General features: G+C 42.1%; 1 protein-coding gene across 1 annotated transcript; it reads right to left on the bottom strand.

The window, feature by feature from the left end:
• Positions 1–36,822: 36,822 nt before the first annotated feature.
• On the bottom strand, positions 36,823–45,669 carry LOC147896036 (UDP-galactose/UDP-glucose transporter 5-like). The gene is made up of 9 exons (XM_087382199.1): positions 45,410–45,669; positions 45,204–45,316; positions 44,970–45,083; positions 44,702–44,794; positions 44,558–44,623; positions 44,375–44,473; positions 44,146–44,226; positions 43,101–43,244; positions 36,823–36,924 (listed from the first exon to the last, which is right to left on the bottom strand). The coding sequence occupies exons 2-9, from the start codon at positions 45,312–45,314 to the stop codon at positions 36,823–36,825; spliced, it is 810 nt and encodes a 269-aa protein (XP_087238325.1). The 5' UTR covers positions 45,315–45,316; positions 45,410–45,669.
• Between the last annotated feature and the right edge of the window lie 26,420 nt (positions 45,670–72,089).

Raw genomic sequence — 72,089 nt, 5'->3', positions numbered from 1 at the left:
TGCGTCTTCCCTGAGACCTTGGAGAGCGATCACCTGTAAAGGAACTGATGTCCTCGAAAAAGCCCCCATCCAAGTGGTGGAAGTAATAGGCAACTCAACTGTCCATTCCATTGGGATGGCTGCATCTATCTACTGAATCCTTCGTGCTACCCCTCTGAGGTGACTCACGGACTGCAGTCTCTGATCCTTAGGTATCCTGATAAAAGATTTCCAAGTGCCTACTGTGTAGGTAGGGCCTCTCTCCCATTTAGACCACTGCATGTAATGGGAAGTGCCCAGTGGTCTGGCATGCTCGTCAAGAATACTATCATTCCAAATGATCAACTGCCTATCAATCTCTTCGACGATAGAAGGTGGAATCCTTCGAAGAGTGTTCCTGAAGCTCCCCCAAGATTTCAGGATGGCAGTCATGAGAGGAGAGGCAGGAGATCTAAGAGGGGCTGAAGTGAAAATCCAGCGAGAGTTGTCCACCCAATCATCTCCCAAGGTTGGTGTGCAAGCCTGAATGCGTTTAAAAAAGAAATCCTTCCAAGGTTCTAGCCTAGGCATGAGTCCCCTCACCACCACCTTACAAAGCAATGCCCTGCACTGCAAGTCTGGGTCAATGACATTAAGGCCCCCTTCACATGTAGGGAGAATAATGGTCTCCCAGGCCACCCTTGCTGCAACATCCGCTGTGCCATCAAGTCCACTCCATAAAAAATTCTTGACTGGTCTGATGAGCTGAGTGATGCAATCCCTAGACCGGCACCAGCAAGAACACACAAACCAGGAGGTGGCCAAGAGAACCTAGTTCACTACCACAACTCTAGATGCAAGGTCGAGTTTGGCAGAGCTCCAAAAAAAGAGCTTTTTCCTTATACTTTCTAGTACTGGGGCAAACTGCTGTGCTGGAGAGATGTCCAATCCTACCTGGCATCCCAAATACCTGATAGGAACACCCCTCTGAATCCAGGAAAAACCAATGTCAACTACCCAGCCTGGAGTGTCCTCATCATTGATCCAAAAGCCAAAGGATTTATGCCAGTTAATGTGTGCCCTTGCAGCTGAGCAAAAAATATCCAAGGCTATCCGGAAAGAATCAAGTGACTACAAGGAGGCCTCAATAAAAATAGTAGTGCCATTAGCCAACTCACAGTCAAAAAGCTCCTGCTCCTGTCTCAAGGGCAATCTCAGCCCAAAAAGCTCAGCCTGAGATCTAAGGAAGATACTCATAGCTTCTACCACAAAAAGAAAGAGGAAGGGGGCTAAAGGGCATCCTTGACGAACTGATCTAGAAATCTGAAACCTGTCACCCCTTACCCCTCCAATCATGGCTATGGGCTGGATCTGTAAAGGGAGGCCACCCCTCTGATCCAAGCATCTGAAAATCCAAACCATAGAAGAGTGCCCTCAAGAAAACCCCAATCTACTCTGTCATAGCTTTCTCGAAGTCCAAGAGTAAAATTGCTAGCCTCTGCCCACTCTGCATAGCCCACTCTGTGGCTTCCCAAAAGGAAAAGATATTATCAAAAATGCTCCTGCCATGCACAAAGCCTGTCTGAGTATCATGGATGAGGTCTGGAAGAAGGGGCTGTAATCGGATGCTAATCGCCTTGGCAAGGATTTTGTAAAGAGAGCCCAAAAGAGTGATGGGTCTCCAATGGGATACAAAATTCCTATTGCCACCTTTCGGGATAAGGTGAATGAGTCCCTCGGTCAGTGAGTCAGGCATCTCACCCGAGTCCCAAATGCCCTGCAGGGCTGAAGTAATATGATCACCTATCATATCCCAAAAGGCTATAAAAAAAGGAGTAAGACCATCGAACCAGGGCATTTGCCCTTATGAAGGGCAGAGAGAGCAGTCTTGAATTCTGTGTTGGTAAAGCGTGCATCAAGTGAGAATAACATCTCTGGGGTGACCAACACAAGTAAACTTTGCCAAACTTCATCTCTAGACACCTCTCTGGCCTGTGAGTTCGGATCTGCGGAAAGTAGGGAGGTATAGAAAGCTATCGCTAAATGCATGACGATTCTCGGAAGGGACTGCAAACGCCATCAGAGTCAATAAGCTGCCTGACACTCTCTCTACTATGTCTGGGACCAAGTGCAGAGAAAAAGTGTTTATTGACTCTCCCTCCCATCTGTATCCAAAAGGACTCCCGTGCATGGAAGGCATACTCTGCCCTCTGATCAAGCAAGGTCTGCAAGTGAGCCCTTGCTGCAGCAAGGCGCTCCTGTATCCAAGCAACTGATGGTCGTTTCTGCTCCTCCCTCTGTAGGGTTGCCAATTGTCGACGGATATCGATCTCTCGCCTGAGTACCTCACCTCGCCGAGCACTAGCAACGGAGTGATAGAAGTCACTGATACTGGCAAGTGCTGTGGCCACATGTGAAGGACCGGCCACCCCCCCTGCATATGAGAAACCCAGATCTCCAACACTGCCTCTGTGAGAGTCTCATCCGTGTATAAGGCGTTTGGGATCCTGATACTGTGAGACCGTCCTCTCAGATGAGGCTCCAAAATGGACAAAATTACCGGAAAATGGTATGAAGTGGAAACACCGGGTGCAATGCAAACTGTCCCCCCTCTATTAATAGCCCAGTCACCCACATAGAATCTATCAATCCGAGCATGGATAGGCATCTGCACCCTATGGTTCGACCATGAAAACAAAAGTGACTGAGACTGAACAAGAAATGCATCATTTGACCAAACATCTCTGCCACTGAACCTGAACAAGAAGGCATCCCAGGTTACTCTCTCAAGGGAGTGGATACCACCTTCTCTGCCCCCTTTCTTATCAGAAGGTGCCTCAACCATGTTGAAGTCACCTCCAATAATCCACGAATCTGCAATGTCAGCCCATGAGAGCAACTCTTTCCAAAACAAAACACGGTCCCCTCTGTTGTTCGGAGCATAAAGGTTGAGGAAACCAACCTTACGTCTGTCAATCAGAAGTAAAACCCACTGGGCCCTGGAGGGGGTTATGGTACCATGTCCAATGATCAGAGGGAGAATAGAGTCTGAAACTGAAATGCATGTACCTCCTCTGGTTCCCAAGGCAGGAAGCCAAAAAGTCCGGCCTGAGAGCAGCTTACCTGACTTGGAGTAATCTTTGATATCTAGTTTGTGTTCCTGAAGAAAAAGAATGTCTAGGGAACCACCTGAAACACCTGGATGGAGTTGAGATTCCTGATCAACTGTCTGCGACGGCGATGAGGGATGCCACCCAATCCCTGTATATTCCAACTGGCTATCCTCATCGGCGGGAGGAAGTGGGTTGGAATACCTTACCCGACCTGGTGGCAGAAACAGAAACCTCTACCGGAGCAGACCTCCTGCCATACACACGAGGTCCAAGGGGAGGAAAGTCCACAGGTGAGAGAGAGAAGGATCTCTCAAGAGGGATGCCGATAACTGGCTCTCCAAAAGTCGAGGGTACAAAATCATCATTTGGGAGGCTAGAGAGGTCCTCCAAAGCGGAAAAAGAGTTGAGCTGTGCCAGTCCTGGGGAGGGGGCACGAAGGATTCCTACCAAAGTAGGAAGAGAATGTAAAACCCCCTTCCCTTTGTCCAAAAAGGGAGGCACTTGTACTGGATCCTGATCAAAAAGTGGTGCGGATGAGGTGCCAACAACCTGCATTGCTGAGGAAGGTACAGCCTGAACCAAGGGTGGAGTAGAATAAGGATCCTTAACAGTAGTCTCATCCTGAGGCTCCAAGGGCGTAGCCTCTGAAGAGGTGGAGGAGTGAACTAAAGTAGAGGGCCTAGCCGTGACCGGAACCCACCGTGGGCCAGAGGTGGTGCACCAGTGATAAACTAAGGGAAGACCAGGGAACCTGATGAAAACAGAAACTCCCTGCTTGTCCTCTTCAATTGGGTCAAATCCCAGTTGAAAAGAAACAAAAAGATCCTCCTGTAGCCTAGAAGTAGAAACCCGGCCTGTAGTAGGTCTCTCGTGATGTCCAGGGAATCTAGGCACACTTGAAAGAAACCCCGTCCCAATAAACGAACATCCTTGAGGTGGGGGGCGAGGTCTTGAGGAAGCGCTGCCAGCATCCAATCTCTAGCTTGTGACCTGGAGGGGTGTGAGCCATGAATGTGTGCGAAGAGAGTCGTGGAACACTCATGCTCCAAATCCTTTTGCAACTACTGCAGCTCATCTTTTGAAAAAGTGACAGTTCTCGCGGCTGGTGTGAGCGAAGACTGATTGACTGTGAATGGGAACCCATTCGACAATCGAGGTGTGTTGGCCGATTCAAACACAAAAATAAAAACTCCGTCCGCTTTCTTGAAACCCAGGAGACCCCTATAAGAGAATAGGGGTACTCCAGATGAAGGAGTGGGTGAAGAAGAAGGGAGAGAGAAGAAGAAACCAAGGGGAGACAGCGATAGCAAGGAGGAGGAGGGGAGAGGAGGGGAGGATAGAGGAGAAGTGGAGGAGAGGGGGAGAAGAGAAGTAGAGGAGAGGGGAAGGAGAGAGGAGGAGAGGAGATGGGAGGAGAAGCAAGGAAGAGCAGCGGGGGAGAGGAGGGGATAGGCTACAGCGGGGGGGGAGCAGCAGCAGGCGCCCGGGGGGGAGCACGCTGCACCGCAGGGGGGGAGGTTGCAGCAGGTAGGAGGGAGGGGCAGCGTGCAGGGGAGAGGGCAGCGCGGGGGAAGGGGGCAGTGCGGGGGAGAGTGCAGGTAGGAGGGGGCAGCGAGGAGGGAAGGGAGGGGGCAGCGAGGGAGCGGGGAGAGAAGCAGCAGGAGGAGTGGGGAGAGGAGCAGCAGCAGGGAGGAGGAGCAGGAGGAGGGAAGGGAGGGGGCAGCGAGGAGGGGAGCAGGAGGAGCAGGAGGAGGAGTAGGGAGAGGAGAGTAGCAGTCGAGCAACGAGAGGAAGGGAGCAGGAGGAGCGGGGAGCAGCAGCAGTCCGTACAGTTTTGATGAAAGTCCTTAGAACCGACAATGGTGGAGAATATGAATCCAATGACTTCAATGATTATTGTGCCAGTCAAGGCATATAATGTGAACATACTGTTCCTTACTCTCCACACCAGAATCCTATTGCCGAATGAAATAATCAAATGATCCTTAATGATATGCATTGTTCAGTGATTCATGTCGGCCTCTTGAAAATCTTCTGGTCAAGTGTTGTTCTCTCTCTATAGTACATGTTCAAAAATTTCTCCCTACCTCTGCCCCAACTAGAGGGATCCCAACTGCAATTTGGATAGGTACTACTCCCTCTATTTCTCATCTGCGTGTCTTTGGCTGCATTGCTTACATTAACATCCCAAAAGAGACAAGGACCAAAGTTGAACCCTCCGGCCAAAACGTGGTTTTCCTTGGCTACCCAGATGGTTTAAAATGGTACAAGTTTTATGACCCGCTATCAAAAAAGGAGATCATTAATAGGGATGTCATTTTTTGTGAATATTCTATGGCTGGGCCTTGGTCATCTGCCCATTACTCGGATGGAACCTACACTATCTTGGAGTATTTCCCTTTTGCTATGTTTGATCCTGATCACGACCTTGAGGCAATGACTGAAAAGGAAATTGATATCTTTGTTGATCTTTCTCTTGATCTTGAAAATATTGATCTTCCTCTCAATCCTAAAATTTCAACTGCACTTTCCATTCTTGAAAATCCCACATCTCTGGAGGAAGCTATGCTTTCTCCCCAAAAGGCTCAATGGTAGGATGCAATGCAAGTGAAATTTGATTCTCTCATATACAAAGGCACCTAGATTAGCACAGAGATCCCACAAGGGTGACAGCCTATTCAATGCAAGTGGGTCTATAAGACCAAACTCAAAGCTGATAGTACCTTTGACAAATATAAAGCACGGTTGCTCGCTAAAGGTTTTTTTCAAGTGGCAAGAGTTGATTACCATGACACCTTTTCTCCTATTTTTTGCATTATCAGTATTCATTTCCTATTGGCCTTTGCCACCCAGTTTGATTTGGAAGTTCATCATATGGATGTCAAGACTGCTTTTTTGAATGGTAACTTACAAGAAGAAATCTACATGGAGCAGCCTCCATGCTTCATTGCTAACAGAAAATAGTATTTAGTTTGTCAATTACATCATGCATTTTATGGTTTGAAGCAGGCATCATGGGCTTGGTATCTCATGATTGATTCTTTTCTTCAAACAAGTAAGTTCCATCCCTGCTCCTTAGATGCAAACATCCATTTGAAATGAGATTGGAAAATCTTTATCATTGCTCTATATGTGGATGACACCATTCTGGTTTCTAGTGATTTTGTTTTCTCAACAACACCAAGGCTCTACTATCTTCTGCCTTCAAGACGGTATTCCTGCCTTGGTTTTCAAGTCCAGCATTTTCATGACTTTGGTATCCTCTTCCTTCACTAGACAAAATTCATTATGGAAATCTTAGACAAATTTGCCATGGCAAAGGCAAACCCAGTGTCCACTCCCTCAGTTTTAGTGTCCAACAAGAATTGTTTTGACATACTGACCATTGCTCAAAGATCATGTTCCTTTTGCAAATCTTGTTGGTTGCCTCCAGTTTGTTGGTTTAAACACTTGGCTTGACATTATTTATTCTGTGAAATCACTTGCACACCAGCTTGCAAATCCCTGCCAGTGTCATTGGATAGTGGCAAAGTGTGTACTAAAAATCTACAAGGCACTAAGGAACATGGTCTGGAATATCAAAGATAGGATTCTCCTCCTATTCTTTCCCTTCTCGGCTATTCTAATGTAGACTAGGCCAGCTTATTCTCACAAATGCGATCAACTAGCGACAATTGTCTCTTTCTCAACCAATCTTTGGTCTCATGGACCAGCAAGGAATAGCACTGTGTTGTTGTGTCCAGCACAAAAGTAGAGTGTGTGGTAGCATCATTTGTGACACGAGATTTTATTTGGTTACAGTAGCTTCTCTGATTTTGGCTACCCTCTTCTCCTCAGAATTCAACTTCAATGCGATAATCAGATTGCAATAAGTATAGCCAAAGACTACATCCAGCACAACAAAACAAAACACATAGCAATTCACTATCATTTTTTTCAACATGAAGTCAAGAATGGTACCATTAAAGGATAGAGAATTTCCCAACGACATCTCATATGATTGCAGATATTCTCACAATGCCGCTACCACAGGCTCGGTTCTTAGCTCTCTGTGATAAACTTGGCATTGTAAAGATTTGATCTTCTTCCTTTGATAGGACATCACGATGAGCACTCACAGTTTGCACTATTCTGGCATGAGGCCATCCTTGTATATTTTCTCCTTTTTGATATTATATCATGATGTGCACTCATGATCTACGCTATACATACTTTGGCACATGCCACCATTGTAACCTTTATTAATTCCTAAACATCTATATAGTGGCTCAGGTTTTTCCCTTGAACTCCCCAAGGGATTTTTCATCTGTATCCAGAGGGCTTGGTTTACAGGGATGTTAGAGCTATATATAGCTCGCCCACACTCAACCCTTGTCCTTAACTATATATATGTATCTAGTACATGAATATGATCATTCCTTGGGAGCAGGTGGTGTCTCATCTCTAATAATTCAACAAACCTTCCCCAACCAAATGTATGATTAGAAAATCTGATCTAGATTATCTTGGTTACATGATGTTGTTTAGAGATCATGACTTTACAAAGATTTTTATTACGTTAAAAATACTTTGCATTCTCTAAGTGGGTTGTGGCTTAATTGACATTAACGCTCCATTGTTTTAGAAACCAAAATTTATTTTGTACGCGGGCAAGAGAAGTAATAGAGATGATGCCTATGCTCATGCATCACTAAAGAATGGCCTAGCATTGATAGTAGTCCACAGAGATGTCTGACAAGTAATAGGATATACACACACCCAAGAGCTTTGGGTTGTGACTCCATTTTTCAATGGAGGTAGCATGCACGATATGATGATGTGTCTCTTCTATGTCTCCCACAACTTTATGGAACATATATGAAATGGTTTAAAAATATACATCTAAGAGAAGAACATTGCTTTGATTGGCATTCCTCACTCACCAAGTTGCAAGAAAGGTTATTACATCATCATGCTTTCTCTATTGTTGTTGCTATTGCAAGTGGTTTCAGAGCAGTGCACGAACAAAGATATGCTCACACAGATCTGTAGCCATCCAACTACATGTTCGATTTCACAAGGGATAACACTATTGTGCTGGTAGGAATCATTGATTGGGGAAGAAGCCTACACTAGACTAAAACAAGTATCAGTAGATCTGGTCCATGCTCCTCCAAGGGTGTTTCCTGTTTTGTGCCAAAGTTGTATGCTAGCCCAAATGCACGTCAGAATCCCAAGGGCACATGGAAATTGGGGCTAGATTGCTTTGTTGTTGTGGGATTAATTGTTTAAAGGAATGGCCATCTTTCTCATAGATTTTGTAGGAGCTTTTTGTGACAACTCGTTGAAGGGAGCGAAGTATGCTATGCAGGATTAATCCAAAAGAGAGAGCTACTATGGGATAGACCTTAACTAAAATCCATATTCACAATGTAAATGTTTGATTGCTTTTATAATATCTTTGAGCTATACATTTGGATATTTGAAGTTGCTATAACCTATATCTTCAATTCTTGGTAGTTATTGTTGTATTGTGGTTGTGCATTTGATTGTAAGAGTTTGACTATTTTATTCTACAGTCGTGCATCTCTTATTATTCGATTTGCACATGTTGCACCCACAATTGGAAGTTCAAGCTTTTCTTTCTCTATGAAATTGTTAGACAATTTTTTGCATCATACAATATCTTAAAGTTTAATATTTTAGGACCATGCCACTCATTCATTTTTAGCATTGTTATTAGATTTTTGCCCAATCTTTGTCACCATGGCATCTTCCTTGCGACCATCATCATAATCTGACACAATATCAACATGCTCGTGCCAAGGGAGCCATGAAACAGCTAATGGATGTGGCCAATGCTAACTTGCAACCAACAAGGAGACAAGAGGCATACACAATTGCCATTTCTAATCCCTACCATGATCCACAGGGTTGAAAGTAGGAGCATGTAAAAATTGTTGTCTCCAATAGTTTGGAAGAAGGGCAATGTCACACATAGACGTTGGCCCATCAGATTCTACAAAAATAGATCTATGAGAACTCAAATGCACATTATCTATTTGAAGATGGTGCATTCAAAGAAGCCTTATAGCAATTGCACTCGAAAGATGTTGCATGTAAGGTTTGTGCTAAATTTTCTAGTTGACTTTGCATCTTGTCCTCGTATACAAGATCAACGATGGTTGCCAGCGCCAACAAAGGCATGAGCCATTGTGCTTGTGGTAGCATCACTGCGCTACCGAAAAATGTTGGAAGCTCATGAATAAATAGATATCTCTACCAAGGACTTGGGAGGGATTTATAATGGGCATTTTAAACCAGCGAATTAAAATGTTTTAAACATTTTTTGGGGCCCCATGGAGTGATTTGAACCGGCCTAGTCACGTTTTTTTATCGGCATCAACTACAGCTAGTTACCACATGGTAAAAGGACACACCATGTGGTAAGAAACTAACAATACCGCTCGGTATTTCTCCATACCGAGAGGTGATACATCTATCGCACGATAAAGCGTAGATATCGTGCGTGAGGTTAACATATATACCACGTGGTATTGTTGATATACCGCACGGTGCAATATCGTATATATCAAGTGCACCCACCTTGTACTATTTACATTCCCAAGAATCTAGCTCTGCTTGGAGTCTCAAGAAAAACAAAGAAGGACAAGCAAAAAAGGATAAAGAAATATTCCAAACTAATTTATAAGTTTTTATATCCTTTTAAAAAGTGTCCAGTGTCGATGGTGGGCTTGTTTAGGCTAGCTAATATCTACCCACACTAGGATAAATGCAAAATGGATAAATGCAAAATGGATAAATGCAACGGTCTTAGTTTATAATTTATCTTTTGAGATTTGAAAGGATTATTTTCATAAAGAAGAGCTTTTTTTTATAAAGAAATTTGAAGTTTCATGAAAATTTAAAAATAAAGATGTTTCTATAGACATTAGCTATATAGTTTTTAAAAATTAGTAAAGTCACAAACCATATAGTTTTTAGTATTTATAAACTTGTAAAAAGATCACATGTTTAGTATTCATTAGCTATATAATTACAAAAAAACAACAAAAAGGTTAGATTGTTTTGAAAGTAAGTATCTGCGTGCCGGTGGTGGGGAGTCTGCATATGCTAACTCGTAACTACTCACATATGGATACAAAATATCTTTGTAACATGTGCCAGTGGGTGGTTTGCATATGTTGATTGGTAACTACTCACACATGGATGTCAAATATTAAATGATATATCATAGTTTATAGGTACTTATTAGGAAAAGAATTCATAACAAAAAAAACATGATTCAAAAAAAGCCATAGTTACATTCTAAATACACGTGCACAGCAAATTTCTTCCAACTAGCACAATTGCATATATATGCATCAAATGAAAAGAGCAGCCACACCATTATGGAAGACTCGAATGACACTAAGGAAAGATTTTCGTTAATTAAAAAATGTTTAGAGATGCAATCACGATGCTTTTCAAATCCCACCGCATCCAAAGATTCGGAAGAGCAATGGTAATTTGCCTATGGAAATAGGTTTGGGATGGCAAGTTGCCTTTTCCCACATCCTGTTCTCTCCCGAGTAAGCATCTATTTGCACTATGATCATTTGCGACATCATGTTCTGTACGCGAATGTCAGTATTTCACACACAATAGTGTGGTAGCCAGCAATACTTACATGTGCACTTATCATGATTCTTTGTTTGAATCTACGGAGTAAAGGACACCTACCTAGGTTAGACATATCTAACATGAGTTTAGATGTACATAACATACCTCATAAGTTCAACTAATTATTATGAAAAGAAAGTATTACAAACTACACATAAATGCATGGTATAGTATGCCACAAATTTCATGTTACTAGTAACTAAACAAGTGTGGTCTGTAACATTTTCCAGCGTGTAATTTGCGGGTTGATACAAGCTGGCTATGTCAAGAGGGGGCAAGATGATTGGATGCTTGCCCTGTCTCGAGGTCTAGCAGACTTACATTGTTTTTCGATGATATATTAATGACATTGTCTTGAATTGCTTTAAAAACATGAATGATCTGAGATGGTTTGTCTCTTTTACATTGTTGTTTAGCAAAATAATCAGACTCTGCATGGCCATACTTTTGACAATAATTGCAAAACTTGTTGTGATTTCTATAAGAGAACTAAGAATTGTAGGGGAAAGGAATTATTTGCCACTCTTTGAAACTAGGTAAGCAAAATCTTGAGGGGTATTTTCAAGCAGTGCCAAACCGGAAGACTCAAATGAGACTTAGGTCACCTTGCATGCCTCTGAGAGTACTTGATGAGTGACATGCATGCGCTGTCAAAAGTGACACCATCTGTGTTAGAAATAATGTTAACGATATTATCATATTTGTCGTCTTTGATATTGTGAAGAAGATGAGCCACAAGTTGAGATTGAGGTATGGGTACCCCAGCAGTGGTCAATTGATTAAGAATCTCCTTGAAGGACACTATGTGAGCTGTCATCAAAGTAGAGCACCTATATTGAAGATTGTCGAGGGTAGTATAGAGATATAAAACCTCAGTGATTGAATTTTTCTTGAAGCTAGATAGGATCTGATTCCATACCCTTGTGAAGTTGTCAAATGAAGAAAATCCATCATAAGCGAATCACTCAAAGCAGAAGGAATGTATTGTCTTTTGTGGTCCACTCGGCAAACATTATCTACCAATTTGAAGCGCGGGTCCTTCACTAATAGATTTACCGGAGCCATATATTGGTTGAGTAGGACAAGGAGTTATGCCTTGAACTATTTCTAAGAGATCATCCCCTTATAGAATCATAATGAGCTTCACCTTCCATCCAAAGAAGCTAGATCCTTGGAAAGTGGGGATGGACCATTGACTGGAGGGATAACCATTTATGAGAATAGCGTTAGCAATGTTTTCTTCCCATGGGGGCCACTATGTTAAAACCCCATATAGCATGTGCGATCAAGGGGTATTAAAAAAAACTCCTATCTATGGATTTTTGTAACCTATGTACACCCCTTTTGTAAATTTTGCGATGATTAAAGTATCCCTTATGTATGAATTTTTTTGTCTTTTTGAATTAAAAAACCCCTTATGTATGTATATCTTCTATAACCACATGAAAATATAAAACCCCTTCCATTGATCGCATGTGCTATCTTGCATATTCCTTAGTGGCCCCCTCGTGGCCCCCCCCAGGGTTTTCTTGAGATAGTAAACAATCGATGCAAAAATTAAGTGCCCTTGAGGCTAGGGCTTAGTTCTTGAGAGAGTAGCTAAAACCACTAGAAAGAAAGGCCCTCTTACAAATGAGTCGGTACGAAAAGGCTTTGCAATTAAGTTGTTGAGTTGTCACAATGTGAGCATAGACTTTCCACTTGCCGGTGACTTTCATTGATTTACACAATGATATAAGCTTTGCTTGTGCGTGTTGTGAGGCATTTGGAGTGGCTGCCCAGTATAAAGAGATGAAAATTGCAAGGATCCATGAGCATCTACTTGGTCGATGTGCTCAATCAGGAGGAAGGAAGAGCTCCGTTGTAGTAGCTCCCCCCTTATAGTTTGAAAAATACTCCCAAATAAGGAAACCTCTATGTCTCACCAGTAGTTAACATCCTCAACGGGTTCCCCAAACTCTGGAATTGTATGGGATGCAGATGCAGAAGTCTCTCCATGACCCCACACTAATACATGTTTTATACAAACAAATCAATTTGCATACAAATAATGAAAAAATAAAAAATTCAAGCATGACACTGGACTATTTGAACCGGAATGACTCACCACTATGTGTCGAGATCCAATTCACAACCTTTAGAGCAGAATCAACACCCATGACATGGACACTAGCCTTCTTCCCTACATTGATGGTCCCACCTGCCCCAACAAGCAATCTAGAACCACTCCTCCCTCCTTGCAAAATGCCAAACGAGAGGAATTGCAAAAAAAATTTACTCCTCTCCATACTTCCGCTCATCAATGGTCCCTTGATGTTTATGGTCCATTCAGATTTTGCAAGCAAGTGGGTCCATACATTGCTTTAAAAATTGAATAACTTCTCTTCCACTTGTCTTGCTGTTTCTTCATACAATTTTGTGGCACATAGATTGGGACAAAAAATGTATAAATATAGAGCCATCTCTTAGATTACCATGGAAATATAAAAGTAAGAGATAACAAAAAGCAATAGCAATAACAAGCCCCATTAACTTTCAATTGTCTAGGTATCCACTGTTCCAAACAATCAACACACTCCCTACTACTACAGAAACAACATAATGTTTGCAAAAGAATTCAACAAAAAAATGTAATCCGAAACAAGGAACCTTCACCTGTCTCTCCTTCCAAACAGATCAACACCCCGCAAATGAATGCAATCATGAACATGGAAACCATGTCTCCCAAGCTGTAGGTTTGTCTCCCATCTATGAGTGGTAAAGGAAATCAATAGCAGCCATCTGGAACCATCCAACATGGCCACACTGAGTCTGAGAACTGCCTCAAGCATGTCAATAGTCCACTTATTCTACTCAAGCAAGCCATCGAAACCCTCTAATGCCATGCCAAAGGGCATGTCCAAAAAATTACATCCACACTATGAGAGGTTTGGACCCCTTCCTTATTCTTCCATCATGCCTCACATGCAATAGCAAGAAATATTTAATAGCATCAATCTCTTTTGATTTCTCCTTTTTTCACAGTGCATCAATAATCACACAACATCAACACAAATTATAGTAGACCCAACAATCGTACTTTGTGTGATTACCTTCCCCTTTTGGTATTAATCCAAATCCTCCCGTCTCCTCTTGGGTTGGAAATCACTCACTTCCACTACCTCTCTATCTACACTTGAGGTTCGCTTATTTTTCCTCTTAGTTGATGTAGCTGGCTATACCTCAACCTCCCTAGGACTCACTATGAAAGGAGTAGTGAACATCTTCTTGCTTCCATATCATCTTCCAAGTTATCGAAAAGCAAGCCCTTCTCATGGAGCTCATAGTGCAACCTCTCAAATGTAGGAAAATTTCCCAATGTAAATCGTTTAAATAAAACACTTAAATTAAAGCTTTAATCATTTCAAGCAATATGCTTAAATTAAAAAAACTCTTAAAGAAATTCTTGAAATAAACTCTACTTCTCTCTCTCTCTCTCTCCCCCTCTTCTCGCTCCCTATGTATCTCTTGATTTGGTCTTTCCCTTTCTTTTTCAACCCCCTCCAACATAGCTTGCTCTAGCATCCTATGCTGGAGGGTTCCAAAATCATTTAGTCTACATTATTTTAGTCTACATTCTATGAGTCTATCTTCAATTTATTTGAGTACTTTATTTGTGAATTCTCTCCATCATTGGGTGAAAAGGTCTCCTTGACTGAAAAATGGTTTTCATTGAAGAATAACCTTTGAATTTTTAATCTTATAAAAATATAGCTAGTGGCTAGCTATATTTCTAGCCTAAACATAATCCACCCCTGGCCCCCTCCCCTCTTCGCCCCCCCGCCCCCCCCCCTCTTCAGCTAAACAATCAGCAGGATTGCATAAATGTTTGTTGTGACAAGTCATTTGCTATCATGCTGTCGATGGACACTGCACACACTCTTACATTAATTATTTCCAATGCAAAGGAAAATTTTAAAACTCAAAGAACATGAGCAACAATTTCATATTTATAGATCCGAGAGCTAGTACAAATGTGATGCCAAACTAGCAAAAGGTATATATAGATTTGCAACGTTTGCTGTTGCAAAAAGTTTCTCATTGATTAAAAACTGTCGTAACTATCTCCAGCCCAAAAAACTAATTCACCAATTTCCTAGTAAAAGTGCTCAAACAACCTTGTGGTTTCTAGAATGAGACAAAATTTGGAAGAGTTCTATCGAAAAGAGTTGTGGTTGGTAGATACACATGTTTTGGTTAATGTTGAGACCTAAAACTAATATCTACATAAAGTACATATGCTTGCAAGCTGTGAACTTCCTTTTCTCAAACCTCTGGACAAAGTCTGCACCTGTGCATTGTGGAGTATCACTTATAGTTACATTGTAAGTACTACTAGATAGTTGTTGCGTAACTTCCAATATGAAAAACAACCTTCATATAGTAGTTAATGACTTGCTCCTGCACCACCACAACTTTCAAATCTATTGCCTTCTTGATACTATCCTCCTTTATTCAATGCAACACTTCCTTCTGGCTCATGTTAGTCGCATTATCAACTGGCCATTGTTGCAAAGCGGCATTGTGGGTGGATTCACAATGCTCTTGTTTAGATGCCACATATGAGTCACATCACCTGGGCAGATTCACATGAATTGCATTGTCTCACCCCCACTATAAGCCTACTTCACAAAAAAGCATGGGTCCATAATGTTTTTCTATTGTCCTACAATCCACGATGATTGCCATCCTGCATTTTTTTCCCCATTGCTGATGCCAATGCATATGACTTTACTACCATTTGGAATGCACCTAATTTCCCAAAATGTTTTGTGAATATGCTTTCCCACCACAGGCTGCACCACTAGACATCATTCTTTGGCAATGTAGATCTTCAATGATGCCTAGGGTTCAATTTGGATGTGCTTTTAATGTTTAGATAATCAATGTCAGATCTGTGAGACATGTTTTGATAAAGCTCTAAGCCAATCTTTGATGAAGCCCTAAGCCAGTCTTTAACTAGTGTTTTTCTCCCAATAGTGATCATACCCATCCAATCCTTTGTTTTTGGCACCCAAGAATGCCTCATCAACAACATCATGAATAATATTTACAAATCCTTCTTCTCGAATTGCATTGGGTTTTACAAACACCACTCACCTCACAAGTTTTTGCAAGCTAGGTCCCATCCCAATATGCCTACCCTTTATGTAAGATGCATAACACACACTTTGCATAATTGAACCAACCATATCACCAACACAAAATTTGTGCAGTCCTATCAGTGCACGGTTGGACACAACATTCAACCAACTCCCATGTTTTGATTCAGACAAGTTGACAGTAGGCATGTTTGCATGCTCCTCTGCTCCCAAGGCTTGCAAACAAAAAGACATTCCCATATCTGGTCACATTAGCATTTACTTGATAACTCATTCCAAAACAAGGCAATTTCGGAAACCTTGAAGATATATTCCTACATGAAGAAATTGTTGGGTGTATGTGGCACCAGTTTGCTAGAGGGCTTTGATAATATTGTTTTTTTTCTTTGCATCTTTCGCATGCTCTACATTTCTCCATGACTCGCACAATTCTATATGCCGATGTATTTGTTCCACCACTATACATTACTTGGTATATTATATTACACTATCTTTAACATGAAACAAGCAGCTTCTTTCCCTACCCATTAGTGGTGCAGATTGGTTTTTTTCATAACCTTGCAGAATTGCATTCCAATTTGCCATGGCCTCATCTGCCACCATGAAGCCATGGAACTGAACATCCATCACACCATGGTTTCTCATCACAAGATTCAATGTCTCCCAAAGTTTAATCTGGGATATCGTCTCTCCAACTTTCATTTCAGAAATGGCTATTGTTTGTAGACTTTGAATACTGCAGCAACAAAAAGCTATTTAACATCATCTAAAGACCTAAGATTCAAATGAAGTCAAGGGTACTCACTATGCATACTTTGGGTCATACACTTGTGGTCCACCCATGTACCCTTTGTACATGATTAGAGCACACCCAAGAAGCTTGTAAATCTCCTTGCTTTTGCATCCTCCTCACCAAATCAACACCCGATGCTGGACCAATAGTGGACATTTTAAAATACAGCACCTCCAATTGGTAGTATCCAGTAATTGCCTAGGAAACAAGGTAGCATGGAAGTATTCATGCTGACGCTTAGCTTTCAGCTTCAGAATATAATAAATTGATTCAATCAACTGGGCTTGAAGCTACCCCAAATGTCTCTATCCATCTCTGAAGTCTACATAAAGAAAAATTCTCTATCAGTCTTTTTGATGCAACAAAGATAATATGTTGCTGCAAAGAGATCAAAGACCCACATACCTCCTTTGATTCATCCACGGTTCCAAATGTGATAACAACTCATCAAAGGTCCCATTGCCCATCAATTTGGTTGCATTGCCACGTGCAGAAATTATGCTCTTTACAGTATTATATCCCTAGCCACCTCTATCTTGACCTTTTTTATCCAGCTCCAGGAATCTTGTCAATATAATCCTCCACCAAGTTTCTCATGATATTGACATGCTCATTGCATTCCCCCTTTTTAACTTCATGACTATGGCAACCCAATGAACAATAAGCCTTATGCACCTCACATCAGATGGGATAACATAGTATATCTTTAATGCACATTCTTATTCACGTAGTGGCCTCTCGTTGCAATAAAACCAATGAAATCCTCTATGTTTCCTTTTCACCCTAATCAAAACAAGGAATATTTAACCTCTGTTTCTAATTAACTTTATTTTGTTTTGGCCTCAACTTAAGAAAACCACAATCTACATTGTCACGAACAAATGTGCCCCCGCAAAGTAATAGTCTCACATCTCCATTGAATCTAGATATACTTGTAGTCTTGTATCAAACCCATGGATGGACATCTTTGTTCTGCTCCATTCTAGTCACATAGAGCAAGTATTTGCATTCACAAGAGGCAGCTCGAAAATACAATCAACATCGCATGAAGGGGGAAGGTCTTGCACATGCACTATGTTTCCTTTCCCATCCACAAACTTACACAACTTGTTCTTTAATGGTGATCCCTTAATCAAAGTCTCCAAATGTAGAATTGGAGCATCCAACGTGCCAAGCAAGGCCCTTAGACTGCTCAGAATGGTGCTTTGCATCATGATCAACATATTCCAAGTCATAAATCTTTTGTTTACCATGACCCACTTTGTTTTTTGGATCGAGGCTGGAACAAATTTCACCTTCAACTTGCACTTGCAAGGACAAAGAATGCTTGACAATGAAGCACTTTGAATCTAAAATAGTATCTTCTGACATGGTATCATAAGAGAAGAATTGCACCTTGGCTGAGCAATGTGCTGAGCTACCTTAACACTACCCACCATCTTCAAAGAAAATGCTAAGCACATAACACTCTCTTACACTTTTGAATGTGCTTCTTCTCCAACCTCAACATACAAGTCCTTGTTGCCGCATACAAAATGTAAAAGCTCCATAATGGTGTTGAGAAGGTCTAGGAGTGAGAGAGCTAGTTAACAACAATAAGATTACTAGGTGTGCGAATAGAAGAGTCTGAAATAGAGGAGTCACAATAACTGCAAATAGGCTTTTAAAAAGTTAAACATTGAACAAAAAACCGTACTATGTGGTAAGAATCTGCAAAAACTCTCGGCCTCTCTCTCTCTCTCTCTCTTTCCTCTCTTGCTACCAACTCTCTCTCTTGCTCTTTCCTCTCTCTTTTTTCTATTTGTCTCTTTCCTCTCTTCTCTGTCCTCTCGTGGCCCTCTCTTTCTTCCCTAACTCCCAACCTCATTTCCCTCACTACCTATTTTCCTACCTCTATCTCTACATCCCTATCTCTCTATCTCATTCTCACCCTATCTCCATACCTCTTGGCCTTCCCTACCTACCTCTCTATCTCTCTCTCTCACCCTACCTCTCCAAACCTCTTGACCTAACCCTTACCCTATATACCTCTCTCTCTCTGCATCTACCGCTCCTCTTTTCTCTCTACTTCCCTTGCTACACTGCCCTACTTTTGCTACTGTTCTAACATTGACCTACGTTGCTTCTTTTGCTCCACTTGGACAAAGCTGTAGCCTAAATCTCCTGTTGGATGAAGCATCAGGTCAACGCCCAAAGTGCGACGCTAAAAGCCCTTGCTCCATGCTTAAAGCCCAATGCCTGACTCAATCTTGCTCAAATTGTAGCATTTCCCCTCTCGTAAGTCCCTTTTCCTGAAATTGCCAAATCTTTATGCCCTCTCTAGGCATAGCTCGCCGGTGAGCTATGCTGGGAGGGGGGCTTTTTTTTTTGAATGAAAAATTTTTGGCCTTCTCCCAGCATAGCTGGCCGGTGAGCTATGCTTGGAGGGGGCCTTTTAAAAAAAAATGCAACCAAGTTAAAGGAGGGAACATTTGTTTCAAGAAGAACCCCTTGCATACTTTCTCTTTTCTTCCTGATTTGCACTTCTTTTCTTCCTAATTTGAGTGCAGAGCTAACGAAAAGCATAGAGTAACACTTATCTACGATGAATGGAGCATGCCCAACACTTAGTGTAGTATAGTATTAAGCGAAGAGTAAGAAGCGATGGGGCCTTTTTAAAAAAAATGCAACCAAGTTAAAGGAAGGAACGTTTGTTTCAAGAAGAACCCCTTGCATACTTTCTCTTTTCTTCCTGATTTGCACTTCTTTTCTTCCTGATTTGAGTGTAGAGCTAACGAAAAGCATAGAGTAACACTTATCTACGATGAATGGAGCATGCCCAATACTTAATGTAGTATAGTATTAAGCGAAGAGTAAGAAGTGATGGGTCATGAAACAAGATCGATGAGCAGTTGAAAGAACTCCCAAAGGCTTTCAAACCCCAAACAGAGGGGACGGTGCTCTTATAGTAATATGAGCTTGACTCGTCTAGAAACTAACACAGCTAGAGTACCGGTCTCATTGCAGAATTTATGAAGCTTTGATTAGCTGTGAGATGAATACTATGCCTCTATGCTAGTTTTGAAGAAAAATTGAAGGACGATGAAACAATACATTGAAAAATACATTGAACAATATGCTAATTAAATAGCGTGCTCAAGGAATACGTTGAACAACTAGTGGGCTCAAAGAATAAGTTGAAAAAATAGCAAAATAAGAACAATGTTGTTGGACAAATGCGATAGATTCCCATAGAAAAATGCTTTGGCTTCTTGTGATGTGGCAGCTTTTGTTTCTTGTGATGCAACAGCTCAGAGGAATCATTGTAGAAACATATGGCTAGTCTTTTGCGGCCCATGGTAAACTTGAATTGTTGGGCGTTGAACTTCAATTCTTGATTGAATTGCTGGCTAGGAGCTTGTGAAATCTCTCGTTATGATTTTGAGCCACGTTGAAGGGAGGACCTTGGACCCTATGTACCAAGGGAACAAAATTTGTGCATTTCTTTTTTTTTAAAGCATAGCTCATCGGCGAGCTATGTTGGAGGGGGTCCTTGATTTTTAAATGGTTACTTGATTTTTGCAAAATCTTAATTAAAATCCTCTATTTATATCCCGTGCTACTTTATTCACCTACTATTAACATGATCATGAAGATGTGAGTCTCATGCTATCTTATTCGCCTACTTGAAACATGACCATGAAGACGTGAGTGCTCATTCACAATATCCTTTTGTTTCCTATGACTTACTATAACTTTTTTCCCCTTCGATTACATCACATACATAACCATGCTTTGAGTGCTCTTTGAAAGAGTGCTCTTTATATTATTATATGAAAAGCCTTATGTAAAAGTACTATGCAGGTTTTTGCAAGGTTCCTAGGATTTCAATTACACAGCTTGTTAAAGATGGTATTTCCTACTTTGCTAACTGCGAATAAATGTACATGTAATATGTCCCACACAAGCATAATAGCACAAGAATCATTTAAAAACTGGCAAAACTTGCAAAGTGCCAAGGCCCACAAGAGTTGAGTGTGGGTGAGCTATATATAGGTCTAGCAAGGTTATTGTTGGGATGTACCGATTGCCAAAAGTGGGTCCTCATCTGGATGAAACTCGACTCTACTTACACCTATATATATCAATATATAATTAAATAAATATCACTAGATCGAAATGGGGGGATTTTGGCTGGTGAAAGAGAGAAATCACGCGGCTTCAATCTTATTTATCACAAGGAAAACATGTCAGTCAAGGTGAGGTGATTCCGATGAGTTGAAGCAAGCCATCATCTAGCCTGATTGACACACAAACATGCATCTCTCTCTCTCTCTCTTATCACACGTGAGCTCGGGCAAAACGATCCCAATCGACTGAAGCAAGCCATCACTTGGCCCGACTAACACACACAAACATGCATCTCTCTCTCTCTCTCTCTCTCTCTCTCTCTCTAGCATCCTACATGTCAGCAAGAGCGAGGCGATTTCGACCGGCGAAAGCGGGCCATCACCTAACTCGACTCACACAAAGAAAGCATCTTATTAGTTAGGCAAATTCTTTATACTTGGTTACTTTAATTATAACAAGAAATGAGAAACTCTTGGAGGATATTCAAACAACTGCATAACAACCCTGCATAACAACCAGCATTCATGATTCAACAATGTTTAGCGGGTTCTTAGGTAACCTTTTATGATGTTTTTGATCTAGATGTACGAGATAATAATAACATAAATCCAAAACTATCTTGTACAAAATAAAGCATAGTAAGTACTACAACTTGTGTTTGTATTAATGAAATATGATATAAGCATTTGAAACAAATGAAGGAGGCTATCACTTTGAATAAGCATTGATGTAATGTTATATAAGCATTTCATTACTGTAATTTCATAAAAGCATTTCAAATATAAAATGATGAAAGCTATCATTTCATAGCTAGTTACATGTATCTTTATACATATTTCATAGTTTATAGTACCTTTCGTTTGCATGTAACTTAGTTCATAATTTTTGGAGCAATATTGTAAGTGTCTTATTCTCGCCACTAGCACCTAGTAGGTGACTTCATATTTAAGATGGCCTCTATCACAATGGAATCGAAAATTTTGGAAGGCTTGAATGGCCTCCATGCTTACATCATACTTTGAGTCCTCATAATTGAGAACCTCCCATAACCCTCCCCAAACCTCAACAATCTCTGCATCTTTTGAAGATTGAGGAGCCTTTTCTTTGCCACTTTCTTGACCACTATCGGAGATGATAGGTTGATCTAACTTTTGTTTCGATGCCATGATGCGTGCCTCCCTAGTAATATTGTGTGTTTGCAAAATAATATTGCGCAAGGAAGGGCTCCCTTCTTTGGTCTGCTTATCAAGTTTCTCGTTCCCCTTGGATTCAGATTTCTCGTTTTGTGCCCTTTGTGTTTGAAAAAGTTTCGGCCAGTTCTGAAAGGGAAAAAGTGCACATTAATACTATTTCAAATGCTTGTAATGAAAATACACACACACACACACACCAACGCACGCACGCAAATGTGAGAATTGAGTTAACATTGGTAGTTCATAGTTTTGACTTCCAGACATTTAGTAACAACACTAGAAGGGTTGTGTGAGACTACAAAGGGTCTTGCTAGGCCTTGCTCATTTACTTACCTTTCTTATTCATTTCTCTATAGTATCCGGAGGAAGTGGCCTAAAACAGGAGATGCTGAAACTCTGATCGCTCGGACCAAACAAGTCATAGTAATGTAAGGAAAACTTTCTATTACTATGACTTAATGAACATGCAAGAAAGAGGCTTGGACGCAACATGTTGAACGAATATAGTCACCTTGATGATCAAGTTCATTCGCTCTTTCCATTGCCAACATACAAATACCCAAACGACCAGCTGCCGTTGCCATCCACTCACGTTCACGATCTCCGACTGCGACACCACATTCCATGCAAGCCTGTGGTAATTCAGTAGCCGCTTCAGCTCCCGCGGCTGCCTGCTCGCCCATCTCAGCAGATCCGTGAAAGCTTCCCTCTCGCTCTCTGTATAGCTCGCTATCAACGTAGGGAACTCGATCGCACGGATCCCTTCCTCTTCCTTCTTCTTCTTCTTAGCTTTTTCACTCACAGCTTTCGTGGGCTCCCCATCAATGGGACGATCGCTCACCTCCTCCGCTGCTGTCGCATGTGACGTGACTTCAGTTCTGTCGAAAAGCCTGCCGCAAGGCCCGCAAATTGCAATGTTTCGGAGAATCCAGCTGCGGCCGTGCCACCTTGCAATGGGAGGCTCACCTATGTTGACAATGCTCGTATCTTTAGGCATTCCACCTTCGTCTGTCATGATTGACAGCTCGTTCCTGGGAATCACTGATCCGTCCCCGTTCCCAGCTTCAGATCTCTCGTTAGAACTTTCTGCTTTATCTATAGACTCCGGTGAACTTTCTGCTTTATCTGTAGCTTCTTGTACTCGTGAAGTTTCTGCATTGTGTTTAGACTTCTTCTCAAAAGACTTGCCAAGCTGTTCCTTCAGAAACCGTTCGGCTTGGTCATGGCTTGGATCCGGGAGATAGACTGGTACTTGGATGATTTTCTGTAAGAACATCTCAGCGAAGTCAGTAATTCCTTCATCATCCGGAGAGCTTTTTTCCATTGACCCGTCAGTCTGCACAATATGGCCGTCCCTATTACCACCACCAGGGACATTCCCTTCCTCAATTGGTTGCTCGATAATCCCTCTTGGATGAGAGAACTCTCTCCGGATTGCGCTCTCGATCATTCCTTTGTCAACCCCGAGCACGACGTTGATCTCACATACGGCCAAGACCACATTCACAGCACGTACCACCTGAACCCGACAACTCACTTGTCATAGGTCTTACTGCTAAAAAGGCATGCACTTAAATGCAGGTATTTTGAGTTTAAGCAGACTCAGATAACTCCAAGAAGTTTCTTACCTGTAGCACATAGCTCGCATTGCTGCATCTATCCAAGTCATCAATAAATACGAAAGTGCGGAGATTGCCTTTTCGAGGTATGAGTTTGGGGATCCTTGTTCCTTGGATACGATCCCGGTTTGGGAAAATGGGTGTCGGAAGGTTCCACCAAAAGCTTGGCCTTTCACACAATTGCTCTTTCATGAAATTTATGTGTCCTATGACTTCCTGTTGGTAGCCAAACTTTCCTTCGTATCCTGGCGCATATGTGATGTCTCGAAGATGTTTGCTCACGGGTTGTACTACACCGAGAATTTTGCTTAAAATTATCCATGAGATGACAAGCACGCTCGCAGGCACTGATCCGTATTGAAACGTAGAGAAGTTAGAGCTGTTATGAGAGAACAACTTCCATACAATCCATACAATCCACCCACCAAGGACTAGGCATACAATGATCGGAAGCAATAGCTGCACCAAAATAACTCCCTTGTTCCTATTCCAAGCATACTTGCAGCACATTCGAAACCACTGAGCTGTGGTCAAGCACTCTTCCATTTCTTGGATGATCTGCAATGAAAGGCCAGCGAGCGCCTCAACCGGGCCTTGGTACAACCATGCGTTGTACCTCACTGTAAGCACAGCAGGTATTTCGCCGATTTGGTAGCCAGAGCCGGAAGGCCCATCAGCTTGTACCTATTTATTCAAGGCTTTCTGGATTAAATTGACTTTCTAGTATAAATTTGTACTCAATGACCGTTCGACCAAATCCTTACCAATGTGCTGCGGTCGGCAAGCGCTAGCCCTTTCAGCACCTTATGCTGATCTTCCAGGTATTCGCCCAAACACGCCTTAATACTCTGTTGGGGCGCTTCGTTTTCTAGCCTCCTCCAAAACAGCAACTGATCATATCATGTCAGAATTCAACTACACATTACATCATGCTTATTAGAATAATTAACTAATCATGCATACGACTCACGAGATTAATGTCTCGCACACTTGAATTTTTTCTATATATTAATGTGAGCTTTTGGTTTGAGCACGTGGGACGATTGGAGGACTTTTCTCGTTGGATTAGATATACGCGATATGGGCCATCCAATACATTTTTGCACGTGGGCAACTTCCAATCTCTGTCCAACAACGAGGATCGAGGTCTTCTTCCATGAGCATTTGTTTCCGACGAGTCATAAATTAGTTCAGATCTTTCTAGTCATAAATTGCAAGAAAACGGTGACACATGGTTTGCCAAGCCATAGTTTTGTTTTAGATGATTCAACAACACCGATCTCATCCTGTAAATCCCAATTGATGATTGGATGACAACGTTTTTTTCAAGATTTTGCAGGTTTTTCACCAAAATATAACTAAAATGGCCTCAAAAGTACAAATTCAAAAACCTTCTCTTCTAAAATTTTAAGGTTTTTTTCAGAATTAAACAATTCACCTAGGTTTTTCACCAAAATATAACTAAAATGGCCTTAAAAGTACAAATTCAAAAACCTTCTCTTCTAAAATTTTAAGGTTTTTTTCAGAATTAAACAATTCACCTGACATAAAACCTCGGTTTTTGGTGAACATTGCTTAGAACTCACCTTCAATGATGGAGGATGAGCATTTTGAGCTATTTTTTGACTTTTGGTGGTTGCAACTTGGATTGCATTGTGTAAAAATACACACTAAGGAACTCAATTAACTGCACTTGCTAATGATTGAAGCTCAGTTTTAACTCTACTATGGATAATGAAGCTACCTAGGGCTCGCCGGCGCCAAAACAATAGTGGCCTTCGATCCCTCCCATGCCAATTGGACGGATGCGAGGAAATAACCTAACAGGCTTTGTTTGACATACTCGTGCCAAGCTTCCATGCATGTACATTCTTTGTATAGGTACATAGTCTACGTAAGCCTACGTCAATGTACATTACAGATTGGCACTTTGCCCTTTGGAATAAAAATCTTGTTTTGTACTGCAATTGTGCATTTGTGTCAATCTTCCAAAACGTTTGTAGTGCAATCTTGTGTGTCCATCTATTTGCCTTCGCTAGCCTTAGCATTTTTTTACAAGGCATCTTGCTTCCATTTGTCTATATTATTTGTAGTAAGTGCTCAAGCCAAGGTCTAGGTTGGTTCCTACTATCTGTCAGTATGAATCTTACCTACGTTCTCAGAAATCACATTTAGGTTCTTAAACATGACAGCTGTTGATATCGTAACCTTGCGTAACTCCAAGTTCAACGAAAAGAAAGTGGAAAATGAGAATGTTCCTACAGACATTGATTTGTAGGTTGTCATGAGGTACTGAAGGATGGCTCTTTCTCAATCAGAAGAGTTGATATAGTATTTAGATGCCTTGACCTGTGCTCATTGCTACCTATATATCCATTTTCCTCACTCTAGAGAGTCGCCATCAAACCTTGAAAGAAAGTTAAAGGGCTAAAGGTGCCAAGGAGAGAAGGAGTCACAATTCAACCTTTTCATCAATTAATGATGCTACTATTGGTGCTACCTCTTTCTTGGCATGCATCCATCATGACACAATCTAATCTAGAACATTTGACATTGCCAACTTGGATTAGTAAGATAATGCAATAGGACAATGTGTAATGGAGAAAATGATCAAGAGACTTCCTTAGAATTCATTGTCAACGGAAAATGCAAAGTAAGAACAAATAGTTCCAAAGATTTCCAAAGTCAAACCTAGTGCAAGGATTCAACCTCATTCATGCCTCAATCGAGCCCACTTTTTCTCCCAAACCCCCCATGACAAGACAATCATCCAAACTTCAATGGCAAGTAGATGTGGAAATCCACAATAGAGAAGACAAAGGAAAATTTCTACCAGGAAAATAGTGCAACATCTCAACCTTAACTATTTTGCAATCAGTCATTTCCAATCATTGCCCTAATGAATCTTCCAGCACATACATGCTACCTTAACACAGGATTATCCAAGCATATAACCTCACAAAGATTGGAAGCTCTTATAGATTTCCTAACTAGATTACGGGGTTCATGCGAGGTAACATTCCATTTGGAGACAAATCCAAACCAATGATGTGCACTTGGTCCCCCATCTTCACAAATATCTTCTTTCAATTTTCGTTGCATTTGCTGGAGGTTCTAGTATCAAATTCTTTGAGGACCATGGTGTCATACATCTCAACTCAAAGCTCTCAATTAGAGCTCTACAAATTTACCACCTATGTCCTATTCAATTTGGTCTTTTTAGCCTTCCAGATGATGCTGATTTTGCACAAGCACCAAGCCTGTAGCACAAATGACTAGGACATGTCAGCTTTGGTAACCTTGAAAAATTGTGTCGTTCCAACTTAGTTTATGGTCCCCCAAGAACCCTTAGTATCCAAGACCACAATCTAACATAAGATCATAAACATGGACATGCAAATTCTATTGATTCATTCCATATGTTGCCCCTTCACATATGAGACTAGGTGCACATGGTGAAAATGGGCCATTTCAGCTCCCAGTGCCCACATTTGGTGTCGGATGGAACTCAAGCTTTGCAAGAACATGGATACAATTAACTTTAAGATCTGTGCAAAGTTTGAATCCCATCTAACACATGGACATGCAACTTCTATTCATCCATTCCATATGTTGCCCCTTCACATATGAGACTAGGTGCACATGGTAAAAATGGTGAATTTCACCTCCCAGTGCCCACATTCGATGTCGGATGGAACTCAAACTTTGCAAGAATATCAAGACCATTTATTTTAAGACATGTGAAATTTTTGAAGCCAATCTGATACATGGAGATGAAAATTCTATTGATCCATTCCATATGTTGCCCCTTGACATATGAGACTAGGTGCACATTGTGAAAATGGGCCATTTCACATCCGAGTGCCCACATTCGGTGTCGGATGGAATTTAAAATTTACAAGAACATGGATACCATTGATTTTAAGACATGTACAAAGTTTTAAGAAAATATGACACATGGACATAATAATTCTATTGATCTATTCCATATCTTACCCCTTCACATATGAGACTAGGTGCACATGGTGAAAATGGGCATTTCACCTCCTAGTGCCCACATTCGGTGTCGGATGGAACTCAAACTTTGCAAGAACATGGATACCATTGAATTAAAGACCTGTTCAAATTTTTAGCCCAATCTAACACATGGAGGGACAAATTCTATTGATCCATGCCATATGTTGCCTCTTCACATATGAGACTAGGTGCACATGGTGAAAGTGGGCCATTTCACCTCCCAGTGCCTACATTCGGTGTCGGATGGAACTCAAACTTTGCAAGAACATGGAAACCATTGCGTTTAAGACTTGTGCAAAGTTTGAATCCAATATAAAAAAAGAATATGAAAATTCTATTGATCCATTCTATATGTTTCCCCTTGACATGTGAGACTAGGTGCACATGGTGGAAATGGGCCATTTCACCTCCAAGTGCCCACATTCAGTGTCGGATGGAGTTAAAACTTTGTAAGAACATGGATACCATTGAGTTTAAGACCTGTGCAAAGTGTGAAGCCAATCAGACAGATGGACATGCAGATTCTATTGATCCATTCCATAAGTTGCCCCTTCACATATGAGACTAGGTGCACATGCAGAAACTAGGCCATTTCACCTCCCACATTCGGTGTCAGATGGAGCTCAAACTTTGCAATAACTGTGCAAAGTTTTAAGCCAATTTGACACATGGACATGCAAATTCTAATGATCCATTCCATATGTTGCCCCTTCACATATCAGACTAGGTGCACATGGTGAAAATGGTCAAATTGTGAAAGATTTGGATAAGTTCGAGTCTTGGATGGGTACCAAACTTTGCACAGGTGTTATCCTAGGTGTTTTCCATGTTTCTACAAAGTTTCATATACATTGGAGCCGAAATGTGCACACGAGAAGGGGAAATGCCCAATTTGAAATGGCATGTTGGCCAAATGTGAAGAAAATTTATCAAATTGTGAAAGATTTGGATATGTGCGAGTGTCCGATGGGCACCAAACTTTGCACAGGTCTTATCCTAGGTGATTTCCATGTTCCTAAAAAGTTTCATATGCATCAGAGCTGGAATGTGCACACGGGAAGGGGAAATGCCCAATTTCACATGCCATGTGGGCCAAATGTGAAGGAAAATGGTCAAATTATGAAATATTTGGATGAGTTCAAGTCTTGGATGGGTACCAAAATTTGCACATGTCTTATCCTAGGTGGTTTCCATGTTCCTACAAAGTTGCATATGCATCGGAGGTGGAATATGCACACGAGAAGCGGAAATGCCCCATTTCACATGCCATGTGGGCCAAAATGTGAAGGAAAATTGTCAAATTGCGAAAGCTTTGGATATGTGCGACTGTCGGATGGATACCAAATTTTGCACAAGTCTTATCCTACGTGTTTTCCATGTTTCTACAAAGTTTCATATGTATCGGAGGTGGAATGTGCACACGGGAAGGGGAAATGCCCAATTTCACATGCCATGTGGGCCAAATGTGAAGGAAAATTATTAAATTGTGAAAGATTTGGACATGTATGAGTGTTGGATGGGTACCAAAATTTGCACAAGTATCATTCTAGGTGGTTTCCATGTTCTTACAAGTTTTCATATGTATCGAAGGTGGATTGTGCACATGGGAAGGGGAAATGCCCAATTTCACATGCCATGTGCGCCAAATTTGAAGGAAAATTGTCAAATTGTGAAATATTTGGACGTGTGAGTGTTGGATGGGTACCAAAATTTGCATAGGTGTTATTCTTGGTGGTTTCCATGTTCCTACAAGTTTTCATATGTATCGGAGGTGGATTGTGCACACGGGAAAGGAAAATGCCCAATTTCACATGCCATGTGCGCCAAATTTGAAGGAAAATTGTCAAATTGTGAAATATTTGGATATGTGCAAGTGTCGAAAAACTTTGTACAGGTCTTATCCTAGGTGTTCTCCATGTTCTTGAAAATTTTAAATTCCATCCGAAACCGAATGTGGGCACTCGGAGGTGAAATGGCCCATTTTCACCATGTGTACCTAGTTTCATATGTGAAGAGGCAACATATGGAATGGATCATTAGAATTTGCATGTCCATGTGTTCAAACTTTGTACAAGTCTTAAAATAAATGTTCTCCATGTTCTTGCAAAGTCTTAGTTCCATCCGACACCGAATGTCGACATTGGGAGGTGAAAGGGCCCATTTTCACCATGTCAACCTAGTCTCATATGTGAAGGGGCAACATATGGAATGGATCAATAGAATTTGCATGTCCATGTGTCAAATTGGCTTCAAAATTTTCACATGTCTTAAATCCATGGTCTCCATGTTCTTGCAAAGTTTAAGTTCCATCCGACACCGAATTTGGATATGTGCGAGTGTGAAATGCGTACCAAACTTTGCACGGGGCTTATCCTAGGTGGTTTCCATGTTCCTACAAAGTTTCATATGTATCGGAGGTGGAGTAATAGCAACCACAATAGCACGACATGCTGCCAAGGCATATGTAGTGTTCCTCTTCTTGATAGATGCATAAGAATGATGAACACTACTAAGGACCTCACTACATGCTGTCTTGCTTCTACGTGCACCAATCCCAACAAGCTTTCTACACTTTACCAACTTAGGATGATCAATCAAGCAAGTGAGAAGAGTAGGTTGAGAAGTAGAAGAGTTAGACACCTTTACTTAGATTTGATTGGATTACATTTAATTTGATTTGATTAGATTATATTTGATTTATTGTTGTAATATCAATGAAATAAGTGGTTGTCCTAATTTGACATAATCTAGTAATTTGAATGGATTGGGTGGTTGCCTTAATTTTTGATGATTTGAATCAATTGAGTATATGATGGAAAAAATGCTAATTTGATTGCTTCTTACAATTTGGGGTGATTTTAATCTATACATACAACTATACAATATATGAGTAAATATAAGTTTAATTATTTGATTTTAATTTTATTAAACTGGCTTACCGCGGGAGAAGAGGATCTGACTATATGACTATTCTAATGTAAATTAAGTGGGCATAAGATTTTAATACGTGATAACATAATACATCATTTTTCATGTTACAACATCATGCATGCATGCATGCCACGTGCATCCCGCATGTATGCATGTACATTACATAATGAATTAGACCATCCACCTCCCATGCCTTGCATGCATGAGTGTATGATGATGTGGCAGGACGTTTTGTACATGCATGGAGGGAGATGCTGATGTGGCAAATCGTAGATGACGTGGCATCATGCATGCTCATGACATGGAACCTACCAAGATGATGTTGTGTGATTCTTTTATGAGGTGGCAAGTATGAGGTGGCAAGTATAAGGTGGTAGAATGAGGTGGCATAATGAGCTGGAATGTGGGGGCTGATAAGGCCTATGATGTGGTATGATGAGGTGGCATGTGAGCCCCAAGTGGCACTAGGCGACCTGCTGACATGTCCTCAATGCCCATGTGGCATGTTGAGGTGGCAAGACCACTCTTGAGGATGATGATGTATTAGCCTTCCACATGGACAAGATACCCCACCAAAAATGTTGCCACTAGGCTTGGTAACTCCCCAAACCTACACTTCCATGCCTAACACCAATCCTGTCTAGCCTTGGTATTTGGCTGGTGTGACCCTTTTTACATACATGAAGGGGTTTTCACTTGGGGAAGGCGAAATTGACCCTTCCCTTATGCAAATTTCACCAAATTTTTTTTAATAGCTTCATCAAGTCAAAGCCTAATATACGTGTGATTTTGGGTGTATTACAAAAATTCTAACAATTACTATATTTGTTTCTAATTTCCTTTACCAATCCTCTAACAAGTTGAAGTAAATTTCAAATGTAGATCCCATAAAATCTAACCGTTGGATTTTAGATTTAACACTTGCTACACATACCCTTATGTGTCCATTAACCCCCTATCAAATCAAATGCTAAAAATAATTCAAACTTGGCCAAACAAGCTATGGTGCACCAAAAAATACATTTTCCCTTCATTATTAAATATAAAAAATCTATTTTAATTAGATAAAGCCTTCAAAAAAATCTCAAAAAATCAAATTAAGATCTACAATATGTGATGTGTCTTCCTATCAATTTGTAGCACCGTTTCATGTATAATGAGTAAGATATTAATGGTTTAATGTCATAATGTGTATTTGCTAAAAAGTGTGACCAACCCTATGACCTACAATGACACCAGTGGAAAAGCGAAGCTATATGTCTCTGATTTTCGATCAGACCATGCCATTGTGTGCACAAATACATGTGTGATGTTGTGTTAGAAGAGTTGAAAGAGTGAATCCTTAGGGAACTAGGCGAGATTACCCATTTACCATGCAAAATGGCCTATTTTTCACTCCTGAAAAGTTCGGGTAGTGGCCAAAAGGTGGACACCCTTAGCTTGCAACCACCCATAAAATATGTAGAGCTTGAGGACCCTACCATCAAATAGTATCAATCAACTAAGAGATAGTGCAAAATTTCATTGGGGATGTCTTAAAAGTACATTTGTGCTTCGTGGGTAATAAGATGACCTTTCAATCACTTGCTAGGCTATTGCTAGACACACTACATTGCTTGGAGAATCAATCAACCATCCACTTCATGGTGTCAATGTCGTATTAACTTGATGAAGGACATTTAAAATGTAAGAAATCGAAAGAAGTGACTCTATTGTGGAGGTTCCTCTTATGTAGAGACCTTAGCATCTATTTATCTTCATCATGATTCAGTTATTGTAGAATTTTTATGATCTTTTGATCAATAGGATTATAGTAAAAGACAATATAGAAGTGTATCCAAAATATGCAACCCTAGGATGTGGGTTGGAAACGAGGGTTTTGTAAAATCTAATCACTTTAGAGAAATCTATGATATTCTTTTACTAACCTTGTTTTTAAAAAAATCACAGATGTATAAGAAAAATGAGTCTAGGGCCAATTGAACCTCTTTTGTTTTTACTTAAGTACCCCTAAGTCAAAGACAAGTTACTCATAACCAATCTCTACCAAAAGCTATCCTAGCTTATTGTGAATTGAAAAAGTTTAAGCTGTTAATGTACTTGCAAAAAAGATAAGCAAAACTCAACCTCATCAAAACAAAAAAAGTTACCTTCCTTTTAAGCAAGTCCATCCAATTGTGTTGTTTGGCGTCATCATGGCGCCGACAATATCTTGATACATGGTGGCACAATTCATTGCCCGCCTTTGTAAATTGAAAACTCCTCACTCCTGGGATATTTTCACTTGGGTGAAACTCTTCAAGGTTTCTTTGAACTACTGTCATCAAAAGAATCGCTTCCACCTGCGCCAATTGTAGAATCCCAAATTATAGCTATAAATCTTTATAATGTTTTTCAAGCCAAGGACAAACTTGGAGTACTTTAAGAGTTATAGACAAATACCCGGAGCATTATACTTGATTTCCCTGAACCCCATGGGCCAGAAATGCCCAATGTGATTGGTGTTCCAGTAAAAGGGTTCAAAAGTAGTGCCGCGATACCTCTAGCTAGTTGTGTAGTTCCTATGGAAGTTCAAAATGTCAAAAATTATCAACATGCATGTCACATTTTGTGCTTATGAAAATTTACCTAGTTTCTGATGATGAAGAACTAACATGTGCATGGTCATATAAAATTAAGATCATAGTGAGAGTCTCATTAAGAAATTTTAGTAAATTGCATTTATGATTCGGCATTAAATGCTAAATGATTTGTGCAATTCAAGGGGAATCTAGTTTCTCGACTTGCCAGTAATAGAATGAGTGATCCTAATGAGATGCTAGGTTTGGGGGGTTATCATGATATTTAATGTTTTTTCTTATAGAGAGCTAGGTTACGGGTGAGCTGTAAGGGTATGAATCTGTTCTTGTACAAGTACACAGACACAAAGTTATTGGAATTAAACTCCGAGTTTATTCTTTGCATACGAATGACCATTGATACAAAGTTTATGAGTGCTTAAACATTGTATGTTGGCACAAAAAATTTATTAAGAGGATGGAGTTAGTTGTGCAAGAGGGAAGACAATTCACCTAGAGTGTCTTTGAGAGTAGGTTGATCAGATGCTCTTTTTGGGACGTCCATGGTTTCGGGACCTGGAAGGCATGCACATGCAAATGAGTAAGACGGTATGGACAAAAATAAAACTTGAATGATAATAAATCATTCTCAAGATCCAAGATAGCAAAAGAGAAGATGAATTGGATGTGCAAAAAGGGTGGGGACTGCACGTGATGATGAATTGAAAGCTGTGTGAGAGAGAGAGAGAGAGAGAGAGAGAGAGAGAGAGAGAGAGGGGGGGGGGGGGGGGGATTTTCAAGGAAGAAAATACCAAGTGGAACTTGGACCAATCATAAAGAAGGCAATGAATTTCTAAAATCCTTTTCCAAATTTGATTTCTTTAAAAGAGAAAACTCCACCTTTTGGACAAGCCAAAAACGCGAATAAGACTTATCTCACATTTTTGGCATGCCTGAAAGGTAGCCTTACTCATTTTAAGAAGTGAAATTAAGAATTTTGATTTCCAACAAGTGAATACATTCAAGAGGCCTACCCTGGCAAACTGAAAGCTGAGAGAGAGACAGAGAAGAAGAAGAAGCTTAGAGAGACAAAAGAAAAAGAAGAAAGAAGAAGAAGAGAGAGAGAGAGAGAAAGGGGGAGAAAATCATGGCCAAATTTTTGAAATTACTATAATTGGTTTTAGCTTCTTACAACAAGGTGAATGATCAAAATCATTCATGAGGCCTTCCCTGGAAATTGAGAGAGAGAGAAGAAGAAGAAGAAGAAGAGAGAGAGAGAGAGAGAGAGAGAGAGAGAGAGAGAGAGAGAGAGAGAGAGAGAGAGAGAGAGAGAGAGGGGGGGGGGGGGGGGGGAGAAAAAAATGGGGACACAAATAGCAAGCAAGAAGGAGAGAGAGAGAGAGAGAGAGAAATGGGGACAAAAATAGCAAGAATACAGGGTAGAAATAGCAACGGTGCACAGACAATCACCCGTTTACATGCGTCCAAAAGTTCACCAAACTACCACTCCAACGCGGCCACCCACAAGCCACAATTCGAAGCTTTATCATTCAAAACAAAGAAAACTATTACTATAGCCTTTCGCTGGGCAGGCCAAAAATCCGCATCGATAAGGCCTAGCCCAAGGAAGGCCAAAAAACGATTCCCCACGACTTAAGTCCATAATTGAATGCAACTATAGTCTAATTACTTAAACGTAATTACCCCCTCTCTCTCTTTCCCCTAGAAATCCTCCCATTTTTTCTCCACTCTCTGTCTCTCCGCCCTCGCCCTCCTCTCTCTCTCCTTTCCTCCCTCTTTTCCACGCTGCACATCTCAAGCACGCCTTATGAATGATGTATGAGCGTTCACCTTGTTTGCGTGTGGAGGTTAAGCCACGGTTGATGAGTTCTCGAACCATGTCAACTCTGTGGAGTTCGAGTGCGAGATCCAGGAGGTTGTTCTGCCGAAAGGAATCCATGTGAGTTTCAAGACTTTCTTTGACACTTTGGAAATGGGCAGAGGAGGAGGCAGTGCCAATCACAGGACCAGCGGAAGCCCAGAGCAAGAGGGGCTTGTAGTCAGCTTGTTGTGGAGCAGGAGAAGGTTCTTGGGCAGCTGGGGGTAATTTCTCTGCATGTTCCAAGAGAAGGTCGACAATTTGACGGGCTTTGGCTTCATCAGAGTCGAGCGCAGCCGCCCAGTGCAATGCTGTTCTTCCTTCGTCGTCCCGATGCTCGGCCAATAGATCGCATGTCTCATCTTGCTTCAGCCACTTCTCCAGAACATCCTTGTGACCTGCGCGCGCAGCCTCCAGCAACGCCGTCTGCCCTGCGAAATCCCGCTTCCTTGCCAGCCCCGGTGCCTTCTTCAGCAAACTCTCAACTATCTCGACCTTCCCTTCCCTGCAAGCCGCATGCAGCGCAGTCGCGCCTTTCCTGTCGCTCACCTCCAATGTCTTCGTGTCACATTCCGAAACCATCGTGCAGATTACTCGGGTGGCAGCCGCTTTCCATTCCTTGTCTGGTGGCTGCTCGGCATCGATAGCTAGCATAAGAGCAGTCTTTCCATCGTTGTTCCGTTCTCCGGAAAACTTTGGCGCTAATTCCAGAAGCGCTTCCAAGACGCTGACACCATCAGCATATCCTCCTATCTCCATTGCCGCTAGATGTAAGGCGTTGTTGCCTCTTCCATCCTTATGATTAATATTTAGCTCCAGTCCTTCCTGTTCCAACAACAGCGCACATGCCTTAGCGCGGTCAAGCCATATTGCAAGCATCAGTGGAGTTTGGCCATTTTGGTTGCGCTCGTTCATGATATTTGCCTTCTTCACCACATCAGCTTCCAGCAACACCTTCAAAGTCTCGATACTCCTGAAGTATATGGATAGATGTAAGACTGTGTCCCCGTCCGCGTCTTTCTCATTGACGACCACGCCGTCCACTCCCAACAACAGGGCACACGCCTTATCGTTGACTTTTAATACGGCAAGCATCAGTGGAGTGTGACCATCTGCGTTGCGCTCGTTCACCATATTTGCCGTCTTCACCACATCAGCTTCCAGCAACACCTTCAAAGCCTCCATTTGATCACCATGTACTGCAGAATGCAAAACTGTGTCCTGACACCTATCTCTAAAATTCACAAGCGCTGCGCGATCAGCTAGTAAGATCGCCAGCATATGTTTCAAGGCTTTCAATTTCCCAGCTCTTGCACTATGGTGTAATGCAGTACCCCCATCGATATCTTGCGATGCAGCTCTCAGAATTTGGAAGCCTGCTTCGTGGACTATTGCATCGATCTCCGTTACATCATCCTCATCACAAGCATACAACAGCGCTATGAGATGGTCATCCTGGCTCGCTTGAATTTCCACCTTGCCTGCCAATAAAACACATTTACGTTCAGTAAGCCAGCCCTGGCGCTGATAGTGTCCCCCTCACACGGCAATATCAAACGGGATTTGAAATGACAGACAAAGACAACACTACCGATACGAACCTTCACTAGTACATGCAATTCCCAGCTTATGCGTAGCGTTCTCCACAAATAGCTTCTTAACTTCGAAGTTTTCAGATTTAATTAAAAAGCCATTTTTCAGTCGAACTTTGTCGTCCCCCGTTACTAAACTCTGTGCTGCTTCTCGGTGCTTCAGAACCTCTTCCATAGTTGCTAGACGATATCCGTCGGGTAATGACTGGCTGCAAAGCTGCTTAACGAACTGATCCATGTCTCCAAAACTAGGAGGCTATCTCGTCTTCCAATCAGCAATCTCCTGAATAGTAATAATCTTTTGAAAAATGGAAATTCTGAATCGATCGGTGATCTCTAGCACTGTGCGGCAAGCATTCTGCAACACTGGATAACAATGTTAAATTAGCTCCAAGCGTGACCTCCTCTTATTATCATGAGTTAAGTTTTGCTTGATGAGTGAACTTCAAGCGGAAAGAATGGAGCTCCAGCTTTTGAATAAGCTGTATAATGAAAACAGCGCAGAGGTGGGAGTAACAAAGAATTAAAAGATTTTAAATCGGCGACAGCGCCGCTGTGCAAAGTCCAAGACGGAGAGCTTGTTGACGACATATTTACCAGAATTGAGACAAAGCAAGAGACCATAGACGAGCGTATGAAGCCGAAGGCTAGGGGCTTGAGACCGTGGCCGGGCTTGTTTGATGCGAGCAATGGAGACAACGGAACTTGTTCAAGAAATGTCGGAAAGAAAGATAGAACGACGGTTCCTTCACACAGTGAAGTAAAATGTTGCTAAACTTTTTGAACTTTTAATATTATTCACTTTGCCCTTTTGCTTTTTCTTTACTTACGCATAGCATTTTCTTTACTTACGCATAGCATGATCCGTCTACAACGGGTCTAGACGGCTTAGAGACCCGCTTTGCTGCAGGGTCTAAAAGTTTCAAGAAATAAAATTCAAGTTTCAAGACCCCCTCCACCGTAGGCACTACTTGGCTTGGCTCTATGCTCACTTTACTCAACATTTCATGAGTGGCCATGGATGTCACACAAAAAATAACGGGTGGCCCGTTGACAAGGGACTGAGTCTCAGTCCGCCCCTCCTTCATCATCACCTTCGAACTCGACATCGGCAGCAAGGAGGATGTCCTTGCCCTCTTTTGGGTCAAGGGGGAGCAACCTTTGACATCTCTAGGACCTAACCAAGGGGAGAAGCCCATGCTAAGGTTGGACTCCCAACTTTGGCTTTGAAGGGGCTCACTGGAGGGAGCAGCCTTCAAGTGAAGACTCATGGAGGATGAAACCTTCTCTATGGCAGTTCGTGGACATTGTGCGCGGCTACAATGATTCACACCCCTTTCCAAAGAAGCGGGGGAGCAAGAGTAACAGGTGGCCCATTGATAAGGGACTGAGTCTCAGTCCGCCCCTCCTTCATCATCACCTTCGGATTCGACATCGGTAGCAATGAGTCCTGAAGTCCTTGCCCTCTTTTTGGGTCAAGGGGGAGTAGCCCTTTGACATCCCTAGGACCTAACCAAGGGGAGCAGCCCATGGTGTGGTTGGATTCCCAACTATTGCTCTAAAGGGCTCAATTCAAACGGGAAGATTTGAATTGATTGGCCCTTTAAATAATTTGTTGGGGAAAAAGTACCAAATGAGGAATGAAGCCTTAATGAAGGCGGCTGGTCGTTGGAACCAAGGGAGACTCTCTCCAAAAATCAAACACAACTTACACACAAGGGGATTCGAAATCTAGGGACTGAGCTTGGAGAGATCGTGAGCTGTGAGCTCCACCTGTAATGCTGAGAGTGTTGTAAGATTTTCTGCATCTGAGAGATGCTTCCATGTAATCTTTACCCTATGGCGTTTGGACCACAGGGCCTCTTCTTTTTGGAATACAGAACATTCGTTGTCTCTGCTCTGAGTGTTTTTGTTCCAAGCATTGAGGTAGATAGATTGCAAGCATCGTTCCCCTCCCCTTGGTTGAGTTTTGAGTGTGCAGGGCGTATTTGAAGCTCACCTTCGAGCCAGGGCTTCCCCTTGGCCTAAGGAAGAAACCTACCAAAGGGCAGAGCGATTGGTAGCTCGTGGGAAGCATGGTGATCATCGAGGTGTTCGCTCAGAAGATCCTTCGGCCGATGCAGAGAGCTGTGCGCCTCACACACTGGACCATTCGATCCAAGACTTCGTGAGGGTCTGGAGACCCTCCTGAATATCTCCCCTACGAAGTAGCAGAGCCCGCGAAGCTCGGACCACAGAGAACCAAAGCTCTGAGATCCTGCCGTCGACGCACGGAAGCGGACGGAACTGCAGTTCCATCGCGCCAAAGCTTTTGAAGCTTCACACAGGCACTCCACGGCATCATTGATCGAGCCCACTGGTACAGAGCACTGTCCCACCATCGAGATCACAGGGCCGGGCCAGTGATCATAGCCTTGATCTAGTTTAGGCGCATGAGCCCGACTGACTTCTCGCCCATTGACGGATTCCTTCGAGGGAAGACAACGGAGAAGACGAGGAGAGCCCTCACGATTGATCGAGTGCACCATTGCCAGCACCCTCTTCCATACGCATTCCCACCTACCTGTAGAAGACGTGTGCGACGACAGAGATACGCCGTTCGACGTGCGCATGGTGACGGGGAGGTCGCCATAGCTCCAACGACCCAAGGCTTCTATAGAATTATATGGATAGGAGTGGGTCACAACCAAGGCCACGGCCCCGGTGGTTAGCCGAGCCGTGATGTATTTCGGGCATCTTCGCAGGTCACAGGTTTGAGTCCGGCAGGCAGCGCGCGAGTCGACGAGGGGGCCAACCCCCTTTTGCTTAACTCCAAAGAACACGATATAGCCAAGGGGCCACGCTTGGTTACACTAACCAAGACTTGGCACTATGGCTAGCCCAACGATAGATGCTGCGGTTAATACCCAACGGTTCTGTGTTCGATCCCTAGCGCGGTGGAGCGCGAACCTTTTGGGAGTCCCTGCGATCGGGTAAGCACAGAATATAACTAAGTGGCACAACCTAGTTATACCAACTAGGAGTTGTCTCGGCGGTTGGCGCTTTGAGTTCTTGGTAGGAGGTCGCAGGTTCGAGCACTCCTCCGGCTGTGCAGAGAATTGGGACACCCGCGTGGAAGAAAGCACAAAAGATATACAAGTGGATGGTTTTGGTTACAGTACCCAAGACAAAGCCACTTGGCTAGCCCAACAAGTGGTTTTGCACGTAGTTCCTTGGAGGTTCTGAGTTCGAGTACTGGCGCCTGGCCATCCTTTTTGCACAGTTCGCTAACTTTGGCAGTACAGCTAGGCAATTTTGGCGGTTTTGACAGTTTAGCCCCGACTAAATTTAGTTAGTCCCAACTAGTCGAACAAGGGGCTTTTGGAAACAGTCTTCACAGGCGTGTTCCCCCTCTTGTCTTGAGTTTTCGGAGTAAGCCTCAGGCATTACTTTTGCTACACCGTGCTTGGGCAAGATTTATGCGAACAAGAGGTTCTTTATAGCCGTAGCTCTCAGAAGGAGTTCTAGTCGATTCCTTTGAGCATCCGAAGGACCAGGGAACCTTGGGAAGGTGAAGGACAGTCAGTCAGGTGGATTCCCATCAGCAAGGCAGTTGCAAATGCAGAGGTCAAGCAGGTACTTTGGGATCCCGCTAGGGGACCAAACCGGGGAGGAAAGGAAAAGAGAAAAGAGAAAAAAAATTTAGGGAAAACTTTGCCCTCGTGACAGGGAGGATGGGGATGTGGATGGAGTGAGTGGGTGGAGGGGAAGCTTGTTGGGTGCAAGGCATGCATGGAGGAAGAACGTGGAAGGAAGAGGCAAGAAGAGGGTGCCACCTTCCCTTGCACTAAAAGGAGCTCTCATGAAAGACACCACAATTAAAAACCACTCCACTCTCCAACTCTAAAGCTCTCCCGTCACATGCCCTAGCTCTAACGTTGCTCTATAACTCACTCCTTGGGAGACAGTAGTGCACCACCATGTGGCTCAGCTCATCTCACTCCCCGAGAGGCTCTTCGCCTAGCTCACACTCTAAGAAGCTATCCATGTGGCACATCCCTTAGGTTCCACATGGCAACTCTTCCTTAAGAAATAGAAGAATAAAGGAAAAATAGGCTAAGAAATGAGGATTATTCTGGTTAATGTTTTTGATTCACCCTTCATCTTCGGCATTGCCATAGTCATAGCCACCATAGCTCTATCACCATAGTCAGCACCTTGCCCTCCTCATAGTTAGCATCTTGCCCTCCTCACCATAGCCCTCTTTCCCCCCCTTCTTTGCTTTCATCTTGCATCGAGAATAACCGTCAGAAAATCAAGGATTTCTTGGTTGTTCCCATTTTGTTAATCAAAATCAACATAGTTGCTAGCAACTCCCACGACGGTGGCCCATGTACCAAGAAAAATTCAATTGGCATGTCCAAATAATCATGAGTGGACTTCAAGTAATCAAATTCATTTTGTCCCTTGAAGGGGTCTCCTTTAGGGGCAAGGTCCACATTGACTAGCCATAGATGTCTCATTGGCATCATTCACCTACGAAACCATTGTGGTGACAGCTTATTCCATGTAAACCATTGTGGTGGCTGAAATTACATGGTATTAAACTTAGTTTCTCTCTTATGAATGCTTTCAAATAATCATGAGTTGCCTTAAATCAATCAAAATCCCAGCATCCAAATAATCACGCAATCCTAACATTCACATAGATTTTGAATTTCTATGAGCACTGATGTCATTGGCCGAGCCACTAAATTTGAGCCAAAATAATCATGCATGCAAGCCTAGCAACATGTCCAAATAATCATGAGTTGCCTTCAATCAATCAAAATTCAAGCCCTATGATGTGTCCAACTAATCACAATTGCCAATTAGGTGACTTCATTACCATATTTGGGATAACACTGTATTCAAAAAATTTGGACTTTCTTGCTTCGTCTGAACTTTTTTTCTGAACTGGTCACCTCCGCTCAATATCACTTAGTAGACTCATAAATTGGGTATTTTGGGAACACTAGATGTGTAAGTTCCACATAATAAACCTTAAAATTCCCCAAGGTTGTAAGTGGTGACCTCTACTTGATACATCATGCGTACATTTGCAAAAAAATGGATCACCCCCTCACAAATATGGTCTAATAAAGCTTAAAATGTTGTGCACCTCCACTCAATATGCAATATATGGAAAGATTTGGTTGAATTAAATATATAGGGGCTGTAAAGATACACCATTTGATTGAATACCATTTATATAGATATACCATTTTTCAGGAACAAGGCATACAATATATTATCCTATGCTTTTGAATCTCGTTCAGAGTCATCAGATACGAAATCGGAAGATACCCACGGTGTTGGTTGCATGGCATGGTCAACCTCTATCAGAAGCTACCTGGGAATCCGTATACCAGATGCGAAGAGTATTCCCAAACTTTATCATCGAGGACACTGATGTCTGAAGAGGGAAGGAATGTTACGCTCTAGCCGAGGTAGCATGACCTCGGAAGAATCAGTCGACATTTCCCTTAAAGGATCTCTGTTTGTAATATATCTGTTTGCACTTCATGTCAATGATCGGGAGGGAATTAATGTCAAGATCCTAGGTGAGGGCTGATAGCACCAGACTAGGTGGATCTAAGGCTAAGGGCCTAATGCAAGAAATGTGCCTAGGGGCAAAGGAAATTAAAGTATCCCAAGAGAGGGGTGAAAAGATGCATTAGGAAGGCCCTATGATGATGACATGTGACATCTAGATCCATCTAGGGAGATGGGGCTTGTTTGGAGTTAGTGAGAGAAGGAGAATGTACCTTCACGTGTGATTTTTTTGGATTTTCGACTCTTTGAGAGCTCTCACGCTTCAACAGGATTTGGCTGGGAGGATACTCTGTGGTGCTACTCCCGTAATCTGCAGTAGTAGCTTAGGAAATGTACCTAACATATGTGGTTTCTGGGCATATGCTTTCATTATCTTCCGGCAAGGAGAGCATTTGCTGTAGCAAGCACCTCCACCTCTCTTTCTAACAGCATTGTCATACAAGTACGCTTCCACAATTGTGGAGTGACCAAGCAGAATTGTGGCATACAAATCATCAACTGAGGTAAGTAGAAGTATCATGCATGTTTGCATGTCCTAATGCACGCTCACAAAGTGGGACATGCAGCTCTAAAAGCCACTTGCATACTAAAGTAGATCTTTACTTTTACATGTATAACTTTCCAATCCATGTATGGGAACGTAAAGTGACACGCAGCTTCAAGACATGCTACCAACACTGTAATGCATGCATGCAGTCCTCTGTATGTTCCAACATGCACCAAACACGCATCCAAGACTCCTAAAGCATGCGACACCAGCACCAGAATAGATCCCGACTAGTAGAAGCTTGGTCGCCTGTCAAAGCAGGGTATATTCGACACTAGGTGCAGATCTGACCCTTGGAGTTGTGCATGAACTTGCGTTCTCAACAAACAGCTCTTATGAGGCCACACGCTGCACACTGCTGTTCGCCCATAGCTTCATCGTAACCAGGCTGACAAAACAGCCCAAATCATCACTGTATGGCCAGCACTGTCACTCGTCCTCATCAAAGCAAAGAACTCCTTGATGAACAGCACTGCGGCCATCCAAAAGCACACATCCACGCACAGCAATTCGATCAGCCTGATAACAGTCACGCTCTTCGCAGTGATCTGCTTCAGCTGAGCATTTCAATCCACGAGGCAAACATGCTCCATATTCTCATTCATCCCTCAACACAAGGTAGATGGAATTCATGCTCACCTACGTCGTACTACACTCGCACCGAAAGCTTGGCATCCAAGAGGATAATCCTCGCTCTGATCAAACACCAATATCACTCCTCATACAAATGAGAAAAAGCACCAAGAATCTGGTCACAAGGTGGCTCTGATACCAACTTAGATAGGCAACCATGGTCAGGATTAGCTAGGCCCAAGCTTGTTGTGTAGTCCATGTTCTACTCTAATGTCAAGTCATGCATAACAACCATAGATTACAAAGACCAGATTGGGGAAGCCAATGAGCTTACTGGATCCAATATAAGGATCACCCTCCAAGCATGGTTAGCCAAGCATCGTGCCGCATACATGACCTAACCCCTTGTGTCCCATACCACGGGTGTCCACACCAACCCAAGTACTTGGCATAGGCTTGCTCTAGATCTTGGCATCCCAAGGAGTCAATCTCGAGTGATCCCAATAAATGAGCTCACAGCTCAATATATAGACTCACCTAAGGGTTGTCCTGATCGTAAGGACAGCAGTACACTGGGAAGTCTTTTAAGTAACTGAACCCTTTTAAAGGGTTCACCACTTGGACCTACCCTGTCCTATTTGCCAGCTCATGCTATGTCCTCAAGGTCATAACAGACACAATGCATTTGTTGAGGGTAGGGTATGCTTTTTTTTGGGATGAGAAAGATTCTTCTACAAAGTAATATAAACCCCTCTTTGTTGCAGAAAAGTCAGGATATGGACAGAAATGCCCTGAGGGAAAGCACAAACAATTTTTTCATGGTTTCAATGATGCTCTAAAGATAGCTATAGAGAATCATTCCAAGCATAAATTTGGTGCACCCACATGGTCAACACCTAGAACTGTAAGAATGCGTTCATCAGCTGCTATAGTATTGAATTCATGTATCCGTTGCTCAGTTTGACGCTTAATTTAAACATTCCATCACAAAAGAAAGTCGATAGTTTTGATTGCCTTTATCCTTACAAAGCTGGTCAAAATTTGTTCAAAAGTATCCTTAAGTAGGTTGCACATTGAAAAGACTACTTTTGATCAAGGCAGAAAAGCGTCATACCGGATACAAGATGAACACAGCACACCACACTGTGACCAAGACTGCTAGAAGATAATCCTGTCCATTGTACCTTTTTTGCATAATGAATGTCCCCCACACCTAAAGTCATGGGAAACGTCCAATCAAAACGCCAACCTGCAATATCTCCGAATGGAACCCGCCCACTAACAACTGCAGTCTTACCATCACAGGTATCATCTTTGCACACTTGGCAAGCGTCTGTACCGGAAAACTCACATACTTAAGGGCCTGCAAATGGAGCAAATTAGTGTCGAGTTTCTTTCAGATAAAGTGCGGCACTGGATGCACTAGCATGATTAGTGTTACCTCATACTGGCATGTCGTTGTGAGAATGTTTGAAACAGAAACAGCTCCATATTTATGCATAGGGGCAACGGGGGCCAAGGCTTTTCTCTGATTCTGCAATAAGATGCAAAATTTTGATAATCAAATGGTTTAACGCAAATGAATTAAATCACCTTAAAGAAAATCAAGTGATGGAGTTTGGCCTGCTAGTAGGCTATACTGGCACTCCCTATGAACAAGAAAACCTCGACTTCATGATATGAGCATTTGAAGTAGAAGGGTACCTTACCAAGAGAGGGATAGAAGAAACCGCAACAGTCAACAGACGACTACTCAGAACAATAAAAAGAGAGTATCGGAAATACTCTTTTCCATCTCCGTAGGGAACCCTCATTATCTTCTCCTGCAAGAAAAGCATCAAATCAAACGCACGATCAGAAAATGATAGCACAAACACTCATTCTAGTCTGAAGTCAAACCGCGATTGAATAAACTTTATTACTTTGAGATGATGATGAAGCACCTGCATAACGCCATAGACAATAAGCGTGCACATGACCCCAAAAACGCAAGAGCCCAATTTCATTGCTTTGCTCTCCCATAAAGATATGAGGCAATCAGAAGAGGAGCCCATTTCTGCACAACGATCGACGCATCAACAAGTTGAGGTAATAAGGGTGGTGAGAAAACTTGTGATTGAAATGGAAAGTAGATAGAGGGAAAGCTCACCGGGAATCAGAGCGAAACGCAGAAGGTTTCTAAAGAGTTAAGCACACGAAGAGGTAACAAATTGCAGTTTGAAGAGCGACGAGCAAGAGGGAGGCATGGGTGGTGGAGAAGGCAATCCAAGGAAGGGAGTTGAATCCAAAGGTTTATGGGGTGAGCCTGCAGAGGAGGGGATGTTGCTTGGAATTGGCAAATGGATATAGTGAGGAGCAATGGGAGGTTTTATGGGAAGCAAAATAAGAGGAGATGATGGAGGGCCATTTCCACATGGGTGCTTCACCATTTTCCTTGGTCCAACTTTCCACATTCAAAGAAGCGTGACTCTCAAAGCCCACTTCTTCCAAAGCCAAAAGAAAATGTTGAACACAACACGGGAGCACATCATCTCCTCATGTGAGCTCCATCGCCTTTCCTTGTTTAAATTTTAAGGCATATGCAGAGGCCATGCAGACACCTTTCCCTCATATGAAAGTCGCAAGCGGCCCAGCTGCGAGTCACCTTCATATGAGGGAGAGGCCAACCCATGGCTTCTCCCGGCCATGGGGCAACGAGTTGACACATCAGCAATTAAAAGGTTGATGTGATGGCTGGTTACGAAGATTTTGACACTTCAACATTTAGAAAAGTTCTTTGCTATGATGTGATGGGTGGGTAGGTAAGCTTTTGACATATCACGTAGCTCACAAAGCCCATGATTTAGGGAAACTTGATCCACGGGTTGAGATCGCATCTACGAGCCCCCATGACTTTGACGGAGTATATCGATAGTTGATGTGGGGGGAGGGAGCAAGCGCGTGCACGAGAGAGAGAGAGAGAGAGAGAGAGAGAGAGAGAGAGAGAAAGAGAGAGTTAATAGGGGGGATGAGTGTCCAAAATTGATTGGGAGGATGGATGGAGTGTCCAAAGTTGATTAGGAGGACACTTTTTATGAAAAGTGTTAGTAGAGAGAGGCTGCCTTGCAAGGCAGCGCTAACAAAAACCAAGATGAATTTCATTCAAAGGGCCTAGGCACCCCTATGTTGAAGATTATTCTTGCTTATGTTGAATATCTTCAAGTGAAGTATACACAAGAGGGTGGTCTGACCAATAAAGAAATTTGTTCCAGACTTGCTGATCAATTTATTCTTGGTCAAGAGTTGTTGTGGGTGTCTATATTAGTTGTTTCATATAGTATTCATTCATGAACGAGTTGAGTGTCCTGTACTACTGCAAATGAGTTCGAATCTTGGGAGCTTTGATTTTTCGGGATTGTTTTCATGTGTTTCTTGCAAGCACAGAATTGTTTCTTCGAGTAAGCTTTCAGAAGATAGTATGTCTTCTTTGTATGAGTTAAAGGATATTGTGTCGATCTTGATGCATCGATTTTGAGTCATTGAGAAGTTGACTTATTTTGTTTCCCATTTGTAATGTCTTTGAAGCCTCTCAATTTCTTGTAGTACATTTTGGTTAACCTTTATGTGTTTCCTCTCTATTTTGTTGAGCAGGTATACGTATTACCCACAAGGCAATGAACCGGTAGAGTCGACAAACAATATGTTCAAGAGGACCATGACAGTGCCTATCAATATCCATTGGACGGATTGGGATGAGAAGTTGTTGGCTGCACTCTGCGCATACCGCACATCATTCAGAATGGCTACCATAATGACACCATTTAAGGTGGCATTCAGCATGGAAATCACCCCACTAGAATACGTGGTGCACAGCTTCCGCATTGCGGTTGCGGATTGACTCCTTCCGGAGGATTCAATGGCTTGTTGTCTAGAGGTGTTGGAACAGCTAGATGAAGCCCGCTTGGAGAGCTATTATTTGCCAGACAATCTGAAAATGAGATGGTCTCTCCCATTCTAGGATTTTGATGACTATGTCTCTATGGCCTTTTAATTGGCGGATTTACAAGGACATGTGCTATTGCAGGCCATTCAATGGATTCTAGTTACGGCACTACCATCATGAGGGGATGCATTCAGTGCTTGTTTCCAGTGCAGAAGGAGGTGTTAATTTCTTTAATACAGCTTGGTACGTCGCCTTGATCGACATCAGGACTCGAGTGTTTATGGGATGATGGACTATTTAATGGTGTGCGTGCCTCGAGTCTTGTCCTAGCCACCATGTAGATCCCTTCAATTGAAAGTAAGCATGCACTCCTTTGGCGTATTCTCGTTTTCATCAACCAGCTTCTTTGCACTACTCAAGCCTTCTTTGTCGTCGCCATTTATGTTGCACCCTCTGTTCAAACAACTCTCTGACACGCTTCAATGGTCATGGTATTTATGCAATCTAGTCCCCTTACCCTGGTGGCTTGTTTGATCAATCTCGATGGTGATATGTGGCTTCAGATCCTACGTATTCAGAGCTACAGCAGCATCGACTGGGCAAAAATTATGATCCATCCTCAAGCACTTGAGCTCTATCAACAACTCACGGAGGGGGATCAAGTACATTTCTTGGGAGGCCAATGGACGTTAACGGCCAAACTCATCTACTACATATTGTTTTTGCCCATGGATGCCAGAAGGAGAGATGCAACCATAAGGCACATTCAACCAATCCACCATGGAGATGGAATTTGACAAGGGCACCCGCGGGGAGTGTATGCTCAGCAACCATGTCAACAACATCACCAAGGAGTGTTTTGGATAGATCCTAGAGTCCATCCTCTTGCAGGCAAAGACATGTACAATTTCATTAAGGTCCTGAGGATTGATTGCAATAGTAGAGCAGCAACCGAATCCCGATGGAATTTGTTCTCTGTCTCTCCTAAGTCCAGGTTTTGAGGGTGTTGGTCACCTACAATCATGTCATTTCTCATTGTAGCAGAGGTGTTCACAAGTGTAGCATAGATCGTCAGGTCGTATTCCATTGAAAGGTGTAGGCTAAAGCATCGAAAGCAAATCTCATACGTGCGTGGGTGAGATGATCACAACGATGGATGGAGGCTCTCACCTCTACGGGAGTTAAAGGGTTTAGAAAGGGGTTGTAGGGTTCAGAAGGGAGATAGGGTTGAGAGAGCTATCTAGGGTTCGGAGAGGGTTGCAGGGTTTAGGAGGAGTCCAGGGTTGAGGAGTGGAGAGCTATTTTCCTTCGTGACTTTGAGGGGTAAGGGTTGAGGAGGAGGGACAAGGGAGGAGAAGGAGAGAGGAGAGAGGAGGAGGGAGGAGGAGGAGGGAGTACAAGGGTAGCAAGTGCAAGGGTAAGGGCATGGGCATGCTAGAACATGATAGTGTAAGAGAGCATGGACGCAATGGAGATCGATCACATGAACACAATAGTGAGATTGAACATTGAACCCTAAAGGGTGCGAGCTTGAACACTGAACCCCAAAGGGTGCGGGCTTCATTCCATTATTATACATGTTGGTCTCTACATAATCCGTAGGTACCTCTAGGGTGGGACCTCTTTTGTAAGGGACCTTTTGGACAAGAGTCCCTCCACATTTTGGGGGGACCTCTTGGGTCTCTACACAAAGTGAGGGAGCCTCATGAGTCCCTACAAACAGTGAGGGGACCTTTTGTGTCTCTACACAAAGTGGAGAGACCTCAAAAAGTGTAGCCTTTTAGTTTTTCTCTCTCTAATTTTAGTATTTCTCTCTCAAGATCTTGATTTTGCAAGTATGATTGGATCTTTTCTAGAAAGGATTTTGGCTATCCTCATCCTTTAAGATTCATCATACCATCTTTTAGGCTCAATATATTACAATTGCAGCTCTGCCGCCGCTACTCTACACACACAATGGTCTCATCATTGTTACTCTAGACTACACTTCTGGCCCTTGTTGCCACAAGGTTAACAACTCCCCTAGACCAATTTGATTACCCGTCCTCGAGTTATGGTTGAGTCCACAAATGATGTTGTGCTGCGGTAGTTTTTACCAATAAGTATGGTAAAGATGGCATCAGCGATAGATGGATCGAGCTTGTTGTTGATCTTTCCTTTGTAATCCACTAACACCGTAGATTGTTTGCTCAATTTTTAAGATGCTAGTGTCAACCATTTCTTGAAACAAACACACATACCTCCCTTGAAGAGATATGGCTCTTTGAAAGAGGCGACTGGTTGTTTGAGCATCTATTTGTTGATTTGGGTCGAAATTGAGCTTGGGTAAATGGTCATCAATGGTGAGGGAGATCTCCAAGATTACCACTGCTAAAGCTTCACTATTTTTCTGCCTTGAGTGTTTTGTCATAACTACATTGTATATGTGATGCCAAGGCTTTGATGAGTGTTTCTTGGCTTGCTCATTTGACCTTGGAGTTTCTATTGATTAGCGGTCGATTGCGAGGAGCGTCTTCCTTATTTGAATCAGGATGATTGGCATCCCACCAATAGTGATGAGGTACTGCATCAAATGTGGGATGCGTTCGAAAGGAAGGTGGAGCTTGTAAATACTCAAGGAGGTATTTTTCTTTGAGCAGTTTTGGTCTACACCTAGCAGGTTGTGGCTTTAATTTGTTGCTTATGTTTGGAGTGATTTGCACTTGGCGAATGTGCATTGAAATCTCGGAGAGATCCCATCCTCCTCTTGATTGCATATTTGGATATTGCTTCCAAAATGACCAATGGGATAAGAATCATTAATGGCACCTTGCCTTGGAACTCAATGGAGATCTGAGGGATATGTGGAGAGGAAGAGGTTATAGGGGAAAAACATGAGGTGGAGGCAAGTAGTGAATTTGAGAAGAAGGAAGTTGGGATGTTGGTGGAAAGTGGATGAAGAGCAAGGCAAATGGATTTAGTGACTTGATAGTCCTTAAGGAAAGGTTTTTCGAGCGATGGAAAAAGCCCTCTTTCTCACCCACGCATGCATGAGATCTACTATCCATGCTTTAGCCTACACATCTCACCAAAATATGACCCGAAGGCCTATGCTACACTTGTGAACACCTATGCTACAATGAGCAACAACACGGTTGTAGGTGATCAATACTGTCAGAACCTGGACCTAGGAGAGACAGAGACATCATTTTGGCACCGTTGTTGAGGTGGTTAGCACCTGAAGCGATAACGGAGCATGTGTTTGCATGTGTGAAAAAGAACCCCCTTTAAAAAACCATTCAAGACACATCCTTCAAGGAAAAGGCGTGAGAAAATGCTTCCAATTGGTCCAAAAGGATGAGATTTACATCCTAAACAATGTTGGCATACATAAGCACATTAATGCACTAATCACAAAAGTTTAACCCTTAAACCCCCCACATCCAATAAAAGCAATCCCCCCCCCTCACTTCTTTCCCCTCACTTTTCTAAGCCACTTCCATCTCTCCTCCATCTCCAAATTCCATCAAGCCTCCATATTTTCCGTCTACCTCCATTTTTCGTCCACCATCTCCACCACCACCACCACTTTTTCCGTCCAACTTTCCCCCTCCACCATCACTTCATCATCCATCCCCTCCACCTCTCACTCCCCATCTCCACCCCCTCCACCACCACTTTTTCCGTCAAGCTCCTCCCTCTATCTCCGTCTCCACCACCTCCGTTTCCACCTCCCACTTCCTCCCTTCCCCCCCACCACCTCTACTTTTTCCATCCATTCTCCCCTCCATCATCACTTTTCCGTCAAAACCCCACCCCCCCATCTCCATCACCACCACCTCCACCATTTAAGGTAATCCCCCTTTGTCTCTTCACCCCACCACAACCCCTTTCTCTCTCCACCCTACTATCTCTCTCCACGCTACCATCTCTCTCGACTCCATGTCTTTTCACCCCACCACTCCCTTCCTCTCTCCACCCCTTTCCTCCCACCATCTCTCTACCTCTCACTACACCCCCTTCCTTTCTCCACTCCATCTCTCTCCACCCCACCAACCTCACCACTCCCTTCCTCTCTCCACCCCTTCCTCCCACCATCTCTCTACCTCTCACTACACTCCCTTCCTTTCTCCCCCCACCTCTCTCCACCCCACTACTCTCTTCCTCTCTCCACCCTTCCCCCCACCATCTCTCTACCTCTCACTCTCTCCACCCTTCCCCCCACCATCTCTCTACCTCTCACTATAGCCCCTTCCTTTCTCCCCAACCTCTCGCCACCCCACCATCCCCCTTCCTCTCTCCACCCTCTTCATCCCACCATCTATGTACCTCCCACTACAACCCCTTCCTTTCCCCACATCTCTCGACCCCACCATCCCCCTTCCTTTCCCCACCCACTTCCTCCCACCATCTCTCTACGTCTCACTACACCCCCTTTCTCTTTCCATCCCACAATCCCCCCACCTCTCTCTACACACCTTTTCCTTATCACCTTCACTATCCCCCCTCCTCTCCCCACTCTCTTCATCTCTCGACCCCTCCCATCCCCCTCCTCCTACCACTCCCTCCCTCTCTCCACCACCCTCCTCTCTTTAAACTCTCATCTCTCTCTAGTCCCCCACCCCACCTCTCTCTATCTTCTCTCTCTAAACCCCCCGCTCTTTCTTCCTTCTCAAATCCCACATCCTCCCCCTCACCCCTCACCCCTCTACTATTCCCCCAGTCACCTCCCTCAACTCCACCTTGCCCCTCCTCACCCCCCTCAACTCCACCTTAGGCACCGCGCGCCCTTGCAACACAGGCCGCCCTCGAACACTATGCATACAATCGTGTCAAACTTAGGAATTTATGATAATTTTTTATAACATTTCAAATGCAAAAAAAGAACCCACTAGCAAAATTTAGATTACTTATTTATATGATTTAAAAATATACATAAACAATAGATCAATATGTCATTGCTTGACTATCATGGATACAACTGTTAATATATCATGGCCTGCGCAACCTAAGATCAACAAAATATGTTGCTCCAATGGCAAGAGTATCATACAACTATTGGGCAACATGAATGATTACAGGATGCACATGCAACTCCTAATCTTAAAGTTGAGCATTTACAAGGAAAGCTAGGTGAAATCTAAGGTGACTAGGAAGAGCAAAATTACCAGTCATCATTATATCAAAGCAATCTTGGCATATAGGACATATAGGTCCATATACATCGATATTTACGATTTATAAATTTTCAAGCCTTTTAGCAATTCTTAGCCTTATCAGTAATCAGTTGCATAACATTGTCTTCAATACATCTCTTTAGTTGCTTTGTAAAAAATTCTCCTATCTTGGCCTCACCACTCATATTAATCGATTGCTGAAAAGCCTCGCCTTTGAATGTCAGAACCACGACATTGATCAGGGGCCTCTTGCTAAGATTCTTCCATCCATCTGTTATGATGGTGCAATGCCATCGTACACCACTTGCTACATCTCCTCTTCATCCTATTGTAGTATGCATGCAACATGTTGTTACAAATGGCATGATAACTAGGCATTGTGAAATCCCATGCAACAGTTATCTTCAAACACATCTTATTGCACCTTCTCGATGTGTTATGCTTTGAAGGAAGCTTCCAAGGATTGTTACTACACACATGCACACGCATTTGAATGAGGCACATTACTGCATTGTCCTCTTTCCATATGCACATTCAAGCAATTTGCTGACTGTACAAGGGACCCTGTGCCACTACTATGCATGGTTGCACTTTGCGAGCAACTTTTCATAGTCTCCAATTCCTCACCCGCGGATCTAAGACCCATGGTTCTTTCTTCAATTACAAGTTGAGACTGGCGGCGTGTGACCATGACATCCACAATCATGTCTACACTTGCAGATGCTTCACCACCCAAAATGGCTACCACTCTTTCTACTCTTGGCCCTCTACACTTACCGATCTGTCTTTGAGGATTGCCTAGGAAGTGTTTGCACATTCGAGTACCTCAAACCGTGTACTCTTTATGGTAGATGTTACATCTCCACTTTGTGGCAATTAGGAACATAACATATTGCCCTTGTTTCTCTAGAGCCATGTTCACATCTATATACACATACCAACGGATCAATAATGTACAAAGGTTTCACAAGCACAAATTTTATTTCTCAATATGTTTCAAATTTATTTGTTCTTCCTTGATCAAATTTATTTGACAAAACAATCATTTCACTCAGTCTTATTCTACCAATGCTCTATAAGTGTGCTAGACCTCAAGACAGAGCAACCGTGCAATCATCTTGCCCCCCCCCTCTCCCCCGACATAATTGGATGGTTATAGATGTGGTAGTCTGCCTATGGACATAGGCGTGGGATGGCAAATTGCCTTAACCCATGTCCTGCTCTCTCCCGAGTAAGCATCTAGTTGCACTATGATCATTCACAACATCATGCTCTGTACCCGAATGTCGGTATTTCACACATGCTTTTTAGAGTGAAAAACAGGAGTAGAGAAAAAGCCAAGGACAACAATATTATCCAACCTATGCTTGTCAAAATGAGGATTGAGATGAGAAAGGTTTTTCCTAAGCCACCCTTTCTTCCATCAAGAGATGCACATAGAGGGGGGCCCATAGAGTGTCTTGTGCGGTGCCATAGAGAGTAGGCTTGTTAGTGTTGCATTGAAACGATCAGTAGAAGGGATGAGCCCTTGCAAAAATGGTACCCATATGTTTGAGGAGACCCTAGGGGGTAGAATCAATACTATGGGATGGATATTCCTATGTCAAGGATGGAAAGGTGCATATTTCTAGGGCTATAAGCCATAGCTTGAGATTATTACATATGTAGTTAAGCCAAGTTGGCTAGTGGCCCACCCACATGTTAGAGGAGACCCTAGAGGGCAGAATCAATACTATGGATGGAAGTTCCTATGTCAAGGATAGAAGGGTGTATATTTTAAGGGGGGTTTACAATGGACGTATATTTCAAGGGAGGTCTAGAATGGAAGGGAGGGTGTATATTTCAAGGGAGTTCTAGAATGGAAATGCTTATGTCTACATGATAGTTCTTTCACTCACACTAACTAATTTCCAACCATATGACACAACTATTCCGAAGATTTAAAAGCATTTGATCACATTACAAACAGTCTTAAATATTCAGACTCAGCTTACGTATCATAAAACAAAATACATATGAAATTAGAAATTGATAGATTTGCAATTGTCATGGTCCAAATCAATGTCATATTACATTGGAATAGTTGCACATGTTAAACGTTCACTCATTTACATGTTGCTTATGCACCGGGTACTCTACTTTTTGCATGGTTAATGCCTCATAGGATGGCAACAAAAGATTCAACACTTGGTCCCTCACATCTCTTTATTTGTTTTTATTCATTTCAATCAAATGTTTTCTTATCCTCAAGGTATATCCTCTGAAGACTTGATTGCAACAGTTGCACATCCACTTCTAATGACCTAACATTGTAACAAAATCCTACTATTTTATACCATTTTGCCCTCGTTCATGATCCTCGTTCTATAGTTGATGTTGTCCTACCCTATCAAGGACCCTATCTTCTCTATCTGCCATGATTAGGAGCATCCAAGGAAACAACTATAGAATCCTCGACTCTTGAAATGTGACTATTGTGGACAAACTGGTCATTCTTCTTCTAGGTGCTACAAGAAGATTATGATGATCAATGTAATCATGAAAATTTGATTGATGATGTTTCAGATACCCCTCAAGAGCAAGTTAATTATGTCGGACATCATATTTCACTTGATCACGTTCTCTCCATTCATGATGGGACAACTTTCATCATCGACTTAAGAGCCACTACCAACATGACTTATCAAGCCCAGTGGCTTCATAACTACCAAGAATTCCCAACCCAAAGGTCTGTATATCTTGTAGATGATACTACTTTTGTGAAGTCAATGGTATAGGCAATCTTTACCTCGGCACTAGTTCCTCCCACATGCATATTATGAGGTGTCCTTAACGTCCCTGATCTTCAAAGGAAACTTATATCAATAGCATCTCTTGTTGATCTAGGTTTCTTTGTTGGTTTCCATCATAAAGCCTGCAATTTACAGATGAACAATCAGACTATTGCTACAATGCCCCAAAAATGCAACCTCTTTGAGCTTTCCCTCACCAATGATCTTGTCAATCTAGTCACAGTGTCTAGCAGCAAAGAAAGTTGGATATGGCATTCTCACTTTGCACATGCAGACTTTTCCAAAATCCTTGATCTCAGTCGCTCAGGATTGGCTTCAAGCATCTGACTCAAAAAATCCTCAAGAATCGGCATATGTGAACACTGTGCAATTAGAAATCATCAAAGGAAACCTTTTACTTCTTCAGGGAATATCTCTTCATCTGATCTTCTTCAGCTAGTCCATTCAGACATATGTGGTCCCTTCCCTCTATCAAGACATTACCATAGGTATTTTATTACTTTCATAGATGATTTCTCTTGCTTCACCTATGTGTTCCTTCTTTGATACCAGTCAAATGCTCTTGAAGCCTTCACACAGTACCACAAGCTCATTGAATGTCAAATAGGGAAGCTGATGAAAGTCCTTAGAACTGACAATGGTGGAGAATATGAATCTAATGAATTCAATGATTATTGTGCCAGTCAAGGCATATAATGTGAACATACTGTTCCTTACTCTCCACACCAGAATCCTATTGCCAAATGAAATAATCGAACAATCCTTAATGATATGCATTGTTCAGTGATTCATGCCGGCCTTACGAAAATCTTCTGGTCAAGTGTTGTTCTCTCTCTATAGTACATGTTTAAAATTTTCTCCCTACCTCTGCCCTAGCTGGAGGGATCCCAACTGCAATTTGGATAGGTACTACTCCCTCTATTTCTCAACTGCGTGTCTTTGGCTACATTGCTTACATTAACATCCCAAAAGAGACAAGGACCAAAGTTGAACCCTCCGGCCAAAAAGTGGTTTTCCTTGGCTACCCAAATGGTTTAAAATAGTACAAGTTTTATGACCCGCTATCTCCCCGCTATCAAAAAAGGAGATCATTAATAGGGATGTCATTTTTTGTGAATATTCTATGGCTGGGCCTTGGTCATCTGCCCATTACTCGGATGGACCCTACACTATCTTGGAGAATTTCCCTTTTGCTATGTTTGATCCTGATCACGACCCTGAGGCAATGACTGAAAAGGAAATTGATATCTTTGTTGATCTTTCTCTTGATCCTGAAAATATTGATCTTCCAAAAATTCAACTACACTTTCCATTCTCGAAAATCCCACATCTCTGGAGGAAGCTATGCTTTCTTCCCAAAAGGCTCAATGGTAGGATGCAATGCAAGTGAAATTTGATTCTCTCATATCCAAAGGCACCTAGATTGTCACAGAGATACCACAAGGGTGACAGCCTATTCAATGCAAGTGGGTCTATAAGACCAAACTCAAACCTGATAGTACCTTTGACAAATATAAAACACGGTTGCTTGCTAAAGGTTTTTTTTAGGTGGCAAGAGTTGATTACCGTGACACCTTTTCTCCTATTTTTTGCATTATTAGTATTCATTTCCTATTGGCCTTTGCCACCCAGTTTGATTTGGAAGTTCATCATATGGATGTCAAGACTGCTTTTTTGAATGGTAACTTACAAGAAGAAGTCTACATGGAGCAGCCTCCAGGCTTCATTATGAATAGAAAAGAGCATTTGGTTTGTCAATTACATCATGCATTTTATGGTTTGAAGTAGGCATTATGGGCTTGGTATCTCATGATTGATTCTTTTCTTCAAACAAGCAAGTTCCATCCCTGCTCCTCAGATGCAAACATCCATTTGAAATGAGACTGGCAAATCTTTATCATTGCTCTATATCTGGATGACACCATTCTGGTTTCCAATGATTTTCTTTTCTCAACAACACTAAGGCTCTACTATCTTCTGCCTTCAAGACGGTATTCCTGCCTTGGTTTTCAAGTCCAGCATTTTCATGACTTTGGTATCCTCTTCCTTCGCTAGACAAAATTCATTATGGAAATCTTAGACAAATTTGCCATGGCAAAGGCAAACCCAGTGTCCACTCCCTCTGTTTGTGTCCAACAAGAATTGTTTTGACATATTGACCATTGCTCAAAGATCATGTTCCTTTTGCAAATCTTGTTGGTTGCCTCTAGTTTGTCGGTTTAAACACTTGGCTTGACATTATTTATTCTATGAAATCGCTTGCACAGCATCTTGCAAATCCCTACCAGTGTCACTGGATAGTGGCAAAGTGTGTACTAAAAATCTACAAGGCACTAAGGAACATGATCTGGTATATCAAAGATAGGATTCTCCTCCTATTCTTTCCCTTCTCGGCTATTCTAATGTAGACTAGGCCAGCTTATTCTCACAAATGTGATCAACTAGTGACAATTGTCTCTTCCTCAACCAATCTTTGGTCTCATGGACCAGCAAGGAATAGCACTGTGTTGTTGTCCAACACAAAAGCAGAGTGTGTGGTAGCATCATTTGCGACACGAGAGTTTATTTGGTTACAGTAGCTTCTCTGATTTTGGCTACCCTCTTCTCCTTAGAACTCAACTTCAATGCGATAATCGGATTGGAATAAGTATAGTCAAAGACTACATCCAACACAACAAAAAAAAACACATAGCAGTTCACTATCATTTTTTTCAACATGAAGTCAAGAATGGTACCATTAAAGGATAGAGAATTTCCCAACGACATCTCACATGATTGCAGATATTCTCACAATGCCTCTACCACAGGCTCGGCGGTTCTTAGCTCTCTGTGATAAACTTGGCATTGTAAAGATTTGATCTTCTTCCTTTGACAGGACATCACGATGAGCACTCACAGTTTGCACTATTCTGGCATGAGGCCATCCTTGTATATTTTCTCCTTTTTGATATTATATCATGATGTGCACTCATGATCTACGCTATACATACTTCGGCACATGCCACCATTGTAACCTTTATTAATTCCTAAACATCTATATAGTGGCTCGGGTTTTTCCCTTGAACTCCCCAAGGGTTTTTTCATCCGTATCCAGAGGGCTTGGTTTACAGGGATGTTAGAGCTATATATAGCTCGCCCACACTCAACACTTGTCCTCAACTATATATATGTATCTAGTACATGAATATGATCATTCCTTGGGAGCAGGTGGTGTCTCATCTCTCATAATTCAACAAACCTTCCCCAACCAAATGTATGATTGGAAAATCTGATCTAGATCATCTTGGTTACATGATGTTGTTTAGAGATCACGACTTTACAAAGATTTTTATTACGTTAAAAATACTTTGCATTTTCTAAGTGGGTTGTGGCTTAATTGACATTAACGCTCCATTGTTTTAGAAACCAAAATTTATTTTGTGTGCGAGCAAGAGAAGTAATAGAGATGATGCCTATGCTCATGCATCACTAAAGAATGACATAGCATTGATAGTAGTCCATAGAGATGTCTGACAAGTAATAGGATACACTCACACCCAAGAGCTTTGGGTTGTGACTCCATTTTTCAATGGAGGTAGCATGCACGATATGATGATGTGTCTCTTCTATGTCTCCCACAAATTTATGGAACATATATGAAACGGTTTAAAAATATACATCCAAGAGAAGAACATTTCTTTGATTGGAATTCCTCACTCACCAAGTTGCAAGAAAGGTTATTACGTCATCATGCTTTGTCTATAGTTGTTGCTATTTTAAGTGCTTTCAGGGTAGTCCACGAACAAAGATATGCTCACACAGATTTGTAGCCATCCAACTACATGTTCGATTTCACAAGGGGTAACACTATTGTGCTAGTAGGAATCATTGATTGGGGAAGAAGCCTACAAAACAAGTATCAGTAGATTTGGCCCATGCTCCTCCAAGGGTGTTTCTTGTTTTGTGCCAAAGTTGGGTGCCAGCCCAAATGCACGTCCAAATCCCAAGGGCACATGGAAATTGGGGTTAGATTGCTTTGTTGTTGTGGGATTAATTGTTTAAAGGAATGGCCATCTTTCTCATAGATTTTTTAGGAGCTTTTTGTAACAACTCATTGAAGGGAGCGAAGTATGCTATGCAAGATTGAGCTACTATGGGACAGACCTTAACTAAAATCCATATTCATAATGTAAATGAGGATGTGGCAATGCAACCCATAGATGAAATGAAAGCATGCTTCACAACAAGACAAAGCACCCACAGACGCGCACACAGATGCATTTACTGAACTTTAAAAAAAACTTACGGGCGCATCTATCTGTGCATCTATATAGCAAACAGACGCGCGTATAGATGCACATCTAGACACGTAAATAGACGCTCTGCTAAAAATTTTAAAAATAGACAGACGCATCGTTAAACGCGTGTATAGATGCGTTTATAAACGTTCTTATAGATGCGTTTATAGATGCATAAATAAACGCTTCTCGAACAGACAGACGTGTATATAGACGCATTTATAGACGCACTGATAGATGCACTATATAATATTTTTTTTAAATTTACAGAATGCTGTGTATGTTGTGTATGCTATATAGTTACAAGAATCCCATTTCGACATTGTGTAATTCAATTCTTACAGCCAACCGCATTTTAATAACAATTCCAAATAAAATATTACAACTCCAAAACGCAATAAAATTGAAAGCTCAAAAAGTGCTTGTATGTACATATAGAGCTAAGCCACGTCATGTGGCTTCAAGTACAAAAAATAAGAGGAGTGTATATACAAGAGGCACGAAGCCAAGCCAGTGGCTCTAAGTACAAAAAAGAGTAGCTAGCACTACTTCTACGACTAATCCTCGCTCCCTTCCATGCTCCCTTCTGCGCTCCCTTCTGTGCTCCCTTCTCTGCCTCCTTCCTCCTCTTCTTCCTCGTCTTCTTGTGCAGGGACCTATAAACAAGGGACAACATATATCAATGTATGAAAAATCAAATCTTTACTTATAATATTGACATTATTTAATTACTTTCAAATACCTTGGGGCCCGCTCCAGTAGCTTGGATATACTGCTCCTCAGTAATCAACCCGTCATGATAGAAGTGCCTCCATGTATCTCCTCTGCGATGGTGGCGGTGGTAGGCTGTCTCGACAGGGGTAAGGTATCTGCCCACGATATCAAGCTATAAGACGACACAATTTGCGGAGGGGTTAGTACAAAGAAACAACCTCCTAATAAACTACATAAGCAATATAATTTGAGATCGATACTTACAAATTGGGCCTCCCATGAATCAACACCCCCTGCTCCAAAATGCACGCTTCCATATTGCTCCATCTGGATCCTTCGTGCCTCCACGTGCTGCAGACTGGGGTCCTCCCTTGCTGACTTCATTGCTTTCTTCCACTCATGCTTGTGAGCGGTGTGGGGTGGGCCCCTTGGTTATTGACCTCCCTCGAGCCTGGCTAGCTCCGCTAGTGCCTGCCTCTTAAGCAAAGATCTTTTATTGCCAAGTATCGTAACAATCTTTGACTTGGCCCATTTATTTGTGAACTGACGATTGGGGGGGTTAGGATACCTAGAGCGAATAGCAACAAGGGTCTCATCAGCCAACCTCTTTGGTTGGTCTTTGTGGTGGATAAAGCAATCTCTGTAATTGTTAGCAATTATAGAGGTGAGGATGAGAGTCTTCAAGACAGTAGGTAAACTTTGGGATACTTCCTTGAGCGATCCAAGCATAACAACAAGAGGACACTCGGGCATTCATGACATTGAGATGGTAGACCTTCGTGAATTGCATATGGCTCTTGCAAGCTCTCACGGAGCTCCACGAGGGCTAAGTTGCCCTTCATGCTTCAGATTATGTGAAACTACTTGATGAAACTCCTTAGTATCTCACTCAAAAGTTGAATCCTGTAGCTTTCAAGTATTCAAGGGAGAAGCTCATCGGCATCATGTTCATCGTCTCCTATGCTATAGTCTAGATCTCACATCCTCTTCATTTTGTGCAATGTAGACTAGTGGGTGCGCCAAGCATAACCCCTCAAGATTCATGTCTAATTTAAGGGCCCTTGTTACTTCAGATGACAATATGTATACATATATAACTTTTAATATATTATATTTATATGAATTTAAACCTCATTATATTTTGTAGACCCTTGTTGAAATCTAAGATTGTAGTAGGGGCATCTTTTTTAATTTTGTGTCTACCCCCCCTGATGCTTCATTACTAGCTTACCATTACTTTGTATTTATGACGCGTCTGAGAAGTGCGTCTATTTTCGTGTATAACAGTGTGCCTATAGACGCGGTTGCCTGTGTCTGCACATAAGCTAGATGCGCGTCTAGACACACCTGTAGATGCGGTTTTAGATGCGCTCTGAGATGTGCCTATAGACGCACTCCGATAGACAGACTTTTCTAAAAAGTAGAAAAGGACATGCGCCCGACACAAAAATGTAACACTGATACCCAAATCATGTGTTTCTTAGATACGAGAAAGTACAAATCCAAAGAGAGCAAACTTCCAAAAAAGATCAACTGCAAAAAGACTTACCTTGGATAGAGGTATGGAAGGTTCTTCTCGTTTTTCAAAGTTGCTTCTCTTCCTTGTTCACCCTCTTCTCCTTTAAGCTTGGAAGTAAGTGTGGGTGCCTTCCTCTTAAGTGTAAGCTTGGAAGTAAGTGTGGGTGCCTTCCTCTTAAGCATCAAAATTGTGGATCTGCGAATAACAAAGCAAGCAAGCCGCACGAAGTATAAGTAATGTGAAGAAAAGCAAAGCGAGCGCGCTAAAAGTAGATTTAAAAGTTGATTTAAAAGCCGCATCTAATAGCGCGTCTATGCATGCGTCTAAATACACAGAGCAGACGTGGTTTTAGATGCGCTTGTAGACGTGCACCACAAAATAGACAGATGCGGTTTTGGATGCGCTTGTAGATGCGCACCACAGAACAGACAGATGCGGTTTTAGACGCGGCTTTAGACGCGCCACAGAGTTTAAAATTAAATATTTGAAGAAAATAAAATTTTTTTGGGTTGTTTGTTTGTAGGATGTCTTCATCTTCAACAAGTAGCTCCAGTGAGGATGAATCCCTCCATATCCACCATCATGAAATGTGGTTGGAGCAAAAAATCAAATGTATGTGTGATCGATGTCGAGGAAACATGTATCGAGCATGCAGGATTACACTCACTCACATCTCAAAGTATGGAGAATGGGATGTGACCGTAAACATGGTAAGTGTTAAAGAGTTAAGGTTAATTGAGATACCTATGGGTGTTCATATGTTTGAGTTATGATCCTGTTTTAATTTGATATAGGATGCAGTGCCACACCCGCATATGTTGCCCTATGCTCGCCACGAGGAGGCGAAGCGTCGGTGATATGAGGTGGGACCTTCAAGAGGGACTGTTACGGATGCATGGAGTGATGGTGATAGTAGCCCTCCGCCATTACCTCATGAAGCTGTGGAGGAGGAGGTGTTTGATGATATGGTGCGGGATTTATATGTCCATCAAGGGAGGGATGATAGCATGGAGCAGGATGATCTTTTTACTGCAGCATTGACTCCAATGTTTGAGGGGTGCACATTCTCTGTTCTACGTGCCTCCCTTGAGTTACTAAACTTGCAAACCATCTATGGATGGAGCAATGCAAGTTTGAATGCATTACTCAAGTAAGCTTTAAAGTCTATTTTGCAAACATGGTGAATTATGCTAGTGGGTCAATTACTCGAATGCTTTTCCTCATTTATGGTCTTCACGTGTAGGCTATTGTGTAAAATGCTTCCAAGGGAGAATACATTACCGACCTGAAGAGATATGGCAAGGCAACATGTGACCTCTCTTGGAGGATTAGATTACAAGCGCATCCATGCATGCATCAACGATTGCGTTTTGTTTCGTGGACTACATAAGGATGTAAGAGAGTGCCCTACTTGTGGAGAGGCAAGATATAGAGCAGATCTCAAAACTTGGGACGTGCCTCGTAAGGTTCTGCGACATTTTTCCATAATCCCTCGCATCCAACATATGTTCAAGTGCAAATCCATTGTAGAGCTCATGTCATGGCATTCGTCCCATCGATCAACTGATGGCAAGTGGAGAACTCCCACAGACTCTCCTGCGTGGAATCATATTGAAGACACATGGCCAAGCTTCAAGGAAGAACCTAGGAGCTTGAGACTTGGATTGGGTATGGACGGTGTGAACCCATTTGGTCTCAAAAGCACCTCTTACAGTGTATGGCCAGTGATATTGGTGAATTATAATCTTCCACCCTCTATGGCTATTAAGAAAGGACATGTTATGTTGTCCCTTCTAATTCCAGGGAAACATAAAGTCAAAAATCCTGATGTTTATTTGGAGCCTTTGATTGACGAGCTAGAGATACTTTGGAGAGGTATCAAAGTGCATGATGTGAGCAGGCCTCCCTCATCATGAGACTATAACTGCAACTTTGCAGTCTTGATGTGGACGATGCATGACTTCCCAGGCTATGGCGAGTGTTCAGGTAAGCATTTCACTTCTAATTATGAATAGGCAAAGGATGTGGCACCCTAAACCCACCTTCAACTCTTAATTGCGTTTATTGTTCAGGTCTCACTACATTGGGTTACCATGCATGTCCTGTTTGTGGTCCTTCGCTAGTTGCCTCATGGGCAGACGCATTGAATAAGGTCATCTATGAGAATCACCATCGATTTCTCCCACCTGATCATCCTAGATATGTTGCCCCTTGGAATGAAGTCCTCCCACAATCACTCACCGCGAGAGATTGCAGGATCAGAATTTGGGACGATTCCACGACTCCTCCACCACTTGGCATGAGCCGGTAAGGGTTTGTAACTATTGTCTGCTATATTGGCTAGAAATAAAGATTGCTCGCTAACACTTTATTTTGTTTAGATACTCCATCTTTTATCGTTTACCATATTGGTCCCACCTCAAGATCAATCACCTGCTTGATCCCATGCATATCTTCAAGAATGTGGCATCTACCATTTGGGAGCATTTGAATGGGACATGAGATTCCGTAGGCATAAGGGAGGATCTACGTACCACAAGGAGGATGCATGAAGCTTGGCCACAAGAGAGACCAAATGGGCGTGTTTTTTTACCTCGTGCACCATGGAGGTTATCAAAGCTAGAGATGGCGGCGGTGAAGCACGCTATTACTACAATTCGTACTCCCGCTGGATGCATGAGGTGTTTGAAGGGAGCCTTTACAAAGAGCAAGAAAAGAGGTGTAGAGCAATTATATGGCTTGAAATCTCATGATTGGCACAAGATGCTCCAAGTAAGTATTTTATGTGCATAATATCTTTTTCCTTTCAAATTTGTGAGTGAATAATTAACAATACCACTCGGTATTTCTCCATACCGAGAGGTGACAAATCTATCGCATGATAAAGCGTAGATATCACGCGAGGTTAACATATATACCACATGGTATTGTTGATATACTGCACGGTGCAATATCGTATATATCAAGTGCACCCACCTTGTACTATTTGCATTCCCAAGAATCTAGCTCTGCTTGGAGTCTGAAGAAAAACAAAGAAGGACAAGCAAAAAAGGATAAAGAAATATTCCAAACTAATTTATAAGTTTTTGTATCCTCTTAAAAAGTGTCCAGTGTCGACGGTGGGCTTGTTTAGGCTAGCTAATATCTACCCACACTAGGATGCAAAATGGATAAATGCAACGGTCTTAGTTTATAGTTTATCTTTTGACATTTGAAAGGATTATTTTCATAAAGAAGAGCTTTTTTCTTGTGATGCAACAGCTCAGAGGAACCATTGTAGAAACAGATGGCTAGTCTTTTGCGGCCCATGGTAAACTTGAATTGTTGGGCGTTGAACTTCAATTCTTGATTGAATTGCCGGCTAGGAGCTTGTGAAATCTCTCGTTATGATTTTGAGCCATGTTGAAGGGAGACCTTGGACCCTGTGTACCAAGGGAACAAAATCTGCGCATTTCTTTTTTTTTAAAGCATAGCTCGTCGGCGAGCTATGTTGGAGGGGGTCCTTGATTTTTAAATGGTTACTTGATTTCTGCAAAATCTTAATTAAAATCCTCTATTTATATCCCGTGCTACTTTATTCACCTACTATTAACATGATCATGAAGATGTGAGTCTCATGCTATCTTATTCACCTACTTGAAACATGACCATGAAGACGTGAGTGCTCATTCACAATATCCTTTTCTTTCCCATGACATACTATAGCTTTTTTCCCCTTCGATTACATCACATACATAACCATGCTTTGAGTGCTCTTTGAAAGAGTGCTCTTTATATTATTATATGAAAAGCCTTATGTAAAAGTACTATGCGGGTTTTTGCAAGGTTCCTAGGATTTCAATTACACAACTTGTTAAAGATGGTATTTCCTACTTTGCTAACTGTGAATAAATGTACATAATGTGTCCCACACAAGCATAATAGCACAAGAATCATTTAGAAACTCGCAAAACTTGCAAGGAAAAACTTGCAAAGTGCCAAGGCCCACAAGGGTTGAGTGTGGGTGAGCTATATATAGGTCTAGCAAGGTTATTATTGGGATGTACCGATTGCCAAAAGTGGGTCCTCATCTGGATGAAACTCGACTCTGCTTACACCTATATATATCAATATATAATTAAATAAATATCACTAAATCGAAATGGGGGGATTTTGACTGTCGAAAGAGAGAAATCACGCGGCTTCAATCTTATTTATCACAAGAAAAACATGTCAGTCAAGGTGGTGATTTCGACGAGCTGAAGCAAGCCATCATCTGGCCTGATTGACACACAAACATGCATCTCTCTCTCTCTCTCTCTCTGTCTCTCTCGTATCACACGTGAGCTCGGGCAAAACGATCCCAACCGATTGAAGCAAGCCATCACTTGGCCCGACTAACACACACAAACATGCATCTCTCTCTCTCTCTCTCTCTCTCTCTAGCATCCTACATGTCAGCAAGAGCGAGGCGATTTCGACCGGCGAAAGCGGGCCATCACCTAACTCGATTCACACAAAGAAAGCATCTTATTAGTTAGGCAAATTCTTTATACTTGGTTACTTTAATTATAACAAGAAATGAGAAACTCTTGGAGGATATTCAAACAACTGCATAACCCCTGCATAACAACCAGCATTCATGATTCAACAATGTTTAGGGGGTTCTTAGGTAACCTTTTATGATGTTTTTGATCTAGATGTACGAGATAATAATAACATAAATCCAAAACTATCTTGTACAAAATAAAGCATAGTAAGTACTACAACTTGTGTTTGTATTAATGAAATATGATATAAGCATTTGAAACAAATGAAGGAGGCTATCACTTTGAATAAGCATTGATGTAATGTTATATAAGCATTTCCTTACTGTAATTTCATAAAAGCATTTCAAATATAAAATGATGAAAGCTATCATTTCATAGCTAGTTACATGTATCCTTATACATATTTCATAGTTTATAGTACCTTTCCTTTGCATGTAACTTAGTTCATAATTTTTGGAGCAATATTGTAAGTGTCTTATTCTCGCCACTAGCACCTAGTAGGTGACTTCATATTTAAGATGGCCTCTATCACAATGGAATCGAAAATTTTGGAAGGCTTGAATGGCCTCCATGCTTACATCATACTTTGAGTCCTCATAATTGAGAACCTCCCATAACCCTCCCCAAACCTCAACCATCTCTGCATCTTTTGAAGATTGAGGAGCCTTTTCTTTGCCACTTTCTTGACCACTATCGGAGATGATAGGTTGATCTAACTTTTGTTTCGATGCCATGATGCGTGCCTCCCTAGTAATATTGTGTGTTTGCAAAATAATATTGCGCAAGGAAGGGCTCCCTTCTTTGGTCTGCTTATCAAGTTTCGCGTTCCCCTTGGATTCAGATTTCTCGTTTTGTGCCCTTTGTGTTTGAAAAAGTTTCGGCCAGTTCTGAAAGGGAAAAAGTGCACATTGATACTATTTCAAATGCTTGTAATGAAAATACACACACACACACACCCCAACGCACGCACGCATGCACGCAAATGTGAGAATTGAGTTAACATTGGTAGTTCATAGTTTTGACTTCCAGACATTTAGTAACAACACTAAAAGGGTTGTGTGAGACTACAAAGGGTCTTGCTAGGCCTTGCTCATTTACTTACCTTTCTTATTCATTTCTCTATAGTGTCGGGAGGAAGTGGCCTAAAACAGGAGATGCTGAAACTCTGATCGCTCGGACCAAACAAGTCATAGTAATGTAAGGAAAACTTTCTATTACTATGACTTAATGAACATGCAAGAAAGAGGCTTGGAGGCAACATGTTGAACGAATATAGTCACCTTGATGATCAAGTTCATTCGCTCTTTCCATTGCCAACATACAAATACCCAAACTACCAGCTGCCGTTGCCATCCACTCACGTTCACGATCTCCGACTGCGACACCACATTCCATGCAAGCCTGTGGTAATTCAGTAGCCGCTTCAGCTCCCGCGGCTGCCTGCTCGCCCATCTCAGCAGATCCGTGAAAGCTTCCCTCTCGCTCTCTGTATAGCTCGCTATCAACGTAGGGAACTCGATCGCACGGATCCCTTCCTCTTCCTTCTTCTTCTTCTTAGCTTTTTCACTCTCAGCTTTCGTGGGCTCCCCATCAATGGGACGATCGCTCACCTCCTCCGCTGCTGTCGCATGTGACGTGACTTCAGTTATGTCGAAAAGCCTGCCGCAAGGCCCGCAAATTGCAATGTTTCGGAGAATCCAGCTGCGGCCCTGCCACCTTGCAATGGGAGGCTCACCTATGTTGACAATGCTCGTATCTTTAGGCATTCCACCTTCGTCTGTCATGATTGACAGCTCGTTCCTGGGAATCACTGATCCGTCCTCGTTCCCAGCTTCAGATCTCTCGTTTGAACTTTCTGCTTTATCTATAGACTCCGGTACTTGTAAACTTGCTTTAGATCGATGTTCTGAACTTTCTGCTTTATCTGTAGCTTCTTGTACTGGTGAAGTTTCTGCATTGTGTTTAGACTTCTTCTCAAAAGACTTGCCAAGCTGTTCCTTCAGAAACCGTTCGGCTTGGTCATGGCTTGGATCCGGGAGATAGACTGGTACTTGGATGATTTTCTGTAAGAACATCTCAGCGAAGTCAGTAATTCCTTCATCATCCGGAGAGCTTTTTTCCATTGACCCGTCAGTCTGCACAATATGGCCGTCCCTATTACCACCACTAGGGACATTCCCTTACTCAATTGGTTGCTCGATAATCCCTCTTGGATGAGAGAACTCTCTCCGGATTGCGCTCTCGATCATTCCTTTGTCAACCCCGAGCACGACGTTGATCTCACATACGGCCAAGACCACATTCACAGCACTTAGCATCTGAACCCGACAACTCACTTGTCATAGGTCTTACTGCTAAAAAGGCATGCACTTAAATGCAGGTATTTTGAGTTTAAGCAGACTCAGATAACTCCAAGAAGTTTCTTACCTGTAGCACATAGTTCGCATTGCTGCATCTATCCAAGTCATCCATAAATACGAAAGTGCGGAGCTTGCCTTTTCGAGGTATGAGTTTGGGGATCCTTGTTCCTTGGATACGACCCCGGTTTGGGAAAATGGGTGTCGGGAGGTTCCACCAAAAGCTTGGCCTTTCACACAATTGCTCTTTCATGAAATTTATGTGTCCTATGACTTCCTGTTGGTAGCCAAACTTTCCTTCGTATCCTGGCGCACATGTGATGTCTCGAAGATGTTTGCTCACGGGTTGTACAAAATTATCCATGAGATGACAAGCACGCTCGCAGGCACTGATCCGTATTGAAACGTAGAGAAGTTAGAGCTGTTATGAGAGAACAACTTCCATACAATCCATACAATCCACCCACCAAGGACTAGGCATACAATGATCGGAAGCAATAGCTGCACCAAAATAACTCCCTTGTTCCTATTCCAAGCATACTTGCAGCACATTCGAAACCACTGAGCTGTGGTCAAGCACTCTTCCATTTCTTGGATGATCTGCAATGAAAGGCCAGCGAGCGCCTCAACCGGGCCTTGGTATTTCGCCGATTTGGTAGCCAGAGTCGGAAGGCCCATCAGCTTGTACCTATTTATTCAAGGCTTTCTGGATTAAATTGAGTTTCTAGTATAAATTTGTACTCAATGACCGTTCGACCAAATCCTTACCAATGTGTTGCGGTCGGCAAGCGCTAGCCCTTTCAGCACCTTATGCTGATCTTCCAGGTATTCGCCCAAACACGTCTTAATACTCTGTTGGGGCGCTTCGTTTTCTAGCCTCCTCCAAAACAGCAACTGATCATATCATGTCAGAATTCAACTACACATTACATCATGCTTATTAGAATAATTAACTAATCATGCATACGACTCACGAGATTAATGTCTCGCACACTTGAATTTTTTCTATATATTAATGTGAGCTTTTGGTTTGAGCACGTGGGACGATTGGAGGACTTTTCTCGTTGGATTAGATATACGCGATATGGGCCATCCAATACATTTTTGCACGTGGGCAACTTCCAATCTCTGTCCAACAACGAGGATCGAGGTCTCCTTCCATGAGCATTTGTTTCTGACGAGTCATAAATTAGTTCAGATCTTTCTAGTCATAAATTGCAAGAAAACGGTGACACATGGTTTGCCAAGCCATAGTTTTGTTTTAGATGATTCAACAACACCGATCTCATCCTATAAATCCCAATTGATGATTGGATGACAACGTTTTTTTCAAGATTTTGCAGGTTTTTCACCAAAATATAACTAAAATGGCCTCAAAAGTACAAATTCAAAAACCTTCTCTTCTAAAATTTTAAGGTTTTTTTCAGCACTAAACAATTCACCTAGGTTTTTCACCAAAATATAACCAAAATGGCCTTAAAAGTACAAATTCAAAAACCTTCTCTTCTAAAATTTTAAGGTTTTTTTCAGAATTAAACAATTCACCTGACATAAAACCTCGGTTTTTGGTGAACATTGCTTAGAGCTCACCTTCAATGATGGAGGATGAGCATTTTGAGCTATTTTTTGACTTTTGGTGGTTGCAACTTGGATTGCATTGTGTACAAATACACACTAAGGAACTCAATTAACTGCACTTGCTAATGATTGAAGCTCAGTTTTAACTCTACTATGGATAATGAAGCTACCTAGTGCCAAAACAATAGTGGCTTTCGATCCCTCCCATGCCAATTGGACGGATGCGAGGAAATAACCTAACAGGCTTTGTTTGACATACTCGTGCCAAGCTTCCATGCATGTACATTCTTGGTATAGGTACATAGTCTATGTAAGCCTACGTCAATGTACATTACAGATTGGCACTTTGCCCTTTGGAATAAAAATCTTGTTTTGTACTGCAATTGTGCATTTGTGTTAGTCTTCCAAAACGTTTGTAGTGCAATCTTGTGTGTCCATCTATTTGCCTTTGTTAGCCTTAGCATTTTTTTACAAGGCATCTTGCTTCCATTTGCCTATATTATTTGTAGTAAGTGCTCAAGCCAAGGTCTAGGTTGGTTCCTACTATCTGTCAGTATGAATCTTACCTACGTTCTTAGAAATCACATTTAGGTTCTTAAACATGACAACTGTTGATATCGTAACCTTGCGTAACTCCAAGTTCAACGAAAAGAAAGTGGAAAATGAGAATGTTCCTACAGACAGTGATTTGTAGGTTGTCATGTGGTATTGAAGGATGGCTCTTTCTCAATCAGAAGAGTTGATATAGTATTTAGATGCCTTGACTTGTGCTCATTGCTACCTATATATCCATTTTCCTCACTCTAGAGAGTCGCCATCAAACCTTGAAAGAAAGTTAAAGGGCTAAAGGTGCCAAGGAGAGTAGGAGTCACAATTCAACCTTTTCATCAATTAATGATGCTACTATTGGTGCTACCTCTTTCTTGGCATGCATCCATCATGACACAATCTAATCTAGAACATTTGACATTGCCAACTTGGATTAGTAAGATAATGCAATAGGACAATGTGTAATGGAGAAAATGATCAAGAGACTTCCTTAGAATTCATTGTCAACGAAAAATGCAAAGTAAGAACAAATAGTTCCAAAGATTTCCAAAGTCAAACCTAGTGCAAAGATGCAACCTCATTCATGCCTCAATCGAGCCCACTTTTTCTCCCAAACCCCCCATGACAAGACAATCATCCAAACTTCAATGGCAAGTAGATGTGGAAATCCACAATAGAGAAGACAAAGGAAAATTTCTACCAGGAAAATAGTGCAACATCTCAACCTTAACTATTTTGCAATCAGTCATTTCCAATCATTGCCCTAATGAATCTTCCAGCAAATACATGCTACCTTAACACAGGAGTATCCAAGCATATAACCTCACAAAGATTGGAAGCTCTTATAGATTTCCTAACTAGATTACGGGGTTCATGGGAGGCAACATTCCATTTGGAGACAAATCCAAACCAATGATGTGCACTTGGTCCCCCATCTTCACAAAAATCTTCTTTCAATTTTCGTTGCATTTGCTGGAGGTTCTAGTATCAAATTCTTTGAGGACCATGGTGTCATACATCTCAACTCAAAGCTCTCAATTAGAGCTCTACAAATTTACCACCTATGTCCTATTCAATTTGGTCTTTTTAGCCTTCCAGATGATGCTGATTTTGCACAAGCACCAAGCCTGTAGCACAAATGACTAGGACATGTCAGCTTTGGCAACCTTGAAAAATTGTGTCGTTCCAACTTAGTTTATGGTCCCCCAAGAACCCTTAGTATCCAAGACCACAATCTAACATAAGATCATAAACATGGACATGCAAATTCTATTGATTCATTCCATACGTTGCCCTTTCACATATGAGACTAGGTGCACATGGTGAAAATGGGCCATTTCAGCTCCCAGTGCCCACATTTGGTGTCGGATGGAACTCAAGCTTTGCAAGAACATGGATACAATTGACTTTAAGATCTGTGCAAAGTTTGAATCCCA

The sequence above is a fragment of the Dipteris shenzhenensis genome, chromosome 12 (genome assembly GCF_047967505.1).
Source record: "Dipteris shenzhenensis isolate YYH24624 ecotype China chromosome 12, Dip_SZ_1.0, whole genome shotgun sequence".
In the NCBI taxonomy this organism is placed as follows: Eukaryota; Viridiplantae; Streptophyta; class Polypodiopsida; order Gleicheniales; family Dipteridaceae; genus Dipteris; species Dipteris shenzhenensis.
The sequence above is the reverse complement of the archived record's forward strand: the minus strand, read 5'-3'. Positions and strand labels throughout refer to the sequence as shown.

Bases quoted from the DNA above. Each gene is read 5' to 3' on its own strand.
- LOC147896036 (XM_087382199.1), bottom strand. From the start codon at position 45,314: ATGGGCTCCTCTTCTGATTGCCTCATATCTTTATGGGAGAGCAAAGCA. The intron at 44,795-44,969 runs GTAAGGTACCCT...ATCTTATTGCAG, and splicing joins TTTCTTCTATCCCTCTCTTG to AATCAGAGAAAAGCCTTGGC. The intron at 43,245-44,145 runs GTGGGTGCACCA...TGAAATGCTCAG, and splicing joins CAGTTCTAGGTGTTGACCAT to CTGAAGCAGATCACTGCGAA.